General features: G+C 36.9%; 2 protein-coding genes and 1 pseudogene across 2 annotated transcripts; 2 read left to right on the top strand and 1 right to left on the bottom strand.

The window, feature by feature from the left end:
• Nucleotides 1–3,014: 3,014 nt before the first annotated feature.
• On the bottom strand, nt 3,015–6,884 carry LOC145636895 (uncharacterized). The gene is made up of 5 exons (XM_081688432.1): nt 5,267–6,884; nt 4,542–5,103; nt 4,199–4,462; nt 4,013–4,073; nt 3,015–3,833 (listed from the first exon to the last, which is right to left on the bottom strand). The coding sequence occupies exons 1-5, from the start codon at nt 6,882–6,884 to the stop codon at nt 3,015–3,017; spliced, it is 3,324 nt and encodes a 1,107-aa protein (XP_081544558.1).
• Nucleotides 6,885–24,465: 17,581 nt separating this feature from the next.
• On the top strand, nt 24,466–25,550 carry LOC145636894 (protein FAR1-RELATED SEQUENCE 2-like). The gene is made up of 2 exons (XM_081688431.1): nt 24,466–24,596; nt 24,842–25,550. The coding sequence occupies exons 1-2, from the start codon at nt 24,466–24,468 to the stop codon at nt 25,548–25,550; spliced, it is 840 nt and encodes a 279-aa protein (XP_081544557.1).
• A 12,588-nt stretch (nt 25,551–38,138) lies between these two features.
• Nucleotides 38,139–39,219, top strand: LOC145634830 (small ribosomal subunit protein uS4m-like; annotated as a pseudogene).
• Nucleotides 39,220–60,948: the final 21,729 nt, after the last annotated feature.

Raw genomic sequence — 60,948 nt, 5'->3', positions numbered from 1 at the left:
AGCAGTGCTTCTCAATGTCCTAATGATAGTGGGCTTGTAAAGGTCGAAAAGAGGCAACAAAAGAAAAGAAGGAAAAGTTCGAGGTTTAAGGATAAGACACGTGCTATGCTAAAAAGGATGTAAGAAAGAACTCAAGGCTATAGAAACAGTCTGGCTCTACAGAGGAGAGTGATGGGGATGATGATAGACACCATAGACATAGTATACAAGGACTAGGTCCAATTCCAAGAAAGAGTCAGATCTTGCAGATATTATATTTTACATGTTTATAGAAGTGAATTATATTTGACTGCATACTCCATCCAAATATTCAGTATGCTTGCTTCATAAACTTCATAAAAAGCTAATAGACACTACCAAGAACCATAACAGCAATAACACGCAGCAACATATTTTTTTGATAATAACTAAAAATATATATCTCAAATAGAAGATGAGTAAGTGTCATACCTAAGTTACTCAAACATTTTCATCATATCATCTCTAAGCTTCTTTTCACGTGTCTGAGCTTCTATGTTGATTCTAGATACGGTCGCTTTAAGCTCATCATTTGATGCTATAAGCTCTTCATTTGAGGTTCTAAGCTCTTCATTAGATTCCTTCAGGGATTCAATCTGAGATACAAGTACACCCTCACGTGTTGCGGCATCCTCTTTTAATTGTTGAATCTCAGCCGATAATTCCACTCTAACTTCATTATTTTCTCCTTCAACTCTTCTTTTCTTAGGTGGACGAGCTCCAGGACCAAGTCCCTTGACATATCCAGACTTTGGTTTGAAAACCTCCATGTATGCTGCTTTGACACTTAGTGTATCTTCACCATGCTCTTTCACTTCTTTTTCATGAAGGTTTCTAAGTGCTTCATAGTCTTTTTCAGCATTAGGTTCAAATCCCTTGTCTTTATGCCTAGCATATTAAATCAAGCACAAGAATAAACAACTCAATTCAATGATTTATAAAATTTAAAAAACTTATATAAAAAAATACTAAAAAAAACCACCAAGGGACTATTGATTACTTTTTAGTTTTCTCAAATAAGGTGATGTACAGAGGATCCTGTTGAGTTTCAAGTGGATTATCTGATGATCCTTCATGTTCTTGACTACCTTGAGTTTGTTGCACATTCATCTGCATTTATGATAAGCAATGCCAAATTATACAATGAAATGTGATCAGTGCTCAAATAATAGTTACAGTCCAAAAGCTAGCAGAACTAATCTACCATGAAATTATTCATTTGCACCACTCTAAACAAATTATTATATAAATCATTGTAAAAATATAAAAGCCGTACCAATTCATGGAAAATTCTTGCGGTAGACCTTGCACCATTTGCAGGAGTTTCAGTTTGCTTAAGCTTATTATCCGTGTTAACTTTACTAATACGCTACAAGCCATAAAAAAACAAGGCACTATCAGATTATCATAATATAAATTCAACTAATGGTCAGGTAAAAAAAGAGTCAAATGGAATTTTACCTTTTGCTTTTCATCATTCCAATACTCACATACTAGCCATGTCCATTGGTTAGCATCAATATTATCTGGTCTGCTATTTATAGCATCTGCAATAGACTTGTTTCTAAAGTATTGCTCTTTAAGCCTGAATCTCCAATGTTTATACAACATGGAGCACTGAAAGCTCAACGCATCAGTAACAACAGCACCAGCAACTTTATCAGGTAAATCATATTTAGCCTGCCAACGTAAATCATAATAAATATGCATCCATGCTAAACACATTCAGACATTTTTCATGGTCTCAAATACTTCCAAAACTTACTCGAATCTTTTTATACAGCCTCTCTTTTGCACCTGAATCCATTTTAGCCCAATTCCTGTCATGAATAAAGTAAATTTAGAGTCACGAAAATTAACTTTAGCAGCATATATTCAAAAAACTTGTAAGTTATAGCACATACAATGACTTGAGGGGACAAAATTCTTTCACCCAATTGCTACAATCACATATGAATTCATCTGCCTTTTCACCAACCACCCGTCGAAGCTCATCCATGAAATTTATTTTAATCTTTTCTTCAGAATTAGGATTCCACATCTTAGTAACATATTTCTTACCCCTAGTTGGCTCACGCCTCTTACGATCAGGAAACTTTAGTCGATGTTCAGCTTGTTCAAGCCTTCGTTTCTCCCGGTATGTCAATCTTTGCTCTCTGGACTGATCACTAGTTGATGCTTCTACATCATGCTGCTGCACCTGATTCGGTTGTTGTTGCTGCCCCACAATCTGCTGTTGTTGCTGCTGATGCACATTCTGCTGTTGTTGCTGCTGGACAGTTTGTTGTTGCTGCCCCACAATCTGCTGTTGTTGCTGCTGGACAGTTTCTTGTTGCTGTTCTGCATTCTGTTGTTGTTGCTGCTTTGTATTCTGTTGTTGCACATTGTACACATGTTGCCTTGTACTTGACGCTTGCCTTGTCTTAGGCAACTTTGATGCATCCCGCTGCACTTTCTCAATTGCCATTTTCCTATAACAATTTCTTGTGCATAATATTAGTGATATTCAAATAAGTATAAAAGCAGCATAAAATTATGAAAAATTAAACTCCATCAAATCCAATCTATGTAAAGCAACATATAAATGAAAAGACTTACTCAACAAATTGGCAGTTGCATTGCAATGGAGGGAAGACCCTAAACAAGAGAAAACAAAACAAGAAAAGCAAACAAATTGAAAAAAGAAAGCTGCTACAAAACAAAGAAACTAACACAAAGAACAGATTAAAACAAAGACTAGAGCTAGTTTATGTCAAGTGATTAACTTGTCACCATATGAGCTGAAAACCACTAATGCATAAAAATAGTTTTGCAAATTACTAACTAAGAGCAACAAAGATTTGATTATAGATTGTAGTAGCGCCTAAATTGCAACATTCTCCGCGGGTGCTGGGTAACTGCAATTATACCAATACAATATATTTATTAATGAAGAAAAAATGATTTAAGTGACTCATTTACTTCATTTTAGTTTAGAAAACATCAATTACCAAAAACTAAGAAGGGGAATCTGTAGAACTATCGCTGTCAGATTCTACATCCTCAAGATTCTCATCTATCTCATGCACGCTAGAGCTTGTATCAAGATCGTCTTCATCATCCTCTTCACTTTCCTCTTCTTGCTCATCGTCATTATCCGTGTCAACAATGTTATTAGTACATTCTAAGATGACCTCTGCATCAACCAACTCTGGTTCAACATCATCTCTTACCATATTGATTTCCTCATCACTAAGTGCAGTGAACTCTTCAAGGTTAGTTGCTCCTTCTTCCACAATATTCCATAGATCTTCATTTTGTTCAGCGTCTTCATCATTAGGGAAATCAAAAAAGTTACGTGGCTTAACTTTAATTACATATTTCCAATGTCGCTCATCATGAGAAGAGATAAAGAAAACTTGTTCAATCTGAAAGGCTAATGCAAAAGGTTCATTTGTTTGCAATGTACGAGAAACATTGACAAGCGTAGACCCAAATTTGTCCTTTTTAATCCCTCTTCCGTCGCTGAATACATCAAACCACTTACACCTAAACAATACCACCTTAGGACTTGTTCGGTTTTCTAAGGCATCATACTCCAGAACAATAACTTCATCTAAAGTCCCGTAAAAGTCCTTCCCTCCACTCTCTGCATCCCCTAATACAATAACGCCACTATTTTGGGTTTTTCGATGTCTTTGACGCTTTTTAGTGTGAAATCTAAACCCATTAATAACATATCCATCAAAAGTTACAACACGCTTCATTGGCCCTCGTGCCAAGCACAATAATTCTTCTGTAACTCGTTCATCCTTATCTTCCCAAAGTTGTATAATCTAATTATTTTCAATATAAATACAAATAAAAAATGAATATATGTGCAGAATTTAATGTATTTATGTGTATATATATATATATATATATATATATATATATATATATATATATATATATATATATATATATATATATATATATATATATATATATATATAGGAATAAAGCACTATCTTACTCTATTCTCAAACCACTTGCAGAATTCAACATCTCGATGGCCTATGTCATTCTCATACTCACTACGAACAAAAAAAAAAATTGTTTAGCAACATTTAGTCCGTATAATCGTATAATAATATAATTATAATTTTATATACTTACTCAAAAAAAAGGTTGTGCTTCTTCACAATTCTGCAAAACATACAATTGAGCTTTTCTCCAATCTTCAATACTCAATTGCTTTAAATTTGGCTTCCCCAATGTCTTGCCGGTGTTATAAAACACCGAAAGACTATGAAGTTGTGGATAGTTCATATCCTCATTTCGATCTAAACGATTGAATTGTGTCTCAATCTTAGAGAGATATCTAGCACAAAATACTAGTAATTCCTTCTGAATATACCCTTCGGCAATTGATCCTACAGGATGTGCTTTGTTCCGTACAAATGATTTAAATGTCCGCATTGCTCTAATAATAAAGACTAGAATAAGTGTAATAAAATTCACTTTATATTTAGATATTTAGACATACAATAAATTAAACTTACCTTTCAAATCGATACATCCAGCGATAATGCACAGGTCCAGCCAATTTTGCTTCTGTAGCTAAGTGTATGGGAAGATGAATCATCACATCAAAGAAAGCCGGAACAAAGATACGTTCTAGCTTGCATAATGTGATTGCTATATTTGCTTCCATTCGTTCCAAGTCGGCTACTTTTAAGGTCTTAGCGCAAAGCTGCTTAAAAAACAAACTAAGCTCTCTTAAAGGTTCTAAAACTTTTTCATCTAAGACACCTTGAAAGGTCGGGGTAAGCAAATCTTGCATGAAAACATGAAAATCATGAGTTTTCATTCCTATGATTTTTCCATCTTGCAAAGAAGCACATCGAGAAATGTTAGATGAATAACCATCGGGGAACGCTAATTTCGATAAAAATGTGACAATTTTCCTCCTTTCATGTAAGGTCAAGTTGAAAGGGGCTCGCGGTATTTGATACTTGTCCCTTACTTTCTTCGGTCGAAGATCATCGTGCATTTTCATGGCTTCTAAATCCAACCGAGCATTTACAGAGTCTTTGTTCTTTCCAGGTAAGTCAAGCAATGTGCCTAATATATTTTCACAAACGTTTTTTTTCCACATGCATCACATCCAAGTTATGTCGAACTAACAGATGTCTCCAATAAGGCAATTGAAAAAAAACGCTAATCTTTTTCCACTGGTGAACAATATATCTTTCGCCTCTTTTTCGTTTCCCTTTATTATCTTTACCAAATTCCACATTAGGGTATCCATGTAGCTGCTCCAAAGCATCATTCCCTGATAATGGATTAGGTGGTGCGCGCCTTTCAACTTTCTTACTAAAGAACCTCTTATTAAGTCTCCACTTATGATTTGGTTCTAAAAAAACACGATGACACATATAACACCATTTGTGGCCATGTTTCAACCATTCGGAATTTGTGTCTTTGTGGCAATTAGGGCAAGCCTTCACCCCTTTAGTGCTCCAGCCAGACAAATTGGCATATGCTGGGAAATCACTAATTGTCCACATTAACACTGCTCGCATATTAAATGTCTCCTTACTATGGGCATCAAAGGTTTGTACCCCACTCTCCCATAATTCCTTCAACTCATCTATCAAAGGTTGCAAAAAAACATCTATGTCATTACCAGGAGATTTAGGGCCGGGAATTAATAATGACAACATCATGTTGTCACTTTTCATGCACATCCAAGGAGGTAAATTATAAGGTACTAACATAACAGGCCATATGCTATATCTACTACTCATGTTCGCCCCAGGATTGAACCCATCACTAGCTAAAGCCAAGCGTACATTACGTGCATCTGCAGCAAATTCGGGATATAGCTCATCTAAAGACTTCCACGATTTTGAATCTCTTGGGTGTCTCATAATACCGTCGTCATTATCACCAGCATGTCCTTTATTATGCCACCGCATGTGCATTGCTAGATTGGAGCACATGAACATCCTTTGGAGCCTTGGAATAAGTGGAAAATGGCGCAAGACTAATTGAGGTACTCGTGTTTTTCTATGGACACCCTCATCTTCATCTGAATTCTCATCATCTTGAGAAATATCCTGCTTCCATCTAGGTGCTGAACACTTAGGACATTTAACTTCATTTGCAAACTCCTTTCTAAATAAAACACAATGGTTGACGCATGCATCAATCTTAACATAATCTAACCCTAGCGCTTTAGTATATTTTTTTGCGTCATAAGAGCTTGAAGGCAAATTGTTATCATAATTAAACGCCCTATGCAATGCATTCAATAACATTGAAAAAGACTTATCACTCCACTTGTTGCTAACTTTAATGTGCAACAATGACATAATAAACTCCAATCTCTTAAATGTTTTACATCCCGGATACAAGTCAGCCTCCATATCCTCCACTAATTTTTGGAGCAACATAGGAGTTTCACTAGTGCCACTACTTGATCCTATATCTGTGGTTCTTTCATTTTCATTGATTGATGTAGAGTTTATAGAATTCCACGCGCTTGTTGCATCGAAAACAAATGGAGCCATGTCATCAAAAGGACGATCCTCACTCTCATTATCTGAAACCTCTGCTACATACCCTTGATCTTTATTTTTATCAATTTGCTCTACATTTTCTCCGTGACTCAACCATGGGTTGTAACTACGATCAATGCCATATACTAGCAAGTGACATAGCATATTTTTACGAGTTTGTGACATAACCAATCTACAGTTAAGACAAGGACATTTCAACATTGTTTCACCACTTATTCCCCTAAAAGCAAACCGTAGAAATTCATTAACACCCGCTATGTACTCCTTTTTTTGTCTATCCTTTACACCATTATGATTCATCCAACTTCGATCCATATTCATTCTTACAAACAATAATTAAAAAAAAAAACATTAGCGACAAAAAAATGATCACATTAGATAGTTTAGCTATTAACCGTGTGAACAAGAAAATCTTATATCATCATATTCATCACAAAAACAAACATACCAAAACAAGTGATGAAAAATTTGGAGGTTTTAATTTTTTATATAATAGGAACTTCAAGTTAAACTTGAAACTTTATTACTTGAATTATTTATATTGGTCTGTTAAAGTTTAGACTTTAGACTAACTAATACTAAATCTTATGGAATGATGCCGTGCCAATTTAATTGTTTCTTAAGGCATTTCTAATTGAATATTATAAATTTGGTTTAGTGCCTAGTATAAAGATATCCGAATTAAAGGGAAATATATCTTTTGAACCCTCTAGATGTAAGATACCTAATTATCAATGCAAATATTAATATGGTTAATAAGTTATAGTTTTAACTTTTTTTTGACACAAAGTTATAGTTTTAACTGGAATGAGATTGTATAGTGAAAGAATTATGGGGAATCTTTCCTTCCTCAATTCATTAAGCATCCTTGGCTTATATACAAGATTACAAGCGTGAAGTTAGGCAGAGTATACAAACTGATTAGCTAGGAATTAGCTAGAGTATACAAACTGATTAGCTCTAATTAAGGGATACATCTAAAGCTAATTATACTCCTAACATATATAACAAATATACAAAGTCAGAATATATCCCAATATATTCTAACATATAGTTTAAAGATTCTTAACAGGCAACAGCTCAATTTTTAGGCAAAGACAGCTCAATTACATCAATCTCATTCCATTTTTAAGTATCAAAAGATGCAGGTAGTCAAGTTATCCATCTTTTCTTTTAATACTTTAAATTAGACCCACTGTATGAGAAAAATCCCAAGATATGTCCAACAGAATGAATATTATCTATGCAAATATTAATCTGATTATGTAAATTACATGTAATGATCATTTTAAGTATTGCCTAGATATAAAGTATAATCAATCAACTAAAATTGCAAGAAATTCTCAATAAAAATCACAATAAAATTGTAAATAAAACAACAGTACAATTTACTACAAAATTAGCAAGAAACTAAACATATCTGAACCAAAAATACATAATCGCAACAAAATTGAAAGAGAATAAACAACGAACCAAAACCATTGTTAACAGGATTCATTGATTAATCAATCGACTTCTATAAAAACGCTCAAATTTCCTATAATTCGACAAATAAAATGGGATTTCTACCTTGCATGTTAAATCAATCGACTCACATAGCAGATTATATCAATTCAAAGACCAAATTTCACCCAAAAATGTTAAAAAAAAAACGAATTTGTAGATGCGAATTACCTGAATAGATAATCTTTAGATGCGAGTGTAGTGTAAGATTTTGTGTGTCGCGTCGGAGAGAACCAGACTAGATCGGAGCGGCCACCGAAAAAACCTGATTTGAGGAGAAGATTATGCAATTAGAGGTAGAGTACGAGGGTTTCGTTTTAGGGAGAAGATTGAATTAGAGGTGAGGTGGGAGTTGAATACCTGATTAATTAAGAGTAGTTCATTTTTTATTTTTTTTGAATAGAATTAAGAGTTCATTAGTTTGGGAAAAACCGCGAGAGAACCCTATACTAATTTGTGAACGTGGGAAATTACAAAATAAAAATTAAAATTTCCGCCTTATTTTTAAGTTTTGGGCGACTGTAGAATTAAATTAATTCGTCGTCGTTATTAAATTTGGGCAACGAAAAACAAATTGGTAGCCCATATATATATACTCGTGGCACAAAAGTCATATTGGGCTACGGGATTGTATTTCGTCGCCCAAAATATAGATTTGGGCAACGAAATTGGATTAGAAGCCCATATTAACATTTTTGTGCAACGAAAACATATTTCGTTGCCCACACTAATGAAGTTCGTCGCCCAAACCCGTTTTTCTTGTGGTGAGCACAGAAGACTAAAAGACAAACTAACTTGATTAATTTTGTCCAATTTTAATGTTTATGCTATTTACTAGGTGAAAACGGTCCATTGGCAATCGTTAGTCATAAATAAGATCAACAACAATCAAAGACAAAAAACACATGTTAAGGTTAACGCAAAAATCGATCACAAGAAACTAGGAAGAGGACTAGAATTCTAGAAGAGTTATGACTCATGGGTATAAAAAAATATAAATAAATAAAAAAATCTATAATCCTATGTTATACGAGTTGACACGGATTAAAGGACTTGGCTAAGACTAGCTTGACACGAAATTTTTTTTTTTTTAAATAAAATAAAAAAGGTAACGCTAAAAAGACACCTAAACTTGACAGGCTGTAGTATATCGGTTATAACTTTTGATCTGTGACTCTGATTAGGACAAAACCAGCTCCAAATGAAAGATAAAACTCGGGGCTACAGATCCATAGGTTGCACGACACGTAACCCTTTCTAGAACTCCGGCTATGACCAAAACAAGTTGACTCTTATGCAGTATACGGGAATAAAAAATCCGAGTTGACTCAAATTTTAAAAAAATCTATGACTCGACTCTAAAAAAAAAAATAAAAAGGGTTTGATAAGAGAAAAAAAAATTAAAAAAAGTCAATAAAAAAATGCAAATATAAGCATATTGTCACGCATGATGCAATGAAGTTCGCAACCTAAAGTCAAGTTCTATGTTCGACTATGGTCAAGTTTTTGGGTGTCAAAGGGTACCATGGTTAAGAGTTTGGACGCGTTAGCAATGCAGCTTCCCTTGAGGGTGTATGCCAACGGGCGGCTCCACAAGTTCGTGATGAAATCGAACTCGACTCCATGGTTTGGGTGGCTTTAAAAACTCGAATGAACCCTTATTGCCATGAGCGTTTTCGGGTTGATAGAGCATAAATCCCTCGGGCTAGTCACATACGTAGAACACGTACTATTGTGGCAAAATAGGTAAGCTAAAATGCATATGCATATGTGACAATGCCAATTAAATCACAGGAATATTTTTCAAGAATCTTTTAAGTCTCATCCACTCATCTCGATTAACTACCGATCACGCAAATCGATAAATAACCAAGAATCCTCCCCAGTGGAGTCGCCAAATTGTAGGCGTCGCTCGAAGTGCGCCTACGTTAAAAGCATGTGGTGAATATGCTTGGCACTCATAGGAAGTGGGAATTGACATAATACGATTAGGGACAAATAAAGTAGGGAGCCGCCAACAAGTTTTTAAGGAACTTGTAAACCGTTCACGGATCATAAAAGGCAACCACGAATAAAGGGACAACGAAGGCAACAACAATTGACCCGTGAAGGTTACACCCCATTCATAATCCATGAGATTACTAACTCCATATGGTTCGGAACCACGAAAGGAGGATCGAGGATGATGGTACGAAGTGAGTCATGGAGTCACATTCGCCCGTATTGGCCTCTACTCGATTCTTATAGTGAAAAGTGAATCCTGCGATCTCAAAGACATACAAACAAAATATTCAATTTGCTCCAAACTATTATTATGCTAAATTGGTTGAATATTAATGCAACGCATAATTCTAAAATATTGTGATCACTTGATTTAATAACAAGATTAAAAAGGAACCTAAGCCGGTTGTCCAAATTATCTTATTAGGCGTGATTTTCAATTACATATTGACAAGGTAAAGTCGTATCCCCTAATAAAAAATAATTACCTAAATCACTAACTAAGGTAGATAGGGAAGTAGGGTCGAACTCCACAGGGAAACATGTCTTTTTAATTCTAATTAATTAATATAATCTAAATTATCTAAGTAACCAATATTTTAAATGTGAATTCTATACTACGAAGAATGAGTTTAGGGAGAAAAGAATCAATAATAAGGAAACCTAGGGTCACAGGTTCACCAATAATTAATATTCCGGGATAGAACGAAGTAATTAATAATTAACAATGCATAGATAATATGATTAACAGGCTCTCGCAATTTATTAACCAACATAGATCTAACAGGCTCTCGCAATTTATTAGACCTAAGTTCCTATTAAAAATAGCCTTTAATATTAAATCAACATCTGCTCGATTCATCAATTCAATATTGCTAAACATTCACAAACTATCCCTTCATATTAATTATGGATCCCCATAAACACTAGAATTAAACTACTCACTAATCATCATAACTAATCCAATCAAATAAACAATTAAAAACATAAACAAGAAAATAATTAAAATGGCTGAAATTAAAAAGGGAAGAAATTGTACCAAAACAAATCTGGAATTAATGAAGGAATTAAGAACAAGAGTTTAGAGAGAATTTAAGAGAGAGAAATAATACTAAGTAGAGAGAGAAAGTCTACGAGAAAGAAGGTAAGTAAATAATCCGTACAAAACGTATATATACTTCTCCTAAAACAAGAATTAACTAAACTTAATCAGACACTAGGAAAAACACGCGCCCGATCGGGCCCGCCTTTTTTACCACGCCCAGTCTAATATGCCGCGCCCGATCGAGCCTACACTCACCCGATCGGGCGCGCCTTTCCTTGATAGCATTCATGCGCGCAGCCGCCCGATCGGGCGTATGCTTGCCCGATCGGGCCCGGTCTTCATCTTCAAGGCTTGGACTTCGATTGGGCTAGATTTCTCGGCCCAATCCATATTTCCTCTCGGGTCTCAAATACATGGTCCAATTGCCTCGTGATCCAAATAACCGAGCCCTTAATCACCGGCTCGATGGCTCTAGCCGGCCTTGGGCTCCAAAAGTGGTCGTGTTCCTCCAATGCTCGTAGTCGCTTCATAAAAATCCCGGGAAAATGCTCCAAAGGTGCAATTCCCTGCAAAACTTAACCAAAACTACGAAAACACTAGAAAACACATATTAGTAATAAAAGTGGTCCGAAAGAGCCAAAAACACTACTAATAATGACCACGGGACGGGGGTAAAACACTATATAAAATAGACATATCAAACTCCCCCAAGCCAAACCCTTTGCTTGTCCCTAAGCAAAGAGCTCGTCAATGAACTTATAAAACATACTTCACCCCAATAAACAAATCAAAAGCCAACGATTCAAGGTAAAATTAAATGAACATGCTTCAACATCAATCAATCTTATTCATCTAATCACCCTTCCTCCCCAACAATTGTCAAGTAGAGCAAACCACAAGAGCATATAGAATTCAAGACTAGTGCCCACACACTCGACTCTCATTTATGTGGCGAGTAAAGAATGTACTCGATCGCTCTCCACCCAACCCCTTTAATGTGAACAATGCCCTCCCAACTCACACTCTCGTGTGTATAAAAACGTTGAACGCTCATCCTACTAGTCGACTCGAAATATGCCAAGTCATAACTTGCATTGAAAAGCAACACTTTCACATTTACATAACTTCTATGCACAAGGTCGGAAGGTCTTTTAGGCTTGTAATGTAAGGCTAGGGTAAAGGTAGGATAAATTTGGGATTATGTGAGAGAAAAGCTATGCATTAAGGGAGCCAAATCCTAATAAATCCATGATAAAAAATAATGATCATACACATCTCCAACATAACCAACTTCAAACAATAAAAACAATCCCAACACTCACAATTTCACTCATAAAAATATGATAATGTAGAACTTGAGTGAAAAACAAACCCTTTAACTCATAACTTGAAATATTTACATTGAAACTCAACCCTTTTTTTTTCTTTCTTTTGATTGATCTTCACTTAGAACATTTGAACATCAAGCATTTTTTCCTTTTTTTTTTCTTAGAAGTTCACTTTCTTTTTTTCAAATTTCTCACTTTTTTTCTTTGAACTTCCTTTTTTTCATCACACTTTTATTTTTCTCAAATATTTACAACTTCCAACCTCATAAAAACAAAAATATGATCAAAACAAATTACTTCTCAAAACCCACCCAAATTGTGCAAATAAAGTGCACACTACAAACTCCCTCACCTCACTCACTAATAGCTCCCCCAAGCCAAGCTTGGGACTAGTAACCAATGGGGCAATTAAGGCTTGTAATGTGGCTATAAACAATAAAAGGGCACAAGCAACAACATGGGTGACAAGAAGGTAACAAATGTATCTAAATACTCTGAAGGCTACCTAAAAGAATGAATGCCTTCGTCCTCCTCATGTGCATAATAAAAAGTCATGAAACACTACTCATAGTTGCAAATCAATACTCAAATTCATTGACATACCAGGAATTATGGAACTATCACACATTTCCTAACCAAATCAACTAGTCAAGCATTATATTCACAAGTAGTTGGAAAAAATTGACGCATGTTTAGGAATCCAAACAATTAGACTTCAAATCATGACCAACAAATCCACAATATTCATCATCAAATACCAAGAATCAAAACAATTTTCTCAAGTATGGGGCACAGGGAAGTATGATTTACAATTCATTGGAACGTATTTTTGAATTTTTTATTTTTTCAATTTTTTTTGTATTTTTCAAATATAAGAAAGCAATAAAAAACTACACTAGGAAAGCAAATAAAAACTATACTAGAAAGCAAATAAAGAGAGAAAAGGAAGAGAATTTCCAAGTGAAAGAACACCCCCCAAGCCAAATCAAGCAATGCCCTCATTGACTTGGGAGAGTAGCCTACTCTTCATCCTCATCCATCCTAGAGTACCCCCCACCGTGGCTAGAGCCGGCTCCTCCATGGCTAGAGCCACCACCACCATACCCCGAACCACCGGCATAGTAGTTAGGGTCTACATTCCCACCCATACCCCCATATCCGTGGACCGAAGAGTAGTCCCCATAAGTACCATAAGCACCGGAGTGAGAATACCCTCCTTGGGGGTATTGGAACCAATCGGGAGTAAGGGAATCGGGAGGAATAGCCCCCCGACGGGCATAATCATCATACATTGGGTAAAGGCCCCTCCCAAGGTTCCTCTCAATAAGACCAACCCGCCCATCTAGGGTACTTAACCTAGAGTCTAGGTTTTGCATCATGCCCTCAACCCTCCCTTGCCCCGTCTCAATGCGGTCTAATTGGCTCCTAAAAGCCGAAAAGTCATATGGGGCATTTGGGTCGACATTGTAATCGACCGAGGAAGTGGGCATGCCGTAGGTGAAAGGTGGGGGTGGTGGGTAGTGGGGTGAGTGGTGAATGGGGGATTGGTGAGGTTGTGGTGAGGGGTGAGGTGGTTGAACCTCACCTTGACCATCTAACTCGAAAGTATAAGAGGGCTTCCCCCTCTCAAATTTGGTCAAGGCAGGGTTGGGTAAGGTAAAGGCTTGGTCCCTCCTACCCGATTGTCGGTGGACAATCCACCAAGTATCACTCCCCACCGGTTGTACCCAATTCAAGCCCCCTAAATAGGGTAGGTCCATTAGGTTCGATCCCACAACTTTCCTATGGCCATCGGGGTTCCAACCTAAGTGTTTCCTAGCTATATGGGTCACTAACCCCCCAAAGTAAATAGGCGCTCTAGACCTACTAGCCTCGGCCGCATTGGCGGCCCTTTGGAAATGGTTGGCTATCCTATGGGGTAAATTTAATTTTTCAGCATTAGGAATTATATAGGAAGCCAATAATTCCAATTCATCCCTCCGAACATTTGCCGGTTCATGCCTCCCAAAAATAGTAAGACCGGCAAATCTTTGCCAAAGTTTGGGGACGGGATGTTGAATCCACGTCCCTTTGGCATGTTGGAGGTTCACCAAATCCTCCCCTGTTAACCTCTTATAGACCACGGCGGTGTGGTCTTGAGAGGGTTCAATAGGCTTGTCCGATTTCAAGTCAAACAACTTACCAAATTCTTTTAAAGTTAGTCTCACATTGTTGTTTAACAATCGAAATTGGACATGAGTGATAAGTGCATTCATTTTGATAACATTAAAACTTGATATAAATTCCAATGTTAAATAATCATAAGTATCGTGGCACATTTGAAAAAACCCACTCATGCCTATGCCCTTGAACAATTTTTCTACGTATTTATCAAGACCTAGCCTAGCTAAAGTAGGATGATGAATGAAACGGGTAGAAATTACCTGACGATCGATGAGGTTGATCATCCAAACCCGTTGCTCCTCCGAGGTGATTACAACCTCCTCCCATCCCGGAATTTGAAGGTCCGGGTTGATTGTTGGTTGTGGTGCACTAGAGCTCTCACCCCTTTGATTTCTCGAATGCTTGGAGGCCATTATCTTTTAAAATAGTAGAAAATTTGAGGTTTCTCTCTCTTAGGGTTTGGGAAAAGTTGAGAGAAAATTGGGGAAAATTAGTATAGAGTGTAGAGGAAGGTGAGGGGAGATGGAATATGTAAAATTTTTTTATTTTGGATGGAAGAATTGGAGAAGATCTTGGATTGAAGTGTAAGTTTAAGGTTTGAAAATGGAGGGTTTAGAGAGAGAAAGTGAATGAAGAAGATGAAATAAGGAGGAAATGAGGAAAGAAAGAAGAGAAAAGAAAATAAAGGGGGGTCGGCCTGAAGGCGCGCCCGATCAGGCGAGCCTCGCCCGATCGGGCGAAAGTGCGAACATTCAAAACTCAAGTTGCGCGCCCGATCGGGCGCGAACGCGAACGAATTTTCGCCCTTTTTCTCGCCCGATCGGGCGAGCTTCGCCCGACATTTCTTTTTCTTTTACTCGATTTTCCTAAAAAATTGCCCGATCGGGCAAGCTTCGCCTGATCGGGCGAAAATAGCCCCTGAATCCAACTGAGCTTGCGCGCCCGATCGGGCGAAATTTGTTCCAATTTTTAGCTCACTTACGCGCCCGATCGGGCAACGTCGCCCGATCGGGTAAAATTGCTGCTGAATTCTGGGTGGCTTGCGCGCCCGATCGGGCGAACCTCGCCCGATCGGGCCCGAGAGAGCCTTATTCCCCGATTTCGTTTCTTCTTCAAATTTTTTCTAAGTCTTTATACCTGTCAAATTCATACCTGTACAACAACACTTAAAAACTGGTGAAATATCACTCTCCTCGCCTCTTTAAAAAAATAAAAGTAAAAATAAAAATAAAATAAGAAAAAGGAAGTTCAAAGGAAAACTAGCCTAGAAAGCATGAAATACGGGTTGCCTCCCGCAAAGCGCTGGTTTATCTAGGTTCCGCACGACCTTCTCACCACCTTGAAACTCATGTTGGAAGTGGAGTTAGGAGAGTCTCCTCCACATCTCTAATGGTAGCACCTTCATGATACAATTTCAACCTTTGGCCATTCACCTTGAATTCTTCACCTTTGTCATTCACCAACTCTACCGAACCAAATTTGTTCACCTTTGTGACAGTGAAGGGACCGGACCATCTACACTTCAACTTTCCTGGGAAAATCTTCAATCTAGAATTAAAGAGAAGAACCTTATCGCCCGGTGCGAACTCTCTTGGTAGGATCCTCTTGTCATGCCACTTCTTGGTCTTCTCCTTGTAGATCCGCGCACTATCATATGCCGACAATCTAAACTCATCCAACTCATTGAGTTGGAGGAGTCTCTTCTTACCCGTGGCCTTAGAATCCATATTAATCTCTTTGATCGCCAAAAAATCTTTGTACTCCAATTCTACGGGAAGATGACATGCCTTACCATAGACCAATCTATAAGGTGAAGTACCGATCGTTGTCTTAAATGCTGTTCGGTATGCCCAAAGTGTGTCATCAAGCTTCATGCTCCAATCTTTCCTTGACTTGGCTACTACCTTTTCTAGGATCGCCTTGATTTCCCTATTAGAGACCTCAACTTGACCACTAGTTTGAGGGTGGTAACTAAGCCCTGTTCTGTGATATACGCCATACTTCTTGAGGAGGTTATCCAATTGTCTTTCATGGAAGTGGGTACCCCCATCACTAATAATAGCTCGTGGAACACCAAACCTGGGAAATATGATCTTCTTGAAGAGCTTAATGACTACCTTGGAGTCATTTGTTGGTGAAGCTATGGCTTTTACCCACTTGGACACATAATCGACGGCTACAAGTATGTAACAATTCCCATTGGAAGATGGGAACGACCCCATATAATCGATACCCCAAACATCGAATATTTCAACTTCGAGAATCCCAGTTTGGGGCATCTCATGCCTCCGCGAAATGTTGCCAGTCCTCTGGCAAGAGTCACAAGCCTGCACAAAAGTGTTAGCATCTTTAAACATAGTAGGCCAAAAGAAGCCTGACTCATTAATCTTAGCCACCGTTTTAGTGGGGCCATGATGTCCACCATAGGGTGAAGTATGGCAACTGGTAAGGACGCCGTGAACCTCCCATTCGGGAACACACATGCGAAATAATCCATCTGCACACTCACGAAACAAAAAGGGTCATCCCAAAAATAATGTTTAACATCATAAAGGAATTTCTTTTTCTGTTGGTAGGACAAGTCAGGAGGTAGAGTACCACCCACTATATAATTAGCAAAATCGGCGTACCAAGGGTGATGCTCTACAACTGCATACAGGTTGTCATCAGGGAAAGAATCATCTATAGGTAAAGAATCCTTACCCTCATCATACCTGATACGTGACAAGTGGTATGCCACTACGTTCTCTGCTCCCTTTTTATCTTTTATTTCAATGTTGAAATCTTGGAGCAAGAGAACCCAACGGAGTAGCCTTGGCTTTGATTCCGCCTTGGCTATCAAGTATTTCAATGCTGCATGATCAGTAAAAACAATAACTTTAGAACCAACTAGATATGATCTAAATTTTTCTAAAGCATAAATAACAGCAAGAAACTCATTTTCTGTGGTGGCATAGTTGACTTGGGCTTCATCTAAGGTTTTGCTAGCATAATAAATAGCATGCAAAACCTTATCCTTCCTCTGTCCGAGCACGGCTCCTAGTGCAAAGTCACTTGCATCACACATGATCTCGAAAGGGAGGTTCCAATCGGGAGCACATATGATGGGTGCCGATATCAAAGCCTGCTTAATCCTGTGAAAAGCCTCAAGACACTCGTCAGTAAAAATAAATGGGGCATCCTTGAGCAAAAGCTGTGTCAGTGGTTTAGCAATTTTAGAAAAATCTTTGATAAAGCGGCGATAAAACCCCGCATGACCCAAGAAGCTTCTAACTCCCTTAACATTGACTGGGGGAGGTAATTGCTCAATCACTGATATTTTAGCTTTGTCTACTTGTATGCCTTTATCAGATATAATATGGCCAAGGACTACTCCCTCTGTCACCATAAAGTGACATTTCTCCCAATTAAGTACTAAGTTGCATTCTTCACATCTTTTCAAAATTTTAGCGAGATTAATTAAGCATGAATCAAATGAAGAACCATATACGCTAAAATCGTCCATAAAGACCTCCATAATAGACTCTATGAAATCAGAAAAAATGCTCATCATGCAACGTTGAAAGGTAGCAGGTGCATTACATAAACCAAAGGGCATTCTACGATATGCAAAAGTGCCATAAGGGCATGTAAAGGTGGTCTTTTCCTGATCTTCAGGGTGGATCGGAATTTGGAAAAATCCCGAATACCCGTCCAAATAGCAAAATAATTTGTGATTAGCTAACCTCTCAAGCATTTGATCAATAAAGGGGAGAGGGAAGTGATCCTTTTTAGTGGCGATATTTAGTCTACGATAGTCTATGCACATACGCCACCCTGTTACAGTTCTAGTGGGAATTAATTCATTGTTATCATTAGTTATCACAGCCATCCCACCCTTCTTCGGTACTACCTGCACAGGACTTACCCACTTGGAGTCAAAAATAGGATAGATGATACCTGCATCAAGTAATTTCATCACCTCTTTCTTGACTACTTCCTGCATGTTTGGATTTAATCTTCGTTGGGGTTGAATGCAGGGCTTGTAATTTTCCTCTAGATGAATCCTGTGCATGCAAAAATCAGGGCTAATACTCTGATCATCAATACTATACCCTATAGCCTTCTTATGGGTTTTGAGAACCCCTAGAAGTTGGGAAGATTGTAGGTCAGTGAGTGCAGTACTGATGATCACGGGGTGTAGTTCCTGCTCATCTAGAAAAACATATTTTAAATGAGAAGGGAGAGGTTTTAGCTCAGGTTTCTTGACCTCTGCAGGTGTTGATTCCTGAACTAAGTTTACTACCTTCATTGTCTCCTTGGGGCTTAACTCTTCGAAGGAAAGAGCATTTTCAACATCCTGTATCTCATTACCCCAAATGCTTGCATTGTCGCTAGATAAATTCCCGCAGAGAACTTCCTCCAAGGGATCCTTCGCAAGGACCTGTGGCAAGCTATCAACACAAATATCGTCCATTATATCAATTGTATCAATATAAAAACAATTTTCCTCTAACATAGGCCCTTTCAAAACCTTCCCTAAATTAAAGGTAACGTTATCGTCACCTACAGAAAGGGTTAGTTTACCATTTTTCACATCAATAATAGCTCCTGCAGTGTGGAGGAAAGGCCTACCTAATATAATGGGTATTTGTGTGTCCTCTTCCATATCTAAAACAACAAAATCAACAGGAATAAAAAATTTACCAACACTGACAGGTACGTCCTCTAAAATACCTAAGGGATATTTTACCGAACGATCTGCCATTTGCAAAGTTATATTAGTAATTTTGAATTCCCCCATATTTAATTTAGCACATATAGATGATGGTAGGACACTGACACTAGCACCCAAATCACATAAAGCTTTATCAATAAAAACATTCCCAATGTGACAAGGGATAGAAAAACTACCAGGATCCTTTAATTTAGGATGGGATTTATTTTGCAAATAAGCGCTACACTCCTCTGTGAAAGCTACAGTTTCTACTTCATTAAAGGCCCTTTTCCTAGTCAGAATGTCTTTCATGAATTTAGCATAAGCAGGTACTTGAGTGATTAAATCAGTGAAAGGAACTGTTACCTGCAGGTTTTTCACAACCTCTAAAAACTTACCGAATTGTTTATCAAGCTTACTCTTCAGTTGTCTATTAGGGAATGGAAGCTTGATAACTGGGCTCTGCACAACTCCTCCCTTATCCTACAATTTACCCTGCACAGAAACATTAGTAGGGTTAGTATCTTTTTGTAGCCCTGCAGGGCTAGCAGGATTACCGTTTGGTATAGAGGAATCTAGATCAGGAACTGGTCCATCTTCCTTTGGCATAGGAGGTCCATCATAATGTGAACCACTCCTTAGAGTGATTGCATTAGCATGATCTGTAGGATGGATAGGTTGTGATGGTAGAGCTCCCTGCTGACGGGATTGTAGGGTAGATGAAAGTTGTGCAATTTGATTGTCCATGATTTTATTATGGGCTAGAATAGAATCAATTTGCGCATCCCTACTCTCCATGTGCTTTTGCATATTAGCTAGCATTGCTCTAATTTCTGTCATGGCAGGGTCGGAAGATGATGAGGGTGATGCTTGGCTTTTCTGGCCGGCATTAGGATGATAATATTTTTTCTGTGGTGGGGGTTGCTGTTGTGGTTGTTGTGGAGGTGGAGGGTTTTGTACATTGGTACTCCGGTATGAAAGATAAGGATGGTTTTTATAACCGGCATTGTAGGAATTGGAATAGGGGTTATTTTTCCTATAGGTTTGGAAGGAATTAACTTGTTCCATAGAGCTCCTACAATCTTGCTCCCAATGACCTACAATTCCACAATTTTCACAAAAAGATTCATGGTTAGCAACAGCAGAAACATTAGCTACAGAGTTAGGATCAGCAGTAAGATTATCTAATTTTTGGCAAATAGATGTTAATTGAGCTTGCAAAAAGGATACGGAATTGACATTATGTTTTCCCTTTTTTGCAAACCCCCTCGGATTCCCATATTGGGAATTGTGTATTGCCATGTCTTCGATAACCTGTCCTGCATCATCCACATTTAAATTCATAAACCTCCCACTAGCTGCCGAATCTAGTACTGATCTAGAAGAATTTCCAAGTCCATTATAGAATGCTTGGATCAATTGCCATTGTGCTAGATTGTGGTGGGGGCACTCTCTCTGTAGATCCTTAAACCTCTCCCAAGCCTCATATAATGTTTCGTCGGCCTCTTGAGCGAAGTTCTGAATAGCACTTCTTAGCACCGCTGTTCTCTCTACAGGATAATATTTATTATAGAAATTCAAAGCAAAAGTTTCCCAGTCAGTAATACCAAGTGCAATTCTATTCAAACCATTAAACCATAATTTTGCTTTGCCACATAATGAAAAGGGAAAGAGAATCTCCCTGATTTGGTCCTGCGTAACCCCGGCTTGTCTAATGGTGTTACAATATTGGCAGAAATCTGCGATGTGAAGATTAGGATCTTCACCCTTAGCTCCGCTGAACTGCTTCCTCTCTATCATAGTGATAAATTGGGGCTTGATCTCAAATTGAACTCCATCTAGAGCCGGAGTAGGAGTAAGGTGCGGGAAATCTGTGAGCTTTGGTTGCGAATAATCACTTAGTTTCTTCTAGGCCGTCATCTCTGATTCTGAATCTGAAGGAATATCTGTATCACTAGAATTAGGGGGAGGATCTCTTCGATCGTTGTCCTCCTTAGAACCCGCCAGAATTTGTCTATAGAGTCTCCTTTGCCTATGAAAAGAACGCTCGATTTAGGATCAAAAGGGATGTCACCTGATCTAGAACACCTGGGCATAAACAAAGAACTAAAGACAAATATGAGATTTGCCTCAAAGAACTAATGTTCTCTGAGGCAAAAAGGGGATAATCTAGACTACAAAAATATAATCAGAAAATAAAAATAAAACCGTTTCCCCGGCAACGGCGCCAAATTTTGACAAGGTAAAGTCGTATCCCCTAATCAAAAATAATTACCTAAATCACTAACTAAGGTAGATAGGGAAGTAGGGTCGAACTCCATAGGGAAACAGGTCTTTTTAATTCTAATTAATTAATATAATCTAAATTATCTAAGTAACCAATATTTTAAATGTGAATTCTATACTACGAAGAATGAGTTTAGGAAGAAAAGAATCAATAATAAGGAAACCTAGGGTCACAGGTTCACCAATAATTAATATTCCGGGATAGAACGAAGTAATTAATAATTAACAATGCATAGATAATATGATTAACAGGCTCTCGCAATTTATTAACCAACATAGATCTAACAGGCTCTCGCAATTTATTAGACCTAAGTTCCTATTAAAAATAGCCTTTAATATTAAATCAACATCTGCTCGATTCATCAATTCAATATTGCTAAACATTCACAAACTATCCCTTCATATTAATTATGGATCCCCATAAACCCTAGAATTAAACTACTCACTAATCATCATAACTAATCCAATCAAATAAACAATTAATAACATAAACAAGATAATAATTAAAATGGCTGAAATTAAAAGGGGAAGAAATTGTACCAAAATAAATCTGGAATTAATGAAGGAATTAAGAACAAGAGTTTAGAGAGAATTTAAGAGAGAGAAATAATACTAAGTAGAGAGAGAAAGTCTACGAGAAAGAAGGTAAGTAAATAATCCGTACAAAACGTATATATACTTCTCCTAAAACAAGAATTAACTAAACTTAATCAGACACTAGGAAAAACACGCGCCCGATCGGGCCCGCCTTTTTTACCACGCCCAGTCTAATATGCCGCGCCCGATCGAGCCTACACTCACCCGATCGGGCGCGCCTTTCCTTGATAGCATTCATGCGCGCAGCCGCCCGATCGGGCGTATGCTTGCCCGATCGGGCCCGGTCTTCATCTTCAAGGCTTGGACTTCGATTGGGCTAGATTTCTCGGCCCAATCCATATTTCCTCTAGGGTCTCAAATACATGGTCCAATTGCCTCGTGATCCAAATAACCGAGCCCTTAATCACCGGCTCGATGGCTCTAGCCGGCCTTGGGCTCCAAAAGTGGTCGTGTTCCTCCAATGCTCGTAGTCGCTTCATAAAAATCCCGGGAAAATGCTCCAAAGGTGCAATTCCCTGCAAAACTTAACCAAAACTACGAAAACACTAGAAAACACATATTAGTAATAAAAGTGGCCCGAAAGAGCCAGAAACACTACTAATAATGACCACGGGACGGGGGTAAAACACTATATAAAATAGACATATCACATGTTCCCTTTAAACATGCAATATAGTGATCATAAAAATAATAATAGAATAAACATTACTATTGGAAGCAATTCAACAATAATAGCGTTAGTCAAATTAAATATAAAATAACCCTAATCATGATACTAGCAATATTAAAATAAAATAAGAGTAATTAAATTAATTAATTACTCACATTCTGCGCGTTCCTTTAAATTGCTACATCATGAATAAATTGTTAGTAACTTCAATAAAAATATAAATAAAATGGAAATTAAATTAAAGTAGAGTTGATTTGGTCCAAACCCTCAGTTAATTCTACCTTTCACGCCTTGGTTTAAGTATAGAACTTTGGGTAAAGTATGGACTCCTTGGGGTGCTTAAGGAAGGAATGAAAGAATAGGGAGGCTAGTGTTTTAGGCTAAAAATGGAGAAGAGAATTATTTTATGATCAAACTTGTTGATGTTTGAAAAAAGGGGAGATATGACCTCTATTTATAGAGAAAAAAGAAGGTCGAAGAATCAAGAAAAGATAAGAATTCGAATCGGATAAAACTCTTGCGATAGACAACAGTTTTTGCGGTTTTTATTTTTATCATATCTTTTGAAATCGGAATAAGATGAATAAGATATCGTTGGAAAGCTCTTGAAGTCTACTTTCTAACCAATTAGAATCATATTAAAATGTTTTGTAGAATAAAAGATATGTCCGAAATAGTGAGACGGTGTCAGTTTTGGATAGAGTTTGACATTTTATTCATATCTTTTCCGTTATAACTCGGAATTGATATTATATTATATCATTGGAAAGATAATTTCAAGGGCTATCCAACCGTATAAAATTTGGATAAAAAATATGAGGCACGAAAATAATATCTGTCTATCTTTGAATGTCTTTCAATTCGAATAAAATTAGGACTTTCTAAAAAAGGAGTTTTATTCAATTTCAAACTCATAAATCTTATCTTTTCGAAAATGAATAATTAAGATCTTTTAGAAACTTATAGAAGCTACTAATTAATCCTAATTTGTTTAGGAATTGGATCAAATAATTTGGACCCTCCACGTGATCATTGGGTCGTAGGTAAGGTGGGCTTAGGTTCGGTTTGGGCTCAGTTTAATATTTTGGCCATAACTTATTCGTTATAACTCGGATTTGAGCTTATAATATATCGTTGGAAAGCTCTTTTAAAGCCCCATCCAACTATTCAATAAACGTTTTTACAAAAAGGACACGAAATGAATGATTTTAAAGGACACGAAATGAATTATTTTGGGTTTAAAGGCACGAAAAAAGGAAAATAAGTTATGGTTTGAGGAAATGGGCTAGGAATTGGGTTGGTTTATGAAATGGAAATATGGATTTAAGCACTCCAAGATTAAATACTCAACCCGACCAATAATGGCGGTGAAAGGTTGTTCATCATCGGGTTTGGTTTTGGGGAGACATTTTTAGGTGTCTACAGTTGTGCTCTTATTTCTCGTGAAAACACTGAAACCTTCAAGTTAGGTGATAGCTTACTAATTTTGAATTTTGTAATTGTATTTCATTTGAATGTAACATTTGTCCGAGATATTTCTTTGATTTTGTTGTTTATTTAATTTTAGGTGGGTGTTTTCTACTTGGATTGATGCCGTAGGGGGGACCCCTCCAATGGCTATCTTGACTGATCAAGATGCAGCCATGCTCAAGGCGTTGAAGGAAGTTATGCCACAAACACGACGTAGATGGTGTATCTGGCATATAACTGAAAAATTTGGCAGCAAGTTAGGCAAGTGTAAAGGGTATGCTTAGTTTAAAGATGAGCTGAAGAATATCATTTATGATAGTTTAAGTATGGAAGAGTTCCAATTGAGGTGGAAGGAGTTTATAGCTACGCATAAGCTAGAGAGTAACTTGTGGTTGGCTGTTTTGTATTCGGAGATGGAAATGTGGATTCCGGCAGCAATGAAGCACATGTTTTGGGCTAGAATGAAGACCACTCAGAGGTCGGAGAGCATCCATATTTTTTCTATGAGTTTTTTGATAGGCATACTGGTCTATGTGACTTTGCTGAGAGATATGTTAGGGCTATGGAACACCGCATTGAAGCAGAACGGTTGGCTGATGGGAATTCTACTATGTATCTTCATACCCTACTAACAGATTTTAAGATAAAAGAGACATTTAGGAATGTGTATACGGATGCGAAATTCGTGGAGGTGCAATGGGAGTGTAAGAGGTTGATGTACTGTAATTGCAGAAGCAGCAAGGAGATTGAAGAGGGGTTGTATGAGCACCTTATTAAAGATAGAGTGTATAATTACAGTGACATTGACAAGAAGGAGAAACTGATTAATCGGTGGAGAATCTACCGGGTATTATACAATGAAAAAACACAAGAAGTTGAATGTGAATGCATGTTGTTTGAGTGCAATGGGATTCTTTGCATGCATTGTATTAATGCCCTTGAGTCCCAACAAATCCCTAATGTCCCGAAGAAATACATTTTGGATAGATGGCGGAAAGATATTTACCGCAAGCATACTAGAGTAAAAGTCGCGTACCATGACCTGTCTAAGACTGAGGAAGTGCTTCGGTATGATAAAATGATGGTTGCATTTGAGACAATATCATGTCTTGCAAGTGAGAATGATGAGGCATTGAGAATGGTTATTGATGGGCTTCAACAGTTAGAAATGCAGATTAAGAAGGTAGTGAAACCAGCTCTACCTATGAGCAATGTTGGTAGGCCTTGACTAACAGCATGCCACATAGTGTTAACAACGCACCCCAATTCTGTACTCCTTCCTCTGTGGGCAGGAGTGTTGTTGTAGGTGCACAATTTGCCGATTGTGGTGAAGATGATGATCATGCAGTGGTGAATGTTGAGCTACCAGTTGATGGTGGCATTAAGGATCCGCCAACAAACAGGGGGCCTGGGTGTGTCAGAGCTATAAGGTTTATGACGACGTACGAGGAAGTGTGTCGTCAAAAGGAGGAAAGGAGAAAGAAATACGTAGAGAAACGGCGGCGAAAGGAGCGAGCCAAAAAAAAGCAGGCATATGCATCTGGTGATGAACACGAGATGATTGATAAAGGTGTAGCAAGGCAGATTGACTTTGATCACAGCTTAAGTCAAAGTTTGCAGGTATTTTTTCCAAAGTAATGCAATATTATGATTCTGAAGTATGTTTCATGAATTCTGCTTAGCCCCACGAGAAAGAATCCCTTGTGTTTGTAGTTCAAAACATAGGCTGTAAACTTGCAATATTGTTTATACAACATGGTTAAGAAAGTGGAGTCCTTGGGCCAATTTGTTACTTCTTTTTTCATTTTTGAACTTGATGTTGCATTTTTTTTATGAACTTGAGCAGTGTAGCGAAGACACTGTGGGAAACCAGATTCTTCTCGGATAGGATGGTGTAGCCTTTGAGTGCGGTGATGTTTCAGAGCAGTGTTGCTATGATGGGGTGTTGCTTGAGGATGATTTTATAGCCAGAAATGGTGTACAATGGGGTTATAAAGTTAGATAATTAGAATAATTGAGTTATAATAATTGCTTGTTATTGATTATTTGACAGGTTGATATTATAATATATGATAACTATTTGAAACATTATAAGTTAGATAACCATTGTGTTTGGATATTGGGCCTTATCTGTTAGATATTGGGCCTGAATTGTTCGATATTGCAATTAATGGTTGTCTAATTTGTAATTTATCATACACTACTTGACTAATCTTCTTTAAATGGACTACTAATCTGCAAATTGGGCCTTAATTGCTACACATGGTCCAATTTGTAATCTATGTTTTTTTGGTTGACTATTCTTCTTTGAAGTTAAGGAAGGTCATTGTGTTTGCAATATTGTATTTATCAATAAACATTGGAATTTTGGTTTAATTATGGAAAAATAACTAACATAAAAATTGTTATTTTTTTAAAATATATGCTAAAAATAACTAATATTTGTCCCCCACTTACATGTATAGCATGGGAATAAGGGAGCGGTCGAATCCCCGGCCAAAGTTGGATATAACATATATATATGAACTACCATGATAATGTCGAAATTAAAGTTAGGAGTCTAAACATAGGAATACAAACATAATTGTTCGATAACCGGAATTTAGGAATATCCGGAACATAGAAAATATTACATAATAAAATTGAGACATAGTTCATAACCACAACTGAAAATAAAACAACCCAACATAAAAAGAATAATAGCAAGATCAAACATGGCAATAGCTTCACACCCCAAATTACTACTCCTTGTCACCACCAGGACCCTCATTCGCCATTCGCACCCGCAGAAGTACTAGCTCCATCTTCACCTTGCCCCTTAACCTACATTATACATCTTTAGTCAAAGAATGTATTAGTTATGGTGATGTCCAAATAAAGTAACCATAATCATGTATCAAATTTATATTATGAGAACAATGTGAAGAGGGGCTTGAGACTCACTTTGAGAGATCCCACCCCGAGAAACTCGCATGCGCCTCCGGAGTTGAACATAGTTTCACAATGCACTTGACAAGCATCCCATAACACAATGATACCCCCTATGGAACCAAGACCAGGCAGACAAGCCTCTTGAAAGTTTGTTTTCAGAATTTTAGCATACAATTGGGTCCAGTTCCTAAGGGTAGCTCGAGTCTCAAGGAGTATTATAAGTCCGGGATTGTGCTTATCAACTACGGATTGGAAATTGGCAACAAATGATGGCCTAGATACATCACGAACATTCCACACTATAAAAGGTGTTCCTATTGGCAAGCTTTGGGTATTTGGTTCAATGGTGGGAGTAAGTCTTAGGCCATAATAGCGAGAAGCAGGAGCTTCGGGAATTAGGTTGTAACACCCTAGAAATTCCTTTCTTTTAAAATACCTGTTTTGCCCTATTTAAAAATTTAAATAGGAATATCTAAGATATTACCACCACCGTGAAAACGGCTAAGGCAATTATCAAAGATACATAGTGGACTATCCTTAAAACCATCCACAACAAACCAAACCAAACCAAACGAAAGTAAAGTCAAACAAAAACAACCTACAACTTGGAACCATTGTAGACCCTTAACAAAACCAAATGAAACGTGAAAACCTTTACAGTAGTCTCACAAGCATAATAATAATATAATCAATAAAGCAATAAATCACATCATAGTCCTATGGAAACTAAGCATGATTCGCTCTTCACTCATGCCCATCATGAATATGCTTCATCACCTGAAAACCTCCTCTCTACTTGTCCCCACTACTCGCCATTAGAAAATGGGTCGTCGTAGGGCCAAAGTAAAGACAAGGCAAAAACACACAAACACACACAATCAGCAAAGCTGAGTACATAAGCGTAAATAAACACACTAACATGCTTTCACCTATCAACACACCCTTACCTCAATGCACCTGTGAAAAAGCACACACCACATTCAACAAGACTCTTTAACTAGACACTAAATAATTTATTTAGTGTTGATTACGCATCGAATGGGTTTCCAACTATCCCTCCCCCAAATAAATTGAGGTTAACTAACACGGGAGCTAATCGTGCCAGCGACAAAACCACTCAAAGGTGGCGGAATTCCTGCGCATAATAATAAATAAAAAGGAATGTACAACGTCCTGTACTCTATTAGAAGTTATGGTTAAATATAAAACCCCATAACTCTCCCCATTGTTCATACTCAAGGTATATACGTTCCAAGAGTTTTGGTGCGTAATCTCTTACACTTTACGTTATTTACATGTAATTGGACTTGGTGATGACTCTCTAAGCATAATAAATCAATCAACCTTAATTATTCAATCAACCAAACATACCAATTTAATTCTTGAATAATTAGTGACCACATATTATTTAATGTTGAACCCTTTTTAATTCTACCTCAGTGTCAAAGACACCTTAAACGCATAAAAGCGTCAAAAATCCTATCCCTCGGTGTTAAAAACAACTTAAGTGCACAAAGGCACCAACATACAATTTATCCCTTGTGGACATAGACACTTATATAACTCCTTCCTCATGCTTAAAGCATCAATAAAAATTATTTGAACCATAATAAAATACCTTTTCAATATTCCAAACATAATTAAACATGTAGTTTAATTAATCATGCATTCTAACATGCCATAAATAAAAGTGTGGTTCAAACACGAAATGCCCAAATATAATTTTCCAATCCATAAACCATCACAAATAATTCATGCTTCACAATTCAATCACCAACACCATTAATTCACAATTCTATACATAAACCTTAGCATGATACTACTTGTAATTGATTGAAATCAAGCCTAGCATGGTTCTACATCATCAAAATATATGCTAAGTACGCGAACGTACCTCAATTAAGCCCGTAAAGTGGCCAAATACACTACAACACCTCTCGAATCACGTCTCCTACATAAAGGGACAATAATACTATATCAATTGCTCTTGTATACACAATTTCCAGCAACTTAAATCCACTTTAGACTATTTAAAATAATCTGAAAATTATTTAAAAACCCCTAATTAAACTCTTCTTTAATGGGTAATTAAACCCTTTTATAAAATCGCAAATCTACTACTTTAAATAAAATTCCAGCAACATATTTCATCAAAACTCCCTTAAAAACTTGGTTAAAACATACTATTATGCCCAATTAATCAATAAAATCAATAGATAAACAAAAGCCCCAAATCAAATAGTATAAGAACCCTAAAAATTACATCTTTAATAAATTAGAAACCCTTACTTTAATTATATCCAAATCTGAAAATAATACTTATAATAATAATATGAAATTATATCTGTAAATCAATTAAAACATGATTTGATACTAAATTAACCATTTTGAAACTAATAAAATCAAAACTAAACTAATAAATAAAAATAAGAAAAGGAAGAGGAAGAGAGGAACCAAGCCAAAAAGGGGTGGTGGCTGGCGGCCTGCTGCTGGCCGGAGGTGACAGCGGCGCCGGCGGACAACTGCGGTGGAGCCGCGACAACAGTGAGGTGGTGGTATCCGTGTTCCTACATGAAAACAAAGAGGGGATTAAAGGAAAATAAAGAAGAAAAAGAAAAAGAAAAGAAGGGAAAAGAGGAGAGGGGAAAGGCGTGGCTGTTGGGGTCGCCGGCAGGTGGCTGACGGCGGCAGTACCACCGGGTGGCGTGGCTGCTATGTTCTCACGGGAAGGAGGAAAGGGGAAAGAAAAGAAAAGAAGAAGAAAAAAAGGAAAAGCAAAGGAAAAGAAAAGAAAAGGAAAAATAGTCCATTTTGACCATTTGACTTTTTGTGTGGGAAATTTTGGGTATCTAGTAGATATATATAGTGTAGGGTAATTAGTGTAGGTTTGGGCTTTGTATAGTCATGGACTTAAAATAGTTAACCCAGATACAAAAGTAGGATGAATTGGTTTATTGACTCAAATATAAATACTTTCTTTATTAATAATCCAATAATTAAAATGGTTTGACCCAAAATATACTTCATAAATAAATAAATAAAATATAAAATACGTTAAAAATACGGGGTATTACAGTCTACCCCCTTAAAAAAAGTTTCGTCCCCGAAACTTGGGTACGAAAGCAAGAAAAGGTTCGCTTGAAAACGAATAAGTGCTTGTAAATCTGAAAATTTCCTTAATATTTTTAGTTGATGTACTTTTGTGATACTTACTTTCTACCTCATCTATTCATTTATACACAAACTAGTGTGCAAAGTAGCCAACTTACTAACCATCTTACACAAACTAGTGTGTAAGATAACAACTTTACTAGCAAACTTACACAAAATGATGTGTAAACTATTAAACTATTTAACAAACTCACACTACTATGTGTGTAAGATTCAACTTTAGTAATAAACTTACACATCCTAGTGTGTAAAATAATCACACTTATCAACTAAATCTGTGTAAAACTTGACGAAAAAGCACTTTAAAATGCCGAAATTAAGGAAAAAGCGCGTAATTCTACCGCACTCTACCCCCCTTAAAGAAAACGAGTTACGCCCCCGTAACTCCACTTAATCTCAACTATAGAATTATGTTGTTTTCTTTCTCATTTAATCCTTGGTAAAATCATAATACTTGTTTATATTTAGTCCTTGTTGCAAGTACCAAAAGTCTCATCAATTCCTTACTCATTGTACTAATAACAATCAATTTTCATCCACACCATCTTTTACCAATCCTCTATTAAAAGTATGAAGCACTTTGCTATTCAAAACCTTGATTTTGTCAAGCTTTCTCTTGATTAACTTGGTTACACTCAATAGTTTCCTTTGCAACTCATACATTTAGTCAATGTTCTTTCACAATGACTTATGAAAATGTCATATACCTTACCAAGGTCCAATAATATGCCAAGTTATTCGCCACTTTAGCAATTCTATGCAAATTCATATATTTCTATATACTTTTTGGCTTATCCTCTTTATTCTTTCCAAACTTTATCCTCTGTTTTATGGGTTACACTTTCAATAGCACTTGTCCCTAGTTCAGCTTGCAACACTCAATCCATACTTGGAAAATGATCACTTTCTTCTCTATAACTTTAGAAGTTTAAGTCCTTAAAATGGGTATCTCCCATATGTTCCATGACATAGTGAATTATCACAGGTTTTTCTACACAAACCTCAAAATATTGGCATAATGTTGGCTTGCATGGTGACTTTGTGTTTGTTTTTCATTCAATTGCTATCTTTTACATCCTTTTTGAAATTGAATACACATGCTTTCTACATGACCTCTAAAGTCAAATATTCCTCACGTTTCCAATTATTACTTGGTGGTTGTCGTAATCTCCCTCAATGTATTGCCAACGTTCTTTGTTTACTTTCCAGGATCTTGAAAGAGACTAGGAATCTCTTTCTAACATGATATCTTTAGGAACTCAATGTAGTCCCACAACAAATTGATGTAAGCCTTCGCAAGTTGCTTCTTCCTCCAAGTTTCCTTCATTGGTTTAAAAATTGTGGACCTAGCCAATCTATCCACCACAATTCAAATGAAACAATCACTCTTAATCATCAATACACTTTTATCGAATCCTTTTACAACTTGTCCTTTCCTGGGTGTTTTCACCTTCCTTCCATTTTATTTCACTTCAACTTCTTACTCTAAAATGTATATTTAAGCTTATCTCCATGAATAATAAAATTGCACATCCTCTTACGAATTCGACCCAAATTCACATTCTCTTCTTGATTTTCCTGCATTTCCTCGAATATCGTTGGTCTCAAACTCTAGTTATCCCAGTATTTTCTTTACTTTCTTTTCCAACACTTTTGAGGGGGTTAATTTCCATCTTTCCTATTTACTTTGTATCAATCCACCACATTACCTCCCCTTTCAATGATATTAAATGCCGCACCCATATTCCTTTATCAACTCCAATCATTTCTTTGCAACATATTTAAATCCTTGTGTTGAGAGTCTATTTCAAACTTTAAACTTCATTCAAATAACCATGTTTCCATATAAAATTATTTCACATTTATTACTCCCCATGAACTTTCAATTACTCTTCATTAATACATTCATTCGTCTATAATCCTTGAAAACCCGTCATAGACCTTTTTCACCCCCATTATCCAACTTTAAAACCTCAAATGACAATATTTATAACATAGTCCAAAATTCACCGCTTCTATTCTTGCTACACCAACAATTTCCTCTATACCTTACCACAAGGTCTTCCAAGATGGTCCTTTCTTCCATCACAACTCACTCCTAGAAACAAAAAAAAAAAAAAAACCATGCATGCATCTGCTTCCCGCTCTATATTAATAACTTTATCACAAGTGTTCACATCGTCCTTTCCTTCCCATTCTTAGAATTTACTAAAATATCTTCAATAAAACACTTTATTCCTTTAGGTCCATATAAAACAAAGGTGCTTCGTTAACCCAAAAGGAATAAATGAAACTTAAACCGTCTGAATCTTGTCATAAATGCAAATTTTGAAATGTCCTTTTCGAATATTATTACTTAATATTAGTCCCTATCCTCAAGTCTAACCTCAAAATTATATTAGTTCCTTCCATTTGATCAAACAAATCGTCTTTTAAATCAAAAGATAATTATTCTTCATTGTCACCTTGATCAATTTTCCTAAGCCACCCTATAAATACACATTTTCATCTCTTCACTTAAATTCGTGTGCTCCCCAAGGCAATGTAACTTTCTTTCAACGACTTACCACAGTATACTTTAATTCCTTTAAACAATGCAACATTAATCCTTTCTTTACACATAAAGACGTCCTTATATTACTTCCAAAGTTTCCCCCAACCCCTATATTTCTTTGTTTACAAATTTCCTCTAATCAACCCATAATCTTTCTTCTAGCATCCCTTGAATAAATCTCGTGACTTAAAAATAATCTCAACTTCAATCACTGCATAACCAATCCTTATTTAAATCATATCAATACATCCCAATCAAACTCATAAATCTTGTCATAAACTCTTCTCCTTTATGACATTTTCATATTTATAGTTCAATAATTTCAATACCTTTAAGTAAATTATTTCTTCATGGTTTTAACTTCCTTAACCACAAAGAGTTACTTAAGCCACCATCCTGCTTCTTCTTATTCCTAAGACATCCTTTTAAAACTCCTTTAGCCATCTTGTTGAGCTTTCACCCGCCTTCTTTCTGGTTTTGATCCCTTATCTTCATCCTTAGTCTCACTTTTCTTTCTGCGAATACATGTGAATTGTTCACTATTTATACAATCCAATCAAACTCCTAAACACATTATATGTTGAAAATTATCATTTGAACTCATAGTTCACCAACCTTCAACTCGTTCCTTGGGCTGTTAAGCAATATCACTCCCTTGAAAACTTCGAGGTCTTAACAACTTGGAGTACTACTTCAAAGCAAACAATCTTTTCATTTCCACCTAAATGTCACTATAATTCCTTCTGTCTGCATGAAAGTCCGATAAAATTTAATTCGAGTTTGCCATCTCAAATGTCCCTCAAATAAGATTGGCTGTATTCACAACCAAACCGTTCCCATTGACATGGAAAAATCAACTTTCTTCAGTACTTATCATACAAACTTTCATGCACTCTCAAATTCTCAAGACACATTTTGCCTTTAAACAACTTGCATAACTCTTTAACTCAACCCTCAAAACTTTGGTAATTGATTCCCTTTGGTGTTTAGGTTGTTTTCACTCTTTAACACTATTTGGTTACACCTTTATCCATTTTAGGATTATTAGTGGTTATATCATCCTTGGCAATCTATCAAGTTTGCCTTACTACCTTGTTCAAATCATTTCCATTATTGGAATTGTTTCTTGTCACCATACTTTCTTAATGGTAAAACCGGTTGCTATATAGGTTGGTATGACACACCTAGCTTTCTCTTATTCTAACTAACACCAATCAATAATCTCAATAAAAAAAATTATTATTATTTAATTCGAATTAAGGTGTGAGGTAAAATATTTTTGTCCTCATTCTCAATAATTCAAATGCATAAAATCATGATTGATAACAACCATAGTTCATATAATTAAACAAACAATCAAAAATAAAAATATCCCCATGAAATGCTACTCCAAAAAGGAGAGACATAAATTAGTAGCTCTTGGAAAAACAATAGAAATCATATGGTTGTTGAACAACTCTAAAAGATTAGGTGAATAATTTCAAGAACTCTCTCCAAAATGATAGCATTGCTAGGACTCTTTGAAGTAAGGTAATTATTCTCATATTACAAGGCTAACTCTTTCTGATCTTAGATCTCACCTCTTTCGACTAGTTCTTCTCTTATCTTTTAGGATATAAGAAACTACTTACTTTATTAGATTAGCATGGAATGTAATTCCAAATAAAAAAAATGCGACTTAATTATAAACACATAAGAAAACAAGAGCTTCTCCGTCCGACAAACCACTAGAAGTACCCATCGAGCCGAGCAATGATCCAATGAAGCAAGCTGCTCTTTGTCACCCCATTTTCCCCGGAAACCAAGATATGGAGCAGCCCATTCAGGCTTGGTCAATGAAACTTTTACTATTTCTAGGCCGGAACCATAGCCAATGAGTCTGCTCCACTCCTCTTTGTTCTGCACCACTTGGCTATAGCTATTTCCCCACCTAGGCTCCCCAAAAGAATAGCATAATATAAAAAAGTGAAAGATCAGATTGTTACAAAAGACCAGATCGAGGGAAGGTACCGGATAATCAAATAAAGAAGCCAACTTAAAAGCACCCTGGTCGAAGCGAAGCGCATGCGATGAAGGAAGAGAGAGACCACCAATGCAAGTGGATCGACTTAAGCATCGATTTAGAAGGCGAGAACATGAAGCATGAAAATAGAACCAGCCATTTTTCTCGTTAATAATGTTCTGTTACAGACAACAACGAGAAAATACGCTCTTAGACACATGCATGCCCCTATCCCCCGCCCATCGTCCTGATCTTGGCTTGAAGTATCCAGGTAAGCAAATACTAATTACCATGAAAAAGTCTTTCAAAACTTTACATCCATCAGAGCGGCAGGCATGGAAAATAGCCTTGGGTTGAGACAGACGGAGGCATCCGCAGCTTAGCGAGATCCTATCTATCGGTCGTTAAGGACCTATTCTCAACCTCCAATACAAGACTGAGACTTGCCCTACTTCGATCGACGGAAAGCGCAAAAGAACGTACTCTAGTCCAGTCCGAGGCTACTTTGTAGTGATCACTAGCTCCAAACTCTATAGACGATTAGGATAAAACATCCTAGTAAGCAGAAACATCCCCTTCTTTGGTAAGCACCGATGCAGCGAAGGAGTCTGATGTTAGTTTCCCTTCATCGTCTTATGTTAGTCTTGAATTGTCTTCTAAAATCGAGATTGGGAGTTGCGGGATACCCATACACAAAGGATCTTCCCCGTCGATAGGACTACAGGCGAGATGCCCCTTGGAGTGTTGGATTGAAGGAGATGAAATCTGCTCCACTAAAAGGAATCGGAGACAAAAGAGCTCTCGTTCTAGCAGCTTTGAGTTCAACTACCTGTCCCAGTTAAAGAGATAAAGGAGTGGAAAGGGGCAACGCCATTGAACCGACATCTAATTGAATGGATTCTTTATAACCTGCTTCGCCTTAACCAACCCATCCTACATGAATCAAGCAAGACAGTGGCACTGACCATCTTGATAGAGTAGCAAGAAGAATTCCTACTAGGCCAGAAGGGAAGCCTACGCCTAAGAGAATGGGCTTAACTGGCCGGGGTTAAGCTGCTTTCTTTACCAAGCGCATAAGGACTTGGAGATCTACCAGCAACTTTATTCTCTTGCGCAACGATCACAGGGGTGCTATCGGCCGGTTGAAAGCAACAACACTCGCGAAAACAGACCGGAATGCCAGCTAGAGAAGAAGCAGAGTCCCTTAAGGTTCCAAGAGCCGAGTTGCAAGACTCAGGATGGTGTGATAAAAAAGAAAGAAGTTTGATCATTTCTTCTGTGATGGAGATAGCACGAGCTAGGGATAGTTGCAGTGGAAGACCTTCTGGAAATTGAAAAAGTAAAGCACTTCCTCTGACTAGTAATGCATGCTAGCTTGACACTCGTCTTCAACCTAATTTAGCAGTTTATGACAATTTCCTTAGATGCAAGGACCCAAGCGAGGCTTTCTTCTTCTTCTTGAGAGAGTGTTCACAGTAGAATTAATAAGGTTTAGATGAAGTTTCTGCCCAACTTTTTCCGAGGGAACCGACTACCTACGGGGGTGTGCTGATAAACTCGTCTCCGCTCATCTTACCTGGAAATGGAAAGAAATTGGTGTACCTTACCCACATCATCTGAGATGAAGGAATTTCCTACTGAAGATTAAGATGCCTATTTTGCTGCTGATGAAATTGTTACCAGCCTACTCGTGATCTTCCTTGCCTGGTTCGCTATAGGAAGTGCTTTCTGCAAATGGGGAAGCAAAATAGCTAGGAATCTTCCGTCAATGGAAAAAGGCAAACCTTTTTTGAATTGTTATGCCTTTGTAAAGGAGGATAAAGAAACCTTTCATATGGCCCGTTAGGTCACAAGAATGCTTCTTAAGCTTTAAATTCCGAGCCGAGTCAACAACCCTCACTCGAACACTTAGAGAAAATCTTTGTGCAAAAGCTTTAGTATAAAGGATTCTTACTAGAGTGAAGTCCTTGACCTGCAAGAGCCTTTCTTATGCTGGTATGGTACAGCTGATCAAATCAGTCCTGTTTTCTATTCAGAATTACTGTAAAAGTATCTTAATATTACCCTTTCAAGGACATTGAGCGGATTTTTTTTCCTGTGGAAAGGGATAGATTGAAAGCACACTGGAGCCTTGATTGGGACCTCCTACTAGGGAAGGTGGTTTTGGCATTAAGAGAGTTCATGAATGGAACAAAGCATCTGTGGTGAAGCATATTGTGCATATCTTATGTAATGACCCTGATTCTATTTTGAATAGATGGGTTAAGTCTACTTTTAGTAAAGAAAAATCCTTTTTGAGTGCTCATGGGGACCTTCTTCCCCGGCGGGAGCTTCTGTGTATGCTGCTGGTTTAAGCTTGAATTGGAGTTCGCAGTGAACTTCTTTCTTTAGCAGATAGCTCGGTTTTGAGACTAATAGGAGTGTAAAAGAGCTCTTCCTTCTACCTGAGGGTAACAGTTGGGGGTTTCGGCTATGAAAGATGAGTATACCGCTCTTCTGCAGAATAAGACTTGGTATTGAGTGCCATATGAACCCTCTATGAACGTTGTTGGATGTCAAAAATGCCTTTTTATTTTTACATGGTAAGTTGAATGAAAAAGTATTTATGGTTCAACCACCAGGCTTTGTTGACCCTGCTCGTTTTAAACAAACATGTCTATAAGTTACATCGTTCGATTTATGGTTTACGGCAGGCTCCACGAGCTTTATTTCAGAGTTTTAGCTGTAGTCGAGCTGATCCTTCGATGTTTATCTGGCGATCCTCCTTTGAGATAGTGATTCTTCTGCTCTATGTGGATGATATCATTTTGACCGGTTCTTCATTAGCTGTTCTTCGTTCATTGATTTCTAGACTCTCTTCACAGTTCTCTATGAAGGATCTAGTGGGCGTACTGTTAGACCTGTCCACTCAAGGCATTGCGAGCAAATGGTTTTTGAAAAGCGCTCGAAATCATGGTCAACATTTTTCCAGTGCTTCAGCGGGGTTTGACCCTTTGGTATACTGAAACTCATGTTGTACAGCCAAGTAGAAAAGCAGCGAAACATAAATTCTCGTAGAAAAGAGAAATGTTTTGTTTTCTCGTTATTCGTGGAGGGGTCGCGGAAAGAGTTGGGTTCGAGTCCCATAGCCCCGATGTGGCAAAAAAGACTGACTAATTCAACAATACATAATGCCTGCATTAAAATTTTAAACTTGTCGTCTACTTTCGGGAAATGTTCAGAATAAAGAACTTACAATAGTGCAACGCCGCGTTCTCGGAAAATTGAGAATGAAGAAAAGATCTATTAAGAAAAAGATTTATCCGAGAAAAAATCGTAATAGTTACATACAATTACAAACTACACGAAAGTTGTCCCTTTTTCATGGTAATTTACCCATCACAAAGATGCATAGAAGAACAAAACTCACTTCATATATCCCTTTTCTAATCAACCCAGAAACAAGATTGGACGTTATTCTGGTTCGTCTCCATCTTTGTGAAACTATTCCTCAAGCAAGGCAGCCGATAAGTCATCGAAAAGTGTGTGTGAATAATGGATTAGTCAACATTAGTCATTTTCAAGTTTCCCACGGTGATATAATATCTTTTCAAGAAAATTACGCGAGAACCCGCGGTGAAGAAATAAGGAGATTCTTCTATATCAAAATATCAGTTGAAAAAATCATAGGCAAATTCTTGGGTCGCTGGGTAAGAATGCAGAGAAGAAAAAATAAAAAAAGAAGAAGCAAAAAAAAAAAATGGCTCCGCCGAGTAAGATTGTGAAGAAGAAGCAAAACAGAATGGTTCCGCCGACTCAAAACTAAGAAGGAATGCCGCCTACTACTAAAAGACCGATTTTTGCAAAAGTTACATTCTTCTATGCAAAAAGAAGACTTAAAAAGAACAAAGAATTTTGGATCCGACGCTGAGCACAACAGAATGAAGAAGAATTTTTATCACTCCGTGACCTTATCGAAGAAGAGAATGCAGAGAAGAATCAAAAGGATAGAACTACCTACTCATTATTCGGAGGTCAATCATAGAACACTAAAAGCTGTGGTATCTTATGGACCTAACATAGATCACATCCCTCACAACATAAGATTGAAAGATCCAAACCTTCCTCTTCGGAGCGGAAAGGGGCGTGGCCAAAACACATAAAGATCGGCGTAGTCGCTCATAGGGGCATATCTATCCGAATAGAGATAAGGACAAGGATCCATCTAGATAAAATATTGAACCGGTTTCATTTTTTTTCTTTATTCTGGTTGATTGCCTTTTTTTTGACGACAAGTTTTAAATCTTAATGCAGGCAAGGTAATTCCAATTCACTTAGAAGAACAAGTAAGGAAACATTTTCTCAATTATGACTTTCTGGGTCGGGGCGTAGACGGGCGAGCAGAGCCCAGGAAAGAGGGAAGCCACCACGGAAGCAGTGAGGTGGTGGCAGCGGTGTTCCTACGTGAAAACAAAGAGGGGATTAAAGGAAAATAAAGAAGAAAAAGAAAAAGAAAAGAAGGGAAAAGAGGAGAGGGGAAAGGCGTGGCTGTTGGGGTCGCCGGCAAGTGGCCGTTTCCAACAGCGGCAGTAGCATGGGGTGGCGTGGCTGCTCTGTTCTCACGGGAAGGAGGAAAGGGGAAAGAAAATAAAAGAAGAAGAAAAAAAGGAAAAGAAAAGGAAAAGAAAAGAAAAGGAAAAAATAGTCCATTTTGACCATTTGACTTTTTGTGTGGGGAATTTTGGGGATCTAGTAGATATATATAGTGTAGGGTAATTAGTGTAGGTTTGGGCTTCATATAGTCATGGACTTAAAATAGTTAACCCAGATACAAAAGTAGGATGAATTGGTTTATTGACTCAAATATAAATACTTGCTTTATTAATAATCCAATAATTAAAATGGTTTGACCCAAAATATACTTCATAAATAAATAAATAAAATATAAAATACGTTAAAAATACGGGGTATTACATAGGTGGCTAGTTACAACCGCGAAATCAATCGTGGTGAAAACGCCATGCACATGGTAAACAACAAGGGAATCAGTTCCACAACCTACTTTGGCTTCGGTTAGGGTTGTTTTGGACAAACGATAAATTGGACAATTGAGGTCCATAACAGGTAGCGGATCAACTATATTGACTAAGAAGGTTGGAACAACTTTCGACACAGTGTTCAGTTCAGAGTAATCAAAACAAGCAAGCTTATAATTTAACCTAAAGGAAGGATCAATAATACCGTACAGATCGTAGTAGTTCGGAAGGTGAGCTGGTTGCATTGTACCATCCTCTGTGAACATTTGAAGGGGATCATAACAATTAGGCCAAGGTGCCTCTGGGTTCCTTATCAACGCCCTAATGCCGTCATCGTCAAGGAATTGAACTCCATACGGTTCCTTTTTAAGGATATCGTATAAAAACCCATTGAAATACATCTCACTCTTATTTGTTGTGTTTGGTTCCATTAAAATCAACTCGGATGGTGCATCTAGTGGTTTACACCCTCTTGGATACTTTGGTTTTTTCAGAGAGTAGCGATTTGCCATTTGTGGTGGTTAGAATATGAAGGGAGGGAATGGTTTTAGTGTTCCAACTGAGGTGTGAATGGAGAAGAGTCGACAGTATTTATAGTAATATTTAACAGTCTTTATAAGCACAAATGACAACATTAGTGATTCTTAAAACGCAACTGGTGCTGAGTTGTCCATGTCTGCCTTATGTAGGGATACTTTGACCAATTTGAGTTACCCTTAAATAGATTTAAACAATAAATATACATTGTATGACCATATTATTATTAATAATAAATTAATTTATTGCCGCTTAATTGAAACAGATTTTACATGCACTTAACATTCCAAATATGACAACATAATTAACTCAAATAACAACATAGTTAAATGAAATAAATTAGTTCATTCAAAGAAAATTTGTGCAATGACAGTGTAAATAACATAAATAACATTATTATTTTAGATAACGATATAAACACAATATTAAATTTCAAAATGACAGTATTAATATCATAGAAATAGTATAATTAATTTAAATAACTATATAAAGAAAAACAAACGGAGATCAAAATAAGCTAAGTACTTGTAAGGATCTTAGTATAATTACATTTCTAATTACATGAAAGGATCTAAACCATGTTTGTATTTAAAAAGGATCAATACAATTTTTTTTACTAACAGGATCGTAACCAAATTGGGCCTTAAAAGTATAGTACATGTGTTTATACTAAACGGATCGTAACAATGTTTGTATCATAAGGATCGTAATAATTTTTGTTTCAACCGATCATGTTATGTGGATCGGAGAAATACAAACATGCCTGGTTTACTAGTAATTTCGTAAATTGTAAAGCACAAGTTGCTTAACAATGTTTGTATCATAAGGATCGTATGAATTTTGAAAATTTTGATATCATAGAACCATCTCATTTGATACGCTGTGGTGATTTAACTTGATTAATCGACATATCCCTCATAAATCATCATTACTATGTTTGAACTGATGTAGTAAATTACTGTCATATTCGATTTCTATCAAGTTCCTATACAGAAATTATGTGTTGTTTGATAAACTAAAATATGCATCCTCGTGTTTGACAATTAGAGAATCAATTTATGACATTAGAGAATCAATTTATGCCATCTGAGGCTAAGAAGTGACAAAGCAATGGAATATTTTGTTAAAAGACGTGATTGAACTAATTTCAAAGTCTTTAATTCATAATTTATTAAATCGGATATTTATACTGTCATTCAACATAAACAAAAGGCTAAAATCATAAGTGATACTGTTTCTGTATCAATTTATTTTGTCATACATAATGCTAACGTGTCTCACGCGAGGAATCAAATTTCGAATCTTTCATTGACCATACGCAGCGATGTGACAACACACTGTAAAAAGTATCTACTTTAGGTATAATATTATTTTAAATTTAAACAATAAAAGAGTAAACAAATATATGTCATTTAGGTATATATGTATGTCATTATAGGTAATTATAAAGTCTAACCTAAGAACTTGGTAATTATCTTTTCTTGATAGATAAATAAAACTACAGTTTAAATAATATCATAAATAAGAATTATAGCTCACCATCAATAATTATACTGTCATAACTACTAATTTATTAAATCTTGACAAAACGATAATTTTATAGTCATTTAATTATATTGTCATTTTAATATAATACTTTAAAATTTGTTATAATATACTATTAAATACAAACTAAATTGTGTTTATTTCTTAATTCAATAAATATAACAAATATGATAGCCTAATGTTAGTACTAAAATTGGAATTACAGTAATGTGACAGTAACTCTTGGCCTAAGTTTGCTATCCGTAGCTCTATATATAGGGTTTGTTTTAACTCATTTGCTACCTCCAATTTCAACTTCTTATAACCATTAAAATGACTGAGGTGAAATAACTTGTTTTGATAATAATTTATTGTTGTCAATAATTTATTGTTGTAATATTCACAATTTTAAACGTAACTAATCATTTTATGTGTTGTTTGCAGGTTTACGATTCAATGCCTAATTTCCCGGTTGAGTACGTGGACAACTCTAATGAACGTGTGGTATGATTTGGTTCATTTGATTAAAAAATTTTAAAAATTTGTTGGATGACCACTAAATTTAGTAATTTTTTTTAGCTTTCCATGCAAATGTTGGATACATCCAAGTGCATCATAATTAGTGATACTTAATAATTTTTAGAATTTGTATTATTGCATGCAAATAAATAATAGATTAATTGCTTTATTGCATGCACAAGGTTTATACTTCATGCAAACTGATAAGACTTCATGCATTCATGAGTAATGTTGTATTGATCTTGTATCCATACGTGATGAGTTATTTATTTTTGCACGATAGCGTGTTCCTTATGAGTTTCGAGGGTTGTTGAGTGATATGGGTTGCATCGGACTTGTGCATAGGGGTCTAGACACAACCCAATCTTGGGAAGTTTTCCTAATATTCGTAGAAGATGGTCAGTCAAACATGATTCCCATCCTCGAGCGTGGTTGGAAGGATTTTGTTACTGACAATGACACCCAGAATGATGATCAACTAACATTGTATTATGGATTTGAAAGGAAGTTTTTTTGTCGCATTTTCAGAAGCCGTGTTGACATCACTGGCTATGATGAACAACCAGCCCCAAATCCCGCCAACAACAGTGTTTGGAGGACCCAAGCGGTCCAATTTTAATTAAGGAAGCAAACCACCCGCCGGAAGTTGACTAAGTTGATCAACGAATCTGACATGAATGCGTTCGGTGTGACTCTCACCAGAGCTTACATTGATGGGGGTGTGATGGTAGGTAAAATATAAAAGTTTTTTTTTTTTTAAAATTAGGAATATGAGTTGTTCATATTTGGTTATTGCTAACGGTTTATTTTGTTTTATTTAGAATGTGCCTGTTAAATTTGCACGCGAGAACTTTGTCGGGTTAGGTGAGATGAACCTAATCACTATGACCTACAAGAGCAAGACTTGGGATGTCGAGCTGCATGTGGTGAAAGGTGATGTTAAGGGGGAGCTCAAGATTGTTATGTCAAAAATTACAAATGGTCCCCGTGCAATGTTTAGGCAAATGAAACTTCATCCCGGCCATGGTGTGCTAGTCAAGTATGATAGGGGAATCCCATATGCATTTTCAGTCCAATTTGTTTAAAAAAACCAGGAATGGAGTCGGATTTTTTCGTGATCGGCTATTATCAATCTTGTGTTGTTATTATCAAGTTTCTCGTCACAACCGGCTTTGTTAAATCGTCACAACCGGCTTTATGTACTACGTCAAAATAAAATTGGGTGTTTATGATACTTCATAACAACCTGCTTTGTCGTCTACCAAATTTTAAAATGTCCTTTGTAAGCTATGTCGAACTACTTGTTCTTGTCGTTCAATATATTAAATATGTCCTTCGTATGTAAGTTAGCTTTTGCCTAAGTCTAAAGTATGTCATATTATCTGTGGTGATTATGCAACATATTCTTTGTTTTTTTTGTGATCATTTCAATATTTTATATCGTCATTATGAGCATATTATTTTGTCGTATAAGCTAAATATATTTCCAAACAAAATAGCCGAATAATTTATCCTGTTAAATATTGTTTTTATACTGTCATTTAGAAAAATTATATGATGACTTGTATTGTGTTCAGTTGAAGGCAATTGTTTATTGAATCAAGGTTTTTATTAAAAAATTTGGGATTCCCGCTCTTATTTTGCGGGTTTTTCAGGATTACACTAATTCGAAATTTTGGCGCACCTACACTATAAATAGGACAGGAAAAGCCCTCCACTTAAATCATCACTATACCATCTTCGTCCTCCACCATGGACAACCCCCTAAAAAAATCCAGCTTTGAGTTTTTCTCGCCTCCTTGTTCACGGCCAAAATCAACCGACGATGTAGTCCAAATCACCGAAAAAGTCCAACAGGCGCCCAAAGTTTTACAAGCGGACATGGGATACCTAGCTTTGAAGGGCAGAAATAGAAGTCTCATGTTCAGTCACCAACTCGCCGTCATAGCCCGAATTGGGAATAATGTCTCCGACATTCAGTTTCACCCGGAGTACCCATTTTTGAAACAATTTAAAATTAGAAGCCCGGTTAAATTTCGGAAGGAGGCGTATTGTATGCTTTTTTACATGCTTGATTTGTACACTATTAGCTTTTTAATTCAATTATCTGTGTTGCAATACTATGTTTACAAATCTTACTATTTTGGCCATAGCTTTAGGCACTTGTCCGCATTTTTACATATGTTCATGAATTTGGAAGAATGGGAAACAATGTTAAACGATTTATAAGGAAGGTATGGTGATTGCGCGTGGGCTTTAGTAAATTTTAGGAGAGAATTCTCAACACTGCATTTGGATGCTCTAAAAAAGAAAGACGGAGATGAACAAAGTGGCGGAGGAGAGCAGTATGTAGATCATGAAGAAGAGAAAAGGAAACCCAAGGGAATTATGAATTGGGTTCGTTTTGGGGATGAAGACTTTTGCAAGCTATTCAACGAAAATGAGGTGGAGTATAAGGAATTTATACTCTACATGTGCAATTTGAATGACATAGACCCTACAATTGCAAATGGAATTGTAAATAATTTACCTATGAAGACCACTGATTTCCCCCAAGGTTATGTTGAGAATATTAAGGATGCTTCAGAAAATTTCGGGATGAAGTTGTTAGAGCGTGAATGGGGTAGCTCGGATTCCGGATGTGAATCTGACGAGTACACTCACTCAGATAGTGGAGAGGAGTGGTAGATTGGATTCATGTAGTGTTAGCTTGAAATTGAAAATTGTTGTAGTGTTATTGATGTATATAATTATGGTAGTGTTAAATTATCGTAGTATTAAATTATCAAAATAAAAGTACGGCTACTATAGTAATGAAATCAATGTTTAATAAAAGTACAACTACTATTGTAATGAAATCAATGTTTAATATTTGTGTAGTATGGCTTAACTGTAAATTATGGAATTAGTGAGCCTTGAAATGATGTTATTAATGTGACTATAAATTATCGTAGTATGCGTTTAAATGTTACGTCACACGTTAATTTTGACTAGACACTTATCTAACAAAAGGATTTAAGTATACTAGAACACTCTTATCTAATAAATGTGTAGAAGCAATTAATTACCTTCCCACCAACCCCTAAAAAACTCTAATTCCTACAGTAAAAAAAATTGAGACTCTTCATCTCCACTAGTATAAATAAAGGTGAAGTTCGCCATTTCCTTTTTTCATTGCCTTTTCATCTCCACAAATAAGTTTCCATGGCAGATTGGGATAGTGATTCTGATGAGTCACTCGACTTAACAGACGAACGAGATGATGATGTTGTGATACAAGGTCAGCCACCAACTCTAAAGTGCGATCTGTTAATTAAGGGAGGTGATGTCGATGATGGTGGGCAACCAATAGTGATGAGTGTGGACAACCATTTCCATAGCGTTTACTACGAGTACGCGAAACAAGTTGGTGTGAGGCCTAAGGATTTGCATTTGTACTGGAGGGAACGTCTACTCTCACCTGATGAAACTCCGTTCCAAGTAGGGATGTATCGGCGTGAAACTGTGCTAGCATATGATAAGGTAATCGGTGCTAGCGTTTGTACTGCATGTCTAACCATTAAACTTTAATTCAACTATATTCTAATTTTTCCTTTCACATGTACAGCACGGGAATCCACTAGCGGTACAACCCCCCAGCAACGTTCCAACCCAAAACCAGAAGCATATCACCATTTGTACTGTTTCTTCCGGAGGCCGGCAATCCATTCGGTTTGTGATGAGAAATGAAACAAAAATCAAAGACATTTACGTCAAATGGGGGATCAGGCACAATGTCGAAGAGCAGTGGGTACGACTTTGGTACAATGGAGAAGACTTAAACGACCAGAAAACTATTACAGAAGAGGGACTCATAGATGGTGCAGTGCTGTGGGCTCACATTGAACCAAAAGGATTCAAAAGAGGAGATAACATAGCATTTAACCCAGACTACTACATGTGATGAAGTACAAGGTTCAAGGTGATGGTGTTCAAGATGGTGTTCAAGGAGGTGATGGTGTTCAAGTAGTGCATCTTAAGTTAGTGTAGCTATGAAAATAGAGTAGTCCTAGATAGCCTAAGTATGCAGTCCTAACCAAGTTATGTTATTTCTAATTTCTAAGTTCTATTTTAGATCTAAAATTATGTACCTAAGTAGTTCGGATAATGTTAGTAGTTTTAGTAGTTATCCTAAAATAAAGGTTGATGTAATTATGTTGAAGGTCTATGAACTTATTAATTTAAAGAATTTTACTAGTAATTTTGTAAAAAGGTAGATTAAGTTGATGATATTATCCGAAGATGATATAATAGATGATAATGAAATTATAAAAGATGAACAGAACATAAAAAAAAGTAGATCAGATATTCATTACTTAGATGGTTACTTGGGAAAAAAAATTGATGATCAGAATTCATCAAATTGATGATCAAAATTGTTTCATTATTTCATTAAAAAAAAAATATAAAAAAAAGATGATGATATAAATAGATGATGCTGATGATATAAAATTATAAATAATGATACTAATATTAAAAGATGATATGACTTAAATATACCAAAATAAAGGTGCCAAAATTCCTTAGAAGTCTGGAACCTTAGCAAATAAACCAAGCCAAGATGACCCTCTCTTAAGTTAGACAACCCAAAACACTATTAGCACATGTAAAGAGAAATATCAATATAGTCTTGCTAACAAGAAGTAACATTGAACACCATATCAATATAGTAGTCAGAGTTGAATATTTCCCAACAAATCAACTGTCCAAGTAGCAAGCACCAACATAACATGAACAACAATTATTATACTACCACAATAAGGAGCATAAATTGTGAGCCCTAAACACTATCCATAAAAGAAGCATAAATTGTGAGCCCTAAACACTATCCAAAAAATCAGTTTCTAGCAAAAAAAGGACACTGATTTAAGCATAATTTCCAACTGTGATTATAAATAGGGATGCAAAATATTGATATCAAAAAATGAGGGAATGAGCTTTACAGAACCAGGGGCTTGATAATGTCCAAGACAACATCGCACATTCATTGAATTCCGATAGCAGATCTTCACAAAGGATCCAAGACCTCTCCAACAACATGTCTTCAACCTTCAAACCATAGCGCAATCAATTAAACCGTGAACACACAACAGTAAAGAGTGTACTAAGTGTAAAAGTAGAAAAATTAAAAAAACATGGAATAAAAAAAAACTTACGGGAGGCTTAATTTTAAGGAATCTGTGAGCATTACGTTTGACCGCTATTATCATGTGTACCCCGCAGCAATGTCTGTTTGACAGGTAAATTATGTCAAGATATGAACAATTAGCAAAATATATATCCATCATTTTTTTAATTTGAGAAGGTGATATCAACATCATACATATCTCCTTGTTGCATCATTTCTAAAGATGACCTTCGCCAATCCGTAGCGGTTCCAGTTTGCCAACTACGGTCCATGCTCTGAAATACTAGATCCATTGCAGCAGCCTGCAAAAATTAAGATAGTTGGATGATGTAACTTCATGTAATTACATTGCAATTTATCTACATAACAAATGACCATGACAGTCAAATGTTTCACCAGCTGATGAACCTCCAGACTCCTAGTGTCATATGCTTTTTTTGTCTCTAAAGAGTCGATTACAATAACCTCTTCCCTGTTCATTGAAAATGCAACACACCACCAATGGCCATCTCGACATATAGGAACAAAAACCTGGTGATTATATACCAAGAGATGCAGTTCAATATCTATCCAAACCTTACAAACATACAGATCATCAATGATCAACAATAACTTCTAAAGCATACTTATTATCTAAAGCATTTTACCACATTGACTCTGTTAGTGGGGATTTCCATCATATGTTTGTAATAAGCCTTGATAGTCCTTTGAATTTTCTGGGTCACTCCTTTAGCGTTCAGTACCATAGTATGCAGGACAATACAACAAAATCAAAATTACACAACCCACATTCCAGTTTATAGGAAAATATGAAGTTGGGTTATTGAACTTACTCCAAATGATGGATCTAGCATGAAACACCTACTTTTACCAGCAAATTGCTTATCTCAGACCTTTTCATAAATTTTGCTGGCAACCCTAACATACTAGATTACATAAAACCATAGCAAATGTCAAAATGAGACAAACATTAGTAAGTTTAGAGCTTTAAAGTAACAATTAAAATAGTTACCTGATCGCAAACCTCTCCCACACAACTAGCAAGCATTCCACATAAATTCAACTTTACCATATGCCCATCAATGCTAAGCATAGTTGGCTCATTACTACAACAAAAAAGTAGTACATTAGCAATAAATCAAATTGGTGACATGAAAGAGGCTAACATAGTTAGGTTAACTAGGGACTCACTCCAAGCTCCATAGTCGTCCGGATGAATTATCCATGACATACTGGAGTAATGGTTCCCGGAACCAACGAATATATTTTGGCCTCCAGTGTGTAACATAGTCAATTGGCAGTGTTTGAACCCCAACTATCTTCCTTTGCCTCCTACTACGCTCAGTTTTCCTCCTCAACATCTCCTTCTGTGTAGCGGTTCGGAGCTTTAACGGGGTTACCGGTTCATCTTCAGATTCAAATGTAATCTCCTGCAACCCCCCATCATCAGATAATTCTGGACCATTCCCATTCTCCTTCTCCTTATCATTCTCCTTGTCATTCACCTTATCAGTCTCATTGTCATTCACAAAATCAGTCTTCTTGTCATCCACCTTATCATTCTCTTCCTCATTCTTTTCCTCCTTCTCATTCTCTTTCTCCTTCACCTTCTCATTCTCTTTCTCCTCCACATTCTCATTCACTTTCTCACTCTCTTTCTTATTCTCATTCACCTCATTCACATGCTCATTCTCCTTCTCATTCACCTTCTCATTCTCCTTCTCCTCCTTTTTCTCCTTCTCATTCTCTTTCTCCTTCTGATCCTCTTTCCCCTTCTCTTTATCTCTCTCATTATCCTTCTCATTCTCATTCTCAGTCTCTCTCTCCTTCTCCTTATCCTTCTCCAATGTCTGCTGCCAAATCTCCTTCTACTCTCCCTTGTCCTTAGATAAACTATGTTCTTTTATCTCCTTCTTCTCCTTATGCTCTCCCTGTTCCTTATCCACTCCCTTGACCCGACCCACTCCCTGCTCCTGACCCACTCCCTGCTTCTGACCACAAAAGGGGGGGCTATCCAACCTAATGTTTGAGAACAATCCATCAAACACATTAGTTTCAGAAAAGTTTGAGCAGTCATTACCTAAAGTATACTTAGGTCCCCTGTACTGGTTGATTGGATTCTCAATCAATATGTACTGATGATTGGGAGCAGATGCATCACCATTAAATGGACCACATACAGATTGCGTAACAGTCCACACTAACGGGGAAACATCAACGTCAGAGTTTGACAAAATCTCTTCACTCTATACTCGATAAAAATCTTTATCAAGTGAGTTAGAATTGAACTCCTTCACAACATTCCCCACCTCATTAATCGACTTCTGCAAATCACCCGTCGGGTCTGCATCAGTAATCTGCACATTCTCCAAATTATCCATGACTTTTGGATTGGCTGCATATATGATCAAAATGGTCACAAAATCAGATTGCAAGTTGTAAAATTTATACTTATTTAAAACAACTAACTACTACATAGATTTAGGAGAAGCTGTAATAACCTTTTCAAACGGCCGATCGGTGGTTGCCATTCTTCTCCTCTTCACAGATTTGGGATTACTAACCACTTCCTCTTCATCCGGTTCAACATCCACTTCAACATTCAATACACTCTTCAAAGCATTTAGAACCTAAGTAAACAGATTATAATAAATCAAAAATTAGATTAGCATAAACACACAACCCTCAATCACAAACAATAAACAGTTATGAAGAAAGACAAACCTGAACACAATCTTTTGATCTTTTACTCCTACAAGGCAAGATGTTTCCTGCCTTTAAGGGATGATCCCGCCCATAATTCACATTAACACACTAGCAAAATATTAACACAAATGGTTAGTCAAAGATATTTATAATTACAACATATGTGTATGTATAAAGTTTGTAAACACTCACACCAAGGGCTCCATAATCACCACTATCAAACTTATCAGCAGATGAAGCCCTTTTCATCTCTTGCCTCGACCACACTTTGATCCTAGGAAACTCACCCCATTTAAGGGGTGAGCGATTAAGCCGGTCCAAATAAAACACCTACAAATTTACATAGCCTGTTATTAAACACTAATTGATATCAGCATCATATCTATCATTGCAATTTGAATTAAACTTACCGCCAAGAACAAGGTACATCCACAACTACTTGCATTAAAATTAAGATTATCACCATAAAACCTTTTGCTAAACTGCCCTAGAGCTTTCATGAGCTCATCAAGCACAAACTCACACCAATTATACAGAGGAGCATTGTCTGCCATTGATACAGCATGAAGAAATTGCTTCTTCATACGATGGCATGTCGATGAACAGAGTACACTCAAAACATACATTAGAAACACCTTCTTAAACTCATCTTCATCCACACAAGGACCCTCCAGATATTGCACAAGTGTCTTCCTAGTTATGCCTCTAGTCCCGCATGTTGTTTTTGTGCTATATGTATTCCAGAGTCTATCCTCCAACTCCTGGTTCACCACCTTCTTCGGTACTACTTTAGGACCATATGGAAGTCCCAACACCCAATGGACCTGAATTGGGTCCAATGGTAACACTTATCCATCAACAGTCAACATGCATTTTTTACTCACATCAACCGTTGTACAAAGCCAGAAGGCTAACTGTCGTGGCAGCCCCTTGAGATAAAATAAGCCACCAAAACCCATTTCTCTCACGACACGCTGCTTGCTTTCATCAAAACTGCCTAAAATCCTACCCAATGTCTCCACGAGGCAGTTGACATTCATTGCCTGCAAAAAAAAAAAAATAAAGACACAATTTTTTTTTTAATTACTGTTCCCAATATCTAGCATTTTGATACTATTCTCAAAAACACAACAAGGGATTTGATTTAATACCTTTTTTCTTGCTCTTAAAAGAAGCAATGACAATCCCAGTCTCCTTCACCTTTCCTCCTAAGGTTTTGGAATTTTCCTACACCAGAAAACTGCATAAATATCCAGAACAACTATAGGAAATAGGATGCCTGAATTCATATAAACAAACCAACTCACCACAAACACCTTCGGATCAATCTTCCTTTTCCTTCTCGCTTTGCGTTGTGCCTTCCTAACCTGCATATCAATACATATACATCATTCCACATACATGTTATCATGCCTTACCTCAACACAAATCACAATTCCTACTACAAATTCAACTCTTACCTCATCACCACTGCTGTAACATTGACTAACATCATCACTACACACAGCACTAACTGGATCAACTTCTGGTTCAGGTTCATACTCAAAATCAGATTCTGACATCGACCCACTTGACGATGATTCAGAGTATGATTCATCACATGATTCTACCTGATACTCAATCACTTGTTTGCTGCTGCGATCCTCTACTCTCATACCTTCTCTTCCATTACTCCTACCTTTCCCTCCTTTCCCTTTACCACCTTTACCATCTTTACCACTACCCTTTATGGCCTTCCCTTGACCTGAAAATCAAAGGACTAACCCACTTCATATAATGCCTCTTAAATATGCAACTAACTTAAAATCAAAGGACTAACCCACTTCATATAATTCATCATTCATCAATATTCAATCAACTTCAACCTTTCAATTCAAATGTATATAACATATTCAAACTTCACTATGCAACTTCACAATTCATGAATATTCAATCCAATATTCAAATAACTTCAACCTTTCAATTCACATGTATATAACATATTCAAAGTTCACTATGCAACTTACTTCACAATTCATGAAATATTCAATCAAATATTAAATCAAATACAACCTTTCAATTCACTATGCGACTTCACAATTCATGAATATTCAATCAAATATTCAATCAAAGATTCAGTCAAATACCCATCAAATATTCAATTTGCAACACACACTTCACAATTCAACCAAATATAAATCAACTACCAAACTGCATGCATGAATATCAATTACCAAACTGCACAAAATTAACAACATGACTTCACAAAAATGGCCACACATACAGGAAATACCACAATTATGCGATTATTTGATTAATTCCAATAACCAATTTCGCAAAACCCCAAACCCTAATTTCAAATTTACTTCTTAATTTATAATTGCATTACCAATTACATTAGTGATTAATATCAACTAAAGCCCTGAAAACACAATTCGCTAATAATTCATTCTAATTTGACCCATTCAGTGTCGCAAAATTGCAAAATTCAACCCTAAAGTACAACTACTACCAATTAAAACTTACCTCGTCCCTTCATTGGAAATGCAAAATCTATGGCCCTCCTCTCGTGGTCGAAAATGGTGAAGAATGGTGAAGAACAGACCTCTGCACTAACTCTACACAAGCGGGAAAAGTTAAGCTATGTTGGAGATGAAGAAACGGATATTCTAATTCAAATGGGTATGTTATGTTTTATATTTGTACTTATATACGTATGAAGTATTAAAATACACTCACTTAACGAGAAAACCCCAAAATGCCCCCGTGCTATTTACAGCACGGTGCAGGGATGAGACAAACTCTGAGTACATAAGGAGAAATCTCATGGGGATAGTGATTCCACCAAACTTGCTCTACCCCGAATGGAAAAAGCCTAGCTAAATGATGAGCGAAAAAATTTCCTTCCCTCTTTACATGTGACCAAGCTACTGAGTCAAAATGTGTGCACAAGTCTAGGACATCATCAAGAAGAGCATCCAGCTCAGTCAAATAGGTGGCTCCCTTGGCCAAACGATTGATAATTGTTTGACAGTCAGACTCTAATATAACATTTGCATAGCCTTGATGTCTGCCAAGCCGAATAGCCATCTCCAAGGCCTTGCACTCTGCGATTTCCACCGACCACTAAGCTTTATCTCTTCTTGTTGCAGCAAACAACACATTTCCTTCATGATCCCTAGCCACAACCCCTAACCCGATCCAGCCATCATTCAAAACAGATGCATCGGAGTTCAATTTTATATGCCCACTTGGAGGAGGAGACCAACGCTTGGGACTAGGCTGCTGCGGTTTGTGGATATGCCCATAAATCTTCTTGGAGTATTTATCATGTTCTTCCACAAGTCTATGAACTCGTTTAGCCAGAATGCAATCCGGTGTGCTCACATAAACAAATTTTGGTTTCGCTCACCCCAAACACACCAAGCAAGAATCGCAGCCCTTTGAGCAATCTTCCCCTTTGATTCCCAGCTTTCAATCAAGTCACACATTGAAATCGAATCTACATGCTCGATTAAAGAATTACACCCCATACCAGCCCATAACTCCTTTAATCTGATGCACTTGAAAATCGCATGACTTGATGTTTCATCTTCATTGCACCACTGGCAGGTTGGACTATCAGCTATATGTCTCTTGTATAGCAGAGCTCTGACAAGTAGTGTACCAGTACATAAACGCCATAAGAAATGGCGCACCTTTGGTGAAACCTCCATTCTCCATAACACTACCCACGCCTTATGAAAAGCGTCCAGATTGCATCCCTTGCTAAGCAAATGTGCTGTTTTGGTAGAGTAAGCCCCATCCTTCGAGAACACCCAAAAAAGAGAGTCATCAGGTGCCCTCGTGCTTAGGGGGATGGCAAGAATACGTCTCTGATCATGCTCATTAAAGCATTGGGCTATTAAGTCTCCTTTCCACTCTCTTTGCTGGTCATCAATCAAGAAAACCACGTGGACTAAATCATCACACATAGCACTAGTGATGAATTGTCCAGTTCCCCTTCAATCCAAGGCTCATCCCATATCTTCACTTGTGTCCCTCTACCAATTCTCCACAAAATGCCCTCTTTAAGTAGCGCCTTCAAACTCCATACACTCCTCCAAGAGTAACTTCCCCCCAAACCAAGAGAAGCCTCTAGAAAAGAATCATTCGGATAATACTTAGCTTTCATGACCTTTCCTAGCAAAGTGTTTTCCCCTTTTAACAACCTCCAAGCTTGCCTCCCTAGAAGAGCATCATTAAAGACGCTAAGGTCTCTAAAGCCCATCCCACCCAAGCATTTTGGGTTGCACATATCACTCCAACTCTTCCAATGGATTCTTCGACGATCATCACCTTGTCTCCAAATAAAGCGGCTCATGGCTGATTCTAAACTCTGAATAACATGCACCGGGAATTTGACAAAAGCTCTTCTAATTACTACATATATAAAGTATTGTCTTTGTAAAAGAAAAAGAAAATGTAGTCTGTGTTATTTTTTTTTTTTTGAGAAAAACCGGACTAGTGCATCTTCTTAATCAATGGACAATTTGTCCATTAAAAAATATGAGGATACATCGAAAGGAGAATTATTTTCCCACACGTGTTCTTCACCAAAAGGCATTATCCTAGAGAGATGATAATCTACGGAATTACCATCTCTTTTTACATGGGACCAAGAAATAAACTCAAACTTCTTACTAACAAATAAAACATCCTCAAGAATGGAATCTAAATCAATGAAGTAGGTAGCACACTTTGAAAGACGATGAATGACAGTCTGGCTATCCGATTCAACAATGATCCTTTCGAAACCATGCCTAGCGGCCAGTTTAATCCCAAAAGAGGAGTGCTCTACATTCAGCAATTTCAGGGGGGCCATCTTCCTCGCATTCTTTTTATTCCTGCCCACAGAACCTCACCTTTTTAGTCCCTAATCACAGCACCTAAGCCCACCCAGCCATCAACATTCAAGCTTGCATCACAGTTCACCTTAACAAAGTCAGTAGGCGGGAGGGTGCCATACACTCGGACTTCTAGGGATCTTCTTACTTAATGTACCATAAATCCTAGAAACATACTTGCCACAATCCTCAACAAGCCTCATCACTTTATCTCGAACCACTAAATGGGGTACCTCACTGTTCTTAAAAAAAATTTCGTTGCGACGACTCCATATAAACCATAGCAGCGTCACTGCAGTCAGCAATTTTTTGGGGCTAAGGGCCTTCCAACTAAGGAGCACATCCTTAAAATTGGAGATAGGATTAGTGTGCATCAGCTCGGCGCAATCACATTCCCTCCAAAGATCATAGTGAAGGAGTTATGTCTTCGATAAGTGCAATTACTAGATATATCAAGGATCACTATTATGGAGATAATAAGTTCATTCTCTTGGGGCGTCATCATCTGTTGCTAGACTATGAGAGATGATCTTTGGGCTAGTAAGATAGCCCAAAGCCCGCTAGAATGGATCCTATGAGGTCACACACAAAGGTATTGGGTTAAGCAAGTAAGAGGCCCATTATTGGGCCTTATGAGTATTTAACTAATCATGAATAAGATTGGGCTAGTGTAGTTTGATTGGGATTAGGAATTGGGCTTGGTCATGGACTCTTATTTATGGATATGATCTATAAATAAGATCTATGCCTAGGGTTGCAGACACAAGAGTCACAATCAACTTACAGTGAATTGTGAATCAAGGCAACCAAATCCCAATACCCTCACCTCCCTCTTTCTCTCTCACGGCACCCCTCTTCCCCCCCCCCCCTTGGACTTGCGGCCGACCACCCCTGGTGGTGTTCGCGGTGGTTCGTGACTAGTTCGTTGCTCATACCTCTCCGTAGAAGGTCGATTGAAGAGTTCGATCGCGACTAACTAGCATTAGTGGAGGTCTTAACCTGTGCCTGTGGACCAAGTAGAGGAATCACGTTTGAGGTTCTTTGTCTCCCTTGTTCTTGCTCAATTGCTAGTGGAATCACGCTTCAAAGGTATAATTCTTACTCTTTACGTGTTATGCATGAGATCCTTGGTTAGGTGCTATATGAATATGATTCATGATTATTTCTGCTGCGTAGTACCTATAATCCCCTACAGTGGTATCAGTTAGCCTCTTGCAATTACATATATTGAGTATTAAACCTTTGTTGATCCACAATTTTAATTCAATTAGGAGGGAGAATAATTTAATTATGGGTCAATTATTATATTAAATGTGATTTAACAATATAGAATCATTAAAGTTGTTTAATTTGCTCCATATTAGCCCTAATTTGATTCGAAAATTGCCCTATGAAGTTCAAAAAATTCGAACCCCCCCCCCCCCCCTTAATATTTCGAAATTTTCGAAATCATTAACCCTAATTTGTGAAATTTGTGTTTTTGATTTTGATTTAATTCGAAAGTTTTATGTTTAAAGAATTTAATCTAATTGATTTCATGATAAATTATGAATTTTTCATGATCAACCTATTTAATTTAAAAGTTAAATTGAATTGAGATTAAATTCATGAAGAACCCTAATTTTAAAATTGAATATGATTTAATTTTAAAATTGGATGGACCACACTAATTTTAATTTTAATAAAATTGTTTTGTTTCAAATTAAAAATAAAAAAAATAAAGGGAAATTGAGGTGCGGCAGCCGCGGCTGGGTGGCGCAACCACGGCGACTACCGCACCAGCGGTGGTCCAGGAGGGAGGGTGGGCTGGGCACGCACAGCAGTGCACCACCCCGATAGGTGTGCTGCTGCTGCTGTCCGCGCGTCGCTGCAGGGGCAGCGCACAGCGTAAGGTGTGCGGCCACCGTGGCCGGCTTCGGTTGGCCACACTACGGTGGCTGACGCGAATTTTCAAAAAAAAAAAAAATTATTTTATTTTGAATAAAATCAGTTTTCAAAATTAAAATTAAAAGATAAGTTTTGATTTTGAAAAGATAATTAACAAAATTAAAGTTGTTAATTTTGTTAAGATAGGATAACTATGGAGCAAAAGATTCTATTTGAATAATAATTGATTAAATAATGTGATTATCCCATAATTATTTTAGGATATTAATTGATTTAAAATATGTGATTGGCAAGTAATTAGGATAGAATCTCCTAAAGGTTAGGATAATCATGGAAAATAAATATGATTTATCTTCCATAATTAAAATAAGATTTGATTCTATCTCATACCTAAATTAAAATATATGATATTTTATAATTGGTTATGAATAATATATGATATTATCTAATTACAGTAATTAATTAAAATATGAGATATTTTAGGAGCCATGTTTCCTTTACTGTGAACATTCGATGTTGTAGTCTAGGAAAGCATGATGAGTGATTTATTATATGGCATTTTATAATATATGATGTTATATATTGCTATATAGACTAGTATGACCCATAGATTCTAAATATGATCTGCGCATCGTTTCGTATTTTTGTAATCTAAATACGGTCTGCGTACCGTTAAGTATTTTTGTAATTTATTTTATTTTATTTAAGTAGTAGATAGAATAGAATAAAATTGCAGGTTGCCGTTAATCCAAGAATCCATGGAGTGGAGGTCCAAAGGAGCAAGATGGATGAGATCCATGAAGGTTCAAGTGGGAGCTTTTGCTTTATTAGTTTTCTTAGGATTAAGGGGCCATACTATGTCATGCTTTATTTATGCATTAGTAGATTATCCATGTTAGATTTTATTTATGTTGTTTGATGATGCGCTAGAGTTCACTAAATAATCACAACATAATAAATCTAGGTCCCAATAATATTGAGGTAGCTTTTCCAATCAAAAACCCGATGAAACCTTTGATATTTATGATGGGTCATGCCAAAGCAGGGTGTCATATTATATCTTAGGGGAGTGGGGGTAAAACAAATTTTACACTTTTGATTGGTTATACTCAACAAGGTTACCTAAAGAGTTTAGAACCTTGAAGCTAAGGGTAATAATTAAACATGTGATGGTTAATTATTCAACCAAGAATTACAAAGAGTTGTAATCAGTAAAGAGTTTACTCACCTTGAAAATGTAATAGTTGATGGTAGGGCCAAAGTCCGGTCAATTATTGCACAAATAAAGGATCTTGGAATCATTCTATTCAATAGGGATCAATTAAAAATTGAATGAATGTTTTAAAGTTACCAGTATTATAAACGCTTATGGTACTTTAAAAGTTTATTAAACATAATTATTGAACTTTGCCTCGTTTGTTTTTGTTTGTAGATGAATAACTTATACGACAACACAATTTTACCAATGAAACTTAACTTAAGGCTGAATCTCAGAAACTTCAGGGAATGGGAAAAGGAGTTGAGAAATGTTCTCACAAGCCATTGGCTTGAATCTCGTTTATACATTCCTGTTGAGAGCAAATACACAGAAAAGTATGGAGCTGAAAGGCATGCTGAAATTGTTTCAGCTGCAGAGAAAATCAGAGAGCTCATTTTAGAATCTATTCCAACTTGTTGGAAAAGAAGATTCAGGCACTATGAGCTAACCATATTGTACAAATGTCTTCGTGCTATCTGTCGAGGTAGCATAGGAGCTCTAGGAAGTGGAGGCATAAATGATCAAAATGTAAGAGAGATCGTTAACTCGATCCCTCAGATTTACTATTCCTAGACTGACAGTGTAAGGTATGAGGCTTACAATGTCCATTGTAAAATAATGGCTAAAAGACTCATGCCTGGTCAGTCAGTAAGGGCCCATGTAAGGGAATTGATTGAAATGTTCAATCAAATGGATGTCCTTGGGAAACCGATCGATGATGACTCTGCTCATGATATTATTTTGTTCTCACTCCATGATGGTTTTGACATTGTCAAGCTCACTCATAATGATGAGTGATCTTCGGTGACATTGATCAATCTGTTTCTTAACCATGCTGAGGAGTTCCTGAAGAGGAGAGGAAGCGAATGCTTCTTTTGCGGTAGATGGCCATGCCATACACCAGGGTGTCCCCACTATACACCAGTGAAAACTGAAGGTAAAGAGTTACTTGATGTTTTCGTTGTAGAAATTAATCTTACTTCATCTTCCACTTGGGTATTTGATACCGGATGTGGTGCTCATATTATTAATAACGTGCAGGGCTTGAAAGAAAGTAAGAAGTTAGCAAAAGGGGAAGTAACGCTTCGAGTAGGAAATGGAGCAAAAGTTGCTGCACTTGCTATTGGAAGCTATCATTTGAGACTTCCTTCTGGACTTATTTTGGTGCTTAATAACTGTTATTATGTACCAACAATAACTAAAAACATTATTTCAGTTCCTGTTTTAGATTCTGAAGGATTTTCATTTGAAATAAGAGACAAGTGTTGTTTTATTTCGAAAGAAAATATGTTATATGCTAACGCCAAATTAATTAATGGTTTGTATGTGTTAGAAAATACAACCCATGTCTACAATATTGATCATAAAAGGCAGAAAACAGATGGTTCAAACCCAACTTACCTATGGCATTGTAGGCTTGGTCACATAAACCAAAAGCGCCTCCAGAAATTACACAAGGATGGACTTCTTTATTCATTTGATTATTAATCATTTGAAAATTGTGAGTCATGCTTGCTTGGGAAAATGACTAAGTCACCCTTCACGGGTATAGGTGAAAGAGCTAGTGATCTTTTGGGACTCATACATACGGATGTATGTGGACCAATGAGTTCAAAAGCAAGGGGTGGGTTTAACTACTTCATTACTTTTACTGATGATTTAAGTAGATATGGTTATGTCTACTTAATGAAGAACAAATCGGAATCCTTTGAAAAATTCAAAGAATTCCAGAATGAGGTACAAAACCAACTTGGGAAAACAATTAAATCATTACGATCAGATCGTGGTGGTGAATATTTGACCCAAGAATTTGATGAACATCTGATTAATTGTGGAATAATTTCACAGTTAACTCCTCCAGGAACGCCACAGTTGAATGGTGTGTCAGAAAGGAGGAACAGGACTTTACTTGATATGGTGAGGTCCATGATGATCATTACTGACCTTCACATATCGTTTTGGGGATATGCATTAGAAACAGCAGCCAGAGTACTAAACAGAAGCCCGTCCAAAGCAGTTGAGAAGACACCATATGAGATATGGACTGGAAAAGTTCCAAGGTTGTCTTATCTCAAGATTTGGGGTTGTGAAGCCTATGTAAAACGTTTACAAGGTGATAAACTACAACCTAAATCAGACAAGTGTTTCTTTATGGGCTATCCAAAAGAAACAAAAGGGTATTACTTCTACAATCGCGAAGATAACAAAGTGTTTGTTGCTCGCGATAGTGTCTTTCTAGAAAAGGAATTCCTGTCTAGAAAGCCAAGTGGGAGTAAAGTGATTCTCGAAGAAATTCGAGACGAGCAACAAATGGATGTGGATAACACCACATCAGAGGCGAGGGCGTATGAATCGATTAATCATGCGTCGGAGCAAGCTAATTCGACTAGCAAGACTCCTATCGTCCCACTTTAACCTAGTTCTTGCGAAAATCTTCAAAGAGTTGGAGAGAATATTTCTATTGTTGCTCCTACCCCTCATAGGTCTGCC

This window comes from Chenopodium album, chromosome 6, assembly GCF_948465745.1.
Source record: "Chenopodium album chromosome 6, dcCheAlbu1.1, whole genome shotgun sequence".
In the NCBI taxonomy this organism is placed as follows: Eukaryota; Viridiplantae; Streptophyta; class Magnoliopsida; order Caryophyllales; family Amaranthaceae; genus Chenopodium; species Chenopodium album.
This window is presented reverse-complemented; position numbering and strand designations above follow the sequence as displayed.

Coding starts and splice junctions, on each gene's coding strand:
- LOC145636895 (XM_081688432.1), bottom strand. CDS start 6,884: ATGAATATGGATCGAAGTTGGATGAATCATAATGGTGTAAAGGATAGA. Junction 4,074..4,198: donor GATTGGAGAAAAGCTCAATT/GTATGTTTTGCA, acceptor TTTTGTTCGTAG/TGAGTATGAGAATGACATAG. Junction 3,834..4,012: donor GCAAGTGGTTTGAGAATAGA/GTAAGATAGTGC, acceptor GAAAATAATTAG/ATTATACAACTTTGGGAAGA.
- LOC145636894 (XM_081688431.1), top strand. CDS start 24,466: ATGGCTATCTTGACTGATCAAGATGCAGCCATGCTCAAGGCGTTGAAG. Junction 24,597..24,841: donor AAGTTAGGCAAGTGTAAAGG/GTATGCTTAGTT, acceptor GTTTTTTGATAG/GCATACTGGTCTATGTGACT.